Consider the following 72,089-nt stretch of genomic DNA (forward strand, 5'->3'; position numbering starts at 1 on the left):
CCAACTTAGTATCGTCTGCGAATTTCGTTATCTTAAAATCCAGCCCAATATCAATATCGTTAATGTATGTGAGAAAGAGAACCAGCCCTAAGACTGATCCTTGTGGCACACCACTTGTTACGTCTGACCACTTTTTATAATTTTGTTTACATCCAGCCAACCAGTATCCTAACCATAGAAGTTCAAACATTGACAACTTTTGTTAGTAACCTTTGATGTGTAACTTTATCAAATGCTCTTTGAAAATATAAATAGACGACATCAACAGCTTTTACTTTCATCATACATGTTCATTATATCATTAAAGAAATAGAACAGTTTTGTCAGACATGAAGAGTTTCGTCGAAAATCATGGTTGAGAATCGTTTATTAAGTTGTGGTCCTCTAAATGATTTACAATCTTATCCCGAATGATGGTTTCTATAAGTTTACCAACTACAGACGTTGAGCTAATGGGACGATAATTTCCGGGCAGTGATTTGCTACATTTTTGAAAATCGATGTTACATTAGCAAGCTTCCATTCTTCTGTAACTTTCCCTGTAACAAGACTTAATGAAACGAACAGTCCAGGGTTTATGTATCTCATTTTTTGTTTCTTTCATTGATCTCGGATAAAACATATCTGGGCCGTTTTACCTACTTTCATTCTATTTAGTATGATAGTATATCCTCAGCTCTTATGTCAAAACATCGCAAAACGTTACTTGCTCTTAGCAATGGAACCCGATTCGTAACATAAGTTGTGTCTTCATTGCAAATGCAGATGCAAAAAATAATTCAAAATCTTTGCCATGTCTTCATTATCTTGAACCAAATCACTATTATGAACGAAACAATCAATTTGACAGTAACCCTATTGCTCTTAGCACAAATACAAAATTACTTGTGTCTGATATTTTCAGCAACATGCGCTAAATTTATACGTACGTTTACTTGACATATGTTTTTGTTTCTTTTGTTTCTGTTCACAGATTTATAGAATTTGCTTTATTATGTTGGTTACCGGTTTTTTTTTGAGTATCTTAAGTGTTGCTTTCTTAGACAGCAGACACTCCATGTCATCGCGCCACCGTTTTCCCTTCGCTGTGGTAGAAATAACTGAAAAAGATGTTTTCTTTTATTTTTTTTGTGATGTGTCATCTGTCAGTCTCGTCTGATCTACGCTTACGTATCATAATATTAGGGCCATGATGTCCTGACGTCATTGTTGATTCTGAAGGTTCCTAAACCCCACTTCATGTATGCAGGCTGGAAACTTTGGTTGTAAATCTACCATCCGTCTGTAGCAATATTTCTGCTGATTGTGTACGTATTCCAACGAAATGGAGAAGGTACAGTTCGAAGGACAAAAAATTCATCTAGGTGGAACCACAAAAGTTGGTTGTTCAAGGCATCACTGAGTCCAGTGCTTCATTCTGGAGATCTCAAGTAGTAAATCAATGATAAAAGAGAAATGGATGGTCATTGATTCTCGCAGAGTATCAGTCGCTTCTCTCAAATGCATGCACATCTTGTTCACCGCGTGGACGAACTTGTTAATAAACTTGCACAGTGCATATACCTCAGTGCCTTCCACCAATCTAACCTTTTGGCGTAAACAATGATATAATGCATACTTCCAACGTGTAATGGAAACTTCAATAATAATAATATATTCAATGCTTTTCCATACTGATATGTATGGGAAGACTAAAGGGGAACATGACAGTAACAGAAATTTTGGGGATACCGAAAATATTTAATCTAACTATAAACTATGACAAATGTATATTTTCTGGAACATTCATCAATCTGCTTTGATACAGTGTCTTTCGCAGATGAAGCCTGATGCAGTCCGCATTCGGCCGCTGATGGACATCCCTGACAAAACGTTTTCTTGTCTATTGTTCATTTATCAGGTTATAATGAGACGCATATCAACATAACCCTGCCACCCAGGCGTCACCACGATTTGTTATTTGTTGATGATATGATATGATGAAAAGGATGATTTCCTCGTGTCCTAAGAATGTACGTAAACCCCTGTACTATCATGCTTCTTCATTCTACATGATTAGGGGCAACTCATCCATCAGAAAAATTCACCATAGGTTTTAAGGGATCCCCACTGTCATCTTTGTGGAAGAGGTACTTGTTTCCCATTTGCCTTCTTCTGTTCTGACGTGACACCTCGCACTACAATCAATTACTTACTCTAAATGGCTTCCGTCTTTGGGATTCCAACATTAGTTGACTCAAGCAAGGGAGCTTCATTAAAGTTGAGTTGATAAGGAGATCGGGTCTTTCTTCGTTTCGTGGTCCTCAATGAAGACCAGATGGCCTTTGCAGTTTTGTTAGAAAAAAGTAAGTACATGTGTAGTACTCTGGGTTAGGTTATGGTATTATGACACACTACGACACACACTAGTGAACGGTGTGACGAGGCTGGTTAGTGTGTCCCCTCAGGTCACACTGGCAGGGGTTATACTGGAGTCTGTCAACACCCGTTCAACAACGTGATCAAAAAACAGATCAGCTCTTACATGTTCAGACATCCTGATTAATAATGGCCCATGAGAACAGTGAGCCCGAGGGGATATTCTATGTGATGCAACTAAGTACATGTAACTCACAGTAAAATGATAATGACAACTAGCTTATGAAAAATTAATGGCATGTGTGCGTGAGTCTTGCATTTTGCTCGGCCACAACCTAGCTCAAGCTCCTGCAGACCATGATAATTTATGGTTATACATGAAGTAGTACTGAATATATGAGTGCAAAAATAAGCAAAAAATAGTCAGTTATCCAAAGTTATCCTTTATGCCATCTAAGTATGTTTAAGAGGGATAACGCAATGATTAAAGTACTCATGAATTCACACATGTAAGGATAGCAAAATAATATATATATATATATATATATATATATATATATATATATATATATATATATATATATATATATATATATATATATATATATATATATATATATCATCCCTGGGGATAGGGGAGAAAGAATACTTCCCACGTATTCCCTGCGTGTCGTAGAAGGCGACTAAAAGGGGAGGGAGCGGGGTGCTGGAAATCCTCCCCCTCTCATTTTTAATTTTCCAGAAGGAACAGAGAAGGGGGCCAAGTGAGGATTTCCTTTAAAGGCTCATTCCTCTGTTCTCAACGCTACCTCGCTAACGCGGGAAATGGCGAATAGTATAATAATATATTTTTTTTTTTTTTTTTGCTTTGTCGCTGTCTCCCGCGTTTGCGAGGTAGCGCAAGGAAACAGACGAAAGAAATGGCCCAACCCACCCCCATACACATGCATATACATACGTCCACACACGCAAATATACATACCTACACAGCTTTCCATGGTTTACCCCAGACGCTTCACATGCCTTGATTCAATCCACTGACAGCACGTCAACCCCGGTATACCACATCGCTCCAATTCACTCTATTCCTTGCCCTCCTTTCACCCTCCTGCATGTTCACGCCCCGATCACACAAAATCTTTTTCACTCCATCTTTCCACCTCCAATTTGGTCTCCCTCTTCTCCTCGTTCCCTCCACCTCCGACACATATATTCTCTTGGTCAATCTTTCCTCACTCATTCTCTCCATGTTCTCGAACCATTTCAAAACACCCTCTTCTGCTCTCTCAACCACGCTCTTTTTATTTCCACACATCTCTCTTACCCTTACGTTACTTACTCGATCAAACCACCTCACATCACACATTGTCCTCAAACATCTCATTTCCAGCACATCCATCCTCCTGCGCACAACTCTATCCATAGCCCACGCCTCGCAACCATACAACATTGCTGGAACCACTATTCCTTCAAACATACCCATTTTTGCTTTCCGAGATAATGTTCTCGACTTCCACACATTCTTCAAGGCTCCCAGAATTTTCGCCCCCTCCCCCACCCTATGATCCACTTCCGCTTCCATGGTTCCATCCGCTGCCAGATCCACTCCCAGATATCTAAAACACTTCACTTCCTCCAGTTTTTCTCCATTCAAACTCACCTCCCAATTGACTTGACCCTCAACCCTACTGTACCTAATAACCTTGCTCTTATTCACATTTTCTCTTAACTTTCTTCTTTCACACACTTTACCATATATATATATATATATATATATATATATATATATATATATATATATATATATATATATATATATATATATATATATATATATATATACATACATATATATCTATATCTATATCTATATCTATCTATCTATCTATCTATTGATCTATCTATCTATCTATCTATCTATCTATCTATCTATCTATCTATCTATCTATCTATCTATCTATATATATATATATATATATATATATATATATATATATATTTATTTATTTATTTATATTTATTTTGCTCTGTCGCTGTCTCCCGGGTTAGAGAGGTAGCGCAAGGAAACAGACGGAAGAATAGCCCAACCCACTCACATACACATGTATATACATACACGTCCACACACGCAAATATACATACCTATACATCTCGATGTACACATATATATACACACAGACATATACATATATACACATGTACATAATTCATACTGTCTGACTTTATTTATTCCCATCGCCACCTCGCCACACATGGAATAACAACCCCGTCCCTCCTCATGTGAGCGAGGTAGCGCTAGGAAAAGACAACAAAGGCCACATTCAGTCACTAGCTGTCATGTAATAATGCACCGAAACCACAGCTCCCTTTCCACATCCAGGCCCCACACAACTTTCCATGGTTTACCCCAGACGCTTCACATGCCCTGGTTCAATCCACTGACAGCACGTCGACCCCGGTATACCACATCGTTCCAATTCACTCTATTCCTTGCACGCCTTTCACCCTCCTGCATGTTCAGACCCCGATCACTCAAAATCTTTTTCACTCCATCTTTCCACCTCCAATTTGGTCTCCCACTTCTCCTCGTTCCCTCCACCTCCGACACATATATCCTCTTGGTCAATCTTTCCTCACTCATCCTCTCCATGTGACCAAACCATTTCAAAACACCCTCTTCTCTCTCAACCACACTCTTTTTATTTCCACACATCTCTCTTACCCTTACATTACTTACTCGATCAAACCACCTCACACCATATATTGTCCTCAAACATCTCATTTCCAGCATATCCACCCTCCTGCGCAAAACTCTGTCCATAGCCCACGCCTCGCAGCCATATAACATTGTTGGAACCACTATTCCTTCAAACATACCCATTTTTGCTTTCCGAGATAATGTTCTCGACTTCCACACATTCTTCAAGGCTCCCAGAATTTTCGCCCCCCTCCCCCACCCTATGATTCACTTCTGCTTCCATGGTTCCATCCGCTGCCAGATCCATTCCCAGATATCTAAAACACTTTACTTCCTCCAGTTTTTCTTCATTCAAACTTACCTCCCAATTGACTTGACCCTCAACCCTACTGTACCTAATAACCTTGCTCTTATTCACATTCACTCTTAGCTTTCTTCTTTCACACACTTTACCAAACTCAGTCACTAGCTTCTGCAGTTTCTCACATGAATCAGCCACCAGCGCTGTATCATCAGCGAACAACAACTGACTCACTTCCCAAAATCTCTCATCCACAACAGACTGCATACTTGCCCCTCTTTCCAACTCTTGCATTCACCTCCCTAACAATCCCATCCATAAACAAATAAAACAACGATGGAGCCATCACACACCCCTCCCGGAAGCCTACATTCACTGAGAGCCAATCACTTTCCTCTCTTCCTACACGTACACATGCCTTACATCCTCGATAAAAACTTTTCACTGCTTTTAACAACTTGCCTCCCACACCATATATTCTTAATACCTTCCACAGAGCATCTCTATCAACTCTATCATATGCCTTCTCCAGATCCATAAATGCTACATACAAATACATTTGCTTTTCTAAGTATTTTTCATATACATTCTTGAAAGCAAATACCTGATCCACACATCCTCTACCACTTCTGAAACCACACTGCTCTTCCCCACTCTGATGCTCTGTACATACCTTCACCCTCTCAATCAATACCCTCCCATATAATTTACCAGGAATACTCAAGAAACTTATACCTATGTATTTTGAGCACTCACTCTCATCCCCTTTGCTTTTGTACAATGGCACCATGCAAGCATTCCGCCAATCCTAAGGCACCTCACCATGAATCATACATATATTAAATAACCTTACCAACCAGTCAACAATACAGCCACCCCCTTTTTTAATAGATTCCACTGCTGCCTTGCCGGCTTTCATCTTCCGCAAAGCTTTTACTACCTCTTCTCTGTTTACCAAAGCATTTTCCCTAACCCTCTCACTTTGCACACCACCTCGACCAAGACACCCTATATCTGCCACTCTATCATCAAACACATTCAACAAACCTTCAAAATACTCATTCCATCTCCTTCTCACATCACCACTACTTGTTATCACCTCCGCATTCGCCCCCTTCACTGAAGTTCCCATTTGCTCCCTTGTCTCACGCATTTTATTTATTTACCTCCTTCCAGAACATCTTTTTATTCTCCCTAGAATCTAATGATACTCTCTCACCCCAACTCTCATTTGCCCTCTTTTTTACCTTTTGCTCCTTTCTCTTGACCTCCTGCCTCTTTCTTTTATACATCTCCCACTCATTTGTATTGTTTCCCTGCAAAAATCGTCCAAATGCCTCTCTCTTCTCTTTCACTAATAATCTTACTTCTTCATCCCACTACTCACTACCATTTCTAATCAACCCACCTCCCACGCTTCTCATGCCACAAGCATCTTTTGCGCATGCCATCACTGCTTCCCTAAATACATCCCATTCCTCCCTTACTCCCCTTACCTCCTTTGTTCTCACCTTTTTCCATTCTGTACTCAGTCTCTCCTGGTACTTCGTCACACAAATCTCCTTCCCAAGCTCACGTACTCTCACTACTCTCTTCACCCCAACATTCTCTCTTCTTTTCTGAAAACCACCACAAATCTTCACCTTCGCCTCCACAAGATAATGATCAGACATCCCTCCAGTTGCACCTCTCAGCACATTAACATCCAAAAGTCTCTCTTTCGCGCGCCTATCAATTAACACGAAATCCAATAACGCTCTCTGGCCATCTCTCCTACTTACATACGTATACTTTTGTATATCTCGCTTTTTAAACCAGGTATTCCCAATCACCAATCCTTTTTCAGCACATAAATCTACAAGCTCTTCACCATTTCCATTTACAACACTGAACACCACATGTATACCAATTATTCCCTCAACTGCCACATTACTCACCTTTGCATTCAAATCACCCATCACTATAACCCGGTCTTATGCATCAAAACCACTAACACACTCATTTAGCTGCTTCCAAAACACTTGCCTCTCATGATCTTTCTTCTCATGCCCAGGTGCATATGCACCAATAATCACCCATCTTTCTCCATCAACTTTCAGTTTTACCCATATCAATCTAGACTTTACTTTCTTACACTCTATCACATACTCCTACAATTCCTGTTTCAGGATTAGTGCAACTCCTTCCCTTGCTCTTGTCCTCTCACTAACCCCTGACTTTACTCTCAAGACAGTCCCAAGCCACTCTTCCCCTTTACCCTTGAGCTTCGTTTTACTCAGAGCCAAAACATCCAGGTTCCTTTCCTCAAACATGCTACCTATCTCTCCTTTTTTCTCATCTTGGTTACATCCACACACATTTAGACACCCCAATCTGAGCCTTCGAGGAGGATGAGCACTGCGCACGTGACTCCTTCTTCTGTTTCCCCTTTTAGAAAGTTAAAATACAAGGAGGGGAGGGTTTCTGGCCCCCGCTCCCGTCCCCTTTAGTCGCCTTCTACGACACGTGAGGAATGCGTGGGAAGTATTCTTTCTCCCCTATCCCCATATTTATAAATATATATATATATATATATATATATATATATATATATATATATATATATATATATATATATATATATATATATATATATACATATATATATATATATATATATATATATATATATATATATATATATATATATATATATATATATATATATATATATATATATATATATATATATATATATATATATATGTTTATGGATGGGGTTGTTAGGGAGGTGAATGCAAGAGTTTTGGAAAGAGGGGCAAGTATGAAGTCTGTTGGGGATGGGAGAGCTTGGGAAGTGAGTCAGTTGTTGTTCGCTGATGATACAGCGCTGGTGGCTGATTCATGTGAGAAACTGCAGAAGCTGGTGACTGAGTTTGGTAAAGTGTGTGAAAGAAGAAAGTTAAGAGTAAATGTGAATAAGAGCAAGGTTATTAGGTACAGTAGGGTTGAGGGTCAAGTCAATTGGGAGGTAAGTTTGAATGGAGAAAAACTGGAGGAAGTAAAGTGTTTTAGATATCTGGGAGTGGATCTGGCGGCGGATGGAACCATGGAAGCGGAAGTGGATCATAGGGTGGGGGAGGGGGCGAAAATTCTGGGAGCCTTGAAGAATGTGTGGAAGTCGAGAACATTATCTCGGAAAGCAAAAATGGGTATGCTTGAAGGAATAGTGGTTCCAACAATGTTGTATGGTTGCGAGGCGTGGGCCATGGATAGAGTTGTGCGCAGGAGGATGGATGTGCTGGAAATGAGATGTTTGAGGACAATGTGTGGTGTGAGGTGGTTTGATCGAGTAAGTAACGTAAGGGTAAGAGAGATGTGTGGAAATAAAAAGAGCGTGGTTGAGAGAGCAGAAGTGGGTGTTTTGAAATAGTTTGGGCACATGGAGAGAATGAGTGAGGAAAGATTGACCAAGAGGATATATGTGTCGGAGGTGGAGGGAACGAGGAGAAGTGGGAGACCAAATTGGAGGTGGAAAGATGGAGTGAAAAAGATTTTGTGTGATCGGGGCGTGAACATGCAGGAGGGTGAAAGGAGGGCAAGGAATAGAGTGAATTGGATCGATGTGGTATACCGGGGTTGACGTGCTGTCAGTGGATTGAATCAGTGCATGTGAAGCGTCTGGGGTAAACCATGGAAAGCTGTGTAGGTATGTATATTTGCGTGTGTGGACGTATGTATATACATGTGTATGGGGGTGGGTTGGGCCATTTCTTTCGTCTGTTTCCTTGCGCTACCTCGCAAATGCGGGAGACAGCGGCAAAAAAAAAAAAAAAAATAAAGATATATATATATATATATATATATATATATATATATATATATATATATATATTATGAATGGCACAAGATAAGATATCAGTGCACAAATAAAATGACAAAAATAAAAAATTCAAACAACGTATTGAATACATATTATTCTGAAGTCAAAGCTCTCTTTAAATAAGGAAATGCTGCTGTAACTACTTTCTGAATATCCAATGTTGGTGTAGGGGATTCTATATTGGACATTTTATGTCGTAGACGACAACATTAGATAAGTACTGTGAGTAACAATATGAGTGCAATAGACAATGAAACGATTGAAATTCTTGAACATGAGGGGTGTACTCAAAAGGAACAAAATGCAAAACATCTATTAGGAGAATTAAATCGTCCTCAACCTTAGATGGAAGATATTCAATCTTTACTTCATCGATGAGTGAGAAGTTAATGTTATGGGGGTTTCGTTCTATACTCGGGATGGTTCTATCAATCCGCCCCAAGTAATGATCATGACTGCCGAACAATCTGAAATTGGAACTGATAAGAGTACATTGTGTTCCTAACTGAATCTGTCCCATAAATGAAGAAGATTTGGGTTGGTTAGGTGGCCAATGAAAAAGAACATTTTCTGGTCCTGGGAAAAACAGTACATGATAATGGTCTATACTGTCAATCCAAGGTTCATTGACAACAATAGCCTTGAAAGAACAAGAATTAAAACGCTTTGTTGAGGTCCAAAAAGTAGGTGGTGCACACATTAATTTGTTTGTAAGGTATGAAAGACCAAAGTATTGGGAGGGCAAATCAAGTTTTCAAGCAATGGTTTATGGTACAACGCTAAATCATCCAAGGAGGGATATGCAATCAACGAAGATTTAACCTTATATAAGAGAAAGTTCATAAGTAAGAATGACATTTTTTTCGGAACTCTTTTGTATAATTAAAAGGGAATGGTATTATGTTTACAAGTCTGCAAGTATTGGAATGGTACATGTATAATGACCGCTTCGACCATCACATCAACCGTTAGTAAGGAGTGATAACTGGCCACCTGCTGTAAAGAGACAGCTGAGGTGCAACTGCATTGTGTCATCGCTTGGTGAATAATATGTGTGAGTTCCGGAAAGAGAAAAATGATGGTGTGACAAGTTGGTTTACCAGATTATTAACATCTTCCAATAAGCCAGTGAAATAATGTGCATAATAAGTAATTTGAGCATATTAACTATCAATAAATGCTGAAACAGTCACTATAACATATATGTATCAACAGATTTTGACTAGTTCTACCTCATGTGTTCAGTTATTAACTATTAACATGATGTTATTCAAATACTTGGAATGTTGCTTTAAGACCTTAGCCTCAGCCTTAATGTACCTGTTGTTAAGTTGTTGAAATTGTAAACATTGAACCTGATTCCAAACTAAATAAAATTCCTCCTGAGTAGCAGTACCGAACAAATATGATTGAAGGGACCCTACAAAATTAAGCAGACCTCTTTTACTTCTCTGTTTTTTCGTGTTTTTCCTGGCATTTATATTCACTGGAGATTCAATATCTTGCACTATGTCATACAAAATCATTGTCTTAACAAAGTTGGAGGAGGAGCAACACTAGAGTTTCTGACCGTTACACTGGTGTAGAACTTGAGTAGGCTAGACTGTAAGCGAAGCATGGCCTCCATTAGTTTCACTAAATTTCACTGCAGAAGCTGGTGACTGAGTTTGGTAAAGTGTGTGAAAGAAGAAAGCTGAGAGAAAATGTGAATAAGAGCAAGGTTATTAAGTACAGTAGGGTTCAGGGACAAGTCAATTGGGAGGTAAGTTTGAATGGAGAAAAACTGGAGGAAGTGAAGTGTTTTTAGACATATGGGAGTGGATTTGGCAGCGGATGAAATCATCGAAGCGGAAATGAGTCACAGGGCGGGGGACGGGGCGAAAGTTCTGGGAGCGTTTAAGAATGTGTGGAAGGCGAGAACGTTATCTCGGAAAGCAAAAATGGGTATTTTTGAAGGAATAGTGGTTCCAACAATATTATATGGTTGGGAGGCTTGGGCTATAGATAGCATTGTGCGGAGGAGGGTGGCTGTGCTAGAAATGAGATGTTTGAGGACAATATGTGGTGTGAGGTGGTTTGATTAAGTAATGAAAGTGTAAGAGAGATGTGTGGTAATAAAATGAGTGTGGTTGAGAGAGCAGAAGAGCATGTATTGAAACGGTTTGGTCACATGGAGAGAATGCGCGAGGAGAGATTGACAAAGAGGATATATGTGTCAGAGGTGGAGGGAACGAGGAGAAGTGGGAGACCAAATCGGAGGTTGAAGGATGGGGTGAAAAAGATTTTGAGCGATCGGGGCCTGAACATACAGAAGGGTGAAAGGCGTGTAAGGAATAGAGTGAATTGGAACGATGCGGTATACCGGGGTCGATGTGCTGCCAGTGGATTGAACCAGTGTATGTGAAGCGTCTGGGGTAAAACCATGGAAAGTTTTGTGGGGCTGGATGTGGAAAGGGAGTTGTGGTTTCGTTGCATTACACATATCAGCTAGAGACTGAGTGTGAACGAATGTGGCGTTTGTTGTCTTTTCCTAGCGCTACCTCGCGCGCACGCGGGGGTCAGGGGGGGGGGGGGGGGGGGGGGGGCATTTCATGTGTGGTGGGGTGGCGACGAGATGGATGAAGGCAGCAAGTATGAATATGTTCATGTGTATATATGTATATGTGTGTGCATATATCTGTATGTATGCGTTGAAATGAATAGGTATGTATATGTGCGTGTGTGGCTGTGTATGTATATACATGTGTATGTGGGTGGGTTAGGCCATACTTTCATCTGTTTCTTTGCACTACCTCGCTGACGCGGGAGACAGCGACAAAGTATAATGATAATAAGAAAAATAATATATATATATATATATATATATATATATATATATATATATATATATATATATATATATATATATATATATATATATTATCCCTGGGGATAGGGGAGCAAGAATACTTCCCACGTATTCCCTGCGTGTCGTAGAAGGCGACTAAAAGGGGAGGGAGCGGGGGGCTGGAAATCCTCCCCTCTCATTTTTTTTTTAATTTTCCAAAAGAAGGAACAGAGAATTGGGCCAGGTGAGGGTAGTCCCTCAAAGGCCCAGTCATCTGTTCTTAACGCTACCTCGCTAATGCGGGAAATGGCGAATAGTTTGAAAGAAAGAAAAGATATATATATATATATATATATATATATATATATATATATATATATATATATATATATATATATATATATATATATATACATATATATATATATATATATATATATATATATATATATATATATATATATATATATATATATATATATATATATATATATATATATATGAGTGTGTTAGGGGTTTTGATGCACGAGACCGGGTTATAGTGATGGGTGATTTGAATGCAAAGGTGAGTAATGTGGCAGTTGAGGGAATAATTGTTATACATGGGGTGTTCAGTGTTGTAAATGGAAATGGTGAAGAGCTTGTAGATTTATGTGCTGAAAAAGGACTGGTGATTGGGAATACCTGGTTTAAAAAGCGAGATGCACATAAGTATACGTATGTAAGTAGGAGAGATGGCCAGAGAGCGTTATTGGATTACATGTTAATTGACAGGCGCGCGAAAGAGAGACTTTTGGATGTTAATGTGCTGAGAGGTGCAACTGGAGGGATGTCTGATCATTACCTTGTGGAGGCTAAGGTGAAGATTTGTATGGGTTTTCAGAAAAGAAGAGTGAATGTTGGGGTGAAGAAGGTGGTGAGAGTAAGTGAGCTTGGGAAGGAGACTTGTGTGAGGAAGTACCAGGAGAGACTGAGTACAGAATGGAAAAAGGTGAGAACAATGGAAGTAAGGGGAGTGGGGGAGGAATGGGATGTATTTAGGGAATCAGTGATGGATTGCGCAAAAGATGCTTGTGGCATGAGAAGAGTGGGAGGTGGGTTGATTAGAAAGGGTAGTGAGTGGTGGGATGAAGAAGTAAGATTATTAGTGAAAGAGAAGAGAGAGGCATTTGGACGATTTTTGCAGGGAAAAAATGCAATTGAGTGGGAGATGTATAAAAGAAAGAGGCAGGAGGTCAAGAGAAAGGTGCAAGAGGTGAAAAAGAGGGCAAATGAGAGTTGGGGTGAGAGAGTATCATTAAATTTTAGGGAGAATAAAAAGATGCTCTGGAAGGAGGTAAATAAAGTGCGTAAGACAAGGGAGCAAATGGGAACTTCAGTGAATGGGGCGAATGGGGAGGTGATAACAAGTAGTGAGGATGTGAGAAGGAGATGGAGTGAGTATTTTCAAGGTTTGTTGAATGTGTTTGATGATAGAGTGGCAGATATAGGGTGTTTTGGTCGAGGTGGGGTGCAAAGTGAGAGGGTTAGGGAAAATGCTTTGGTAAACAGAGAAGAGGTAGTAAAAGCTTTGCGGAAGATGAAAGCCGGCAAGGCAGCAGGTTTGGATGGTATTGCAGTGGAATTTATTAAAAAAGGGAGTGACTGTATTATTGACTGGTTGGTAAGGTTATTTAATGTATGTATGATTCATGGTGAGGTGCCTGAGGATTGGCGGAATGCATGCATAGTGCCATTGTACAAAGGCAAAGGGGATAAGAATGAGTGCTCAAATTACAGAGGTATAAGTTTGTTGAGTATTCCTGGTAAATTATATGGGAGGGTATTGATTGAGAGGGTGAAGGCATGTACAGAGCATCAGATTGGGGAAGAGCAGTGTGGTTTCAGAAGTGGTAGAGGATGTGTGGATCAGGTGTTTGCTTTGAAGAATGTATGTGAGAAATACTTAGAAAAGCAAATGGATTTGTATGTAGCATTTATGGATCTGGAGAAGGCGAATGATAGAGTTGATAGATGCTCTGTGGAAGGTATTAAGAATATATGGTGTGGGAGGCAAGTTGTTAGAAGCAGTGAAAAGTTTTTATCGAGGATGTAAGGCATGTGTACGTGTAGGAAGAGAGGAAAGTGATTGGTTCTCAGTGAATGTAGGTTTGCGGCAGGGGTGTGTGATGTCTCCATGGTTGTTTAATTTGTTAATGGATGGGGTTGTTAGGGAGGTGAATGCAAGAGTTTTTGAAAGAGGGGCAAGTATGAAGTCTGTTGTGGATGAGAGAGCTTGGGAAGTGAGTCAGTTGTTGTTCGCTGATGATACAGCGCTGGTGGCTGATTCATGTGAGAAACTGCAGAAGCTGGTGACTGAGTTTGGTAAAGTGTGTGAAAGAAGAAAGCTAAGAGCAAATGTGAATAAGAGCAAGGTTATTAGGTACAGTAGGGTTGAGGGTCAAGTCAATTGGGAGGTAAGTTTGAATGGAGAAAAACTGGAGGAAGTAAAGTGTTTTAGATATCTGGGAGTGGATCTGGCAGCGGATGGAACCATGGAAGCGGAAGTGAATCATAGAGTGGGGGAGGGGGCGAAAATCCTGGGAGCCTTGAAGAATGTGTGGAAGTCGAGAACATTATCTCGGAAAGCAAAAATGGGTATGTTTGAAGGAATAGTGGTTCCAACAATGTTGTATGGTTGCGAGGCGTGGGCTATGGATAGAGTTGTGCGCAGGAGGATGGATGTGCTGGAAATGAGATGTTTGAGGACAATGTGTGGTGTGAGGTGGTTTGATCGAGTAAGTAATGTGAGGGTAAGAGAGATGTGTGGAAATAAAAAGAGCGTGGTTGAGAGAGCAGAAGAGGGTGTTTTGAAATGGTTTGGGCACATGGAGAGAATGAGTGAGGAAAGATTGACCAAGAGGTTATATGTGTCGGAGGTGGAGGGAACGAGAAGTGGGAGACCAAATTGGAGGTGGAAAGATGGAGTGAAAAAGATTTTGAGTGATCGGGGCATGAACATGCAGGAAGGTGAAAGGCGGGCAAGGAATAGAGTGAATTGGATCGATGTGGTATACTGGGGTTGACGTGCTGTCAGTGGATTGAATCAGTGCATGTGAAGCATCTGGGGTAAACCAATGAAAGTTGTGTGGGGCCTGGATGTGGAAAGGGAGCTGTGGTTTCGGGCATTATTGCGTGACAGCTGGAGACTGAGAGTGAACGAATGGGGCCTTTGTTGTCTTTTCCTAGTGCTACCTCGCACACATGAGGGGGGGGGGGGATGGTATTCCATGTGTGGCGAGGTGGCGATGGGAACGAATAGGGGCAGGCAGTGTAAATTGTGTGCATTGGTATATATGTATGTCTGTGTGTGTATATATATGTGTACATTGAGATGTATAGGTATGTATATTTGCGTGTGTGTGCGTGTGTGTGTGTGTACATTGTGTATGGGGGTGGTTGTGCCATTTCTTTCGTCTGTTTCCTTGCGCTACCTCGCAAACGCGGGAGACAGCGACAAAGCAAAATAAATAAATGAATAAATAAATATAATATATATATATATGTATATATATATATATATATATATATATATATATATATTTATATATATATATATATATATATATATATATATATATATATATATATATATATATATATATATATATATATATATATATATATAAATTACAGAGGTATAAGTTTGTTGAGTATTCCTGGTAAATTATGGTAAATTATATGGGAGGGTATTGATTGAGAGGGTGAAGGCATGTACAGAGCATCAGATTGGGGAAGAGCAGTGCGGTTTCAGAAGTGGTAGAGGATGTGTGGATCAGGTGTTTGCTTTGAAGAATGTATGTGAGAAATACTTAGAAAAGCAAATGGATTTGTATGTAGCATTTATGGATCTGGAGAAGGCATATGATAGAGTTGATAGAGATGCTCTGTGGAAGGTATTAAGAATATATGGTGTGGGAGGCAAGTTGTTAGAAGCAGTGAAAAGTTTTTATCGAGGATGTAAGGCATGTGTACGTGTAGGAAGAGAGGAAAGTGATTGGTTCTCAGTGAATGTAGGTTTGCGGCAGGGGTGTGTGATGTCTCCATGGTTGTTTAATTTGTTTATGGATGGGGTTGTTAGGGAGGTAAATGCAAGAGTCCTGGAAAGAGGGGCAAGTATGAAGTCTGTTGGGGATGAGAGAGCTTGGGAAGTGAGTCAGTCGTTGTTCGCTGATGATACAGCACTGGTGGCTGATTCATGTGAGAAACTGCAGAAGCTGGTGACTGAGTTTGGTAAAGTGTGTGGAAGAAGAAAGTTAAGAGTAAATGTGAATAAGAGCAAGGTTATTAGGTACAGTAGGGTTGAGGGTCAAGTCAATTGGGAGGTGAGTTTGAATGGAGAAAAACTGGAGGAAGTGAAGTGTTTTAGATATCTGGGAGTGGATCTGTCAGCGGATGGAACCATGGAAGCGGAAGTGGATCATAGGGTGGGGGAGGGGGCGAAAATTTTGGGAGCCTTGAAAAATGTGTGGAAGTGGAGAACATTATCTCGGAAAGCAAAAATGGGTATGTTTGAAGGAATAGTGGTTCCAACAATGTTGTATGGTTGCGAGGCGTGGGCTATGGATAGAGTTGTGCGCAGGAGGATGGATGTGCTGGAAATGAGATGTTTGAGGACAATGTGTGGTGTGAGGTGGTTTGATCGAGTAAGTAACGTAAGGGTAAGAGAGATGTGTGGAAATAAAAAGAGCGTGGTTGAGAGAGCAGAAGAGGGTGTTTTGAAATGGTTTGGGCACATGGAGAGAATGTGTGAGGAAAGATTGACCAAGAGGATATATGTGTCGGAGGTGGAGGGAACGAGGAGAAGAGGGAGACCAAATTGGAGGTGGAAAGATGGAGTGAAAAAGATTTTGTGTGATCGGGGCCTGAACATGCAGGAGGGTGTAAGGAGGGCAAGGAATAGAGTGAATTGGAGCGATGTGGTATACAGGGGTTGACGTGCTGTCAGTGGAGTGAATCAAGGCATGTGAAGCGTCTGGGGTAAACCATGGAAAGCTGTGTAGGTATGTATATTTGCGTGTGTGGACGTGTGTATGTACATGTGTATGGGGGGGGGGGGGGTTGGGCCATTTCTTTCGTCTGTTTCCTTGCGCTACCTCGCAAACGCGGGAGACAGCGACAAAGTATAAAAAAAAAAAAAAAAAAAAAAAAAATATATATATATATATATATATATATATATATATATATATATATATATATATATATATATATATATATATATATATATATATATATATATATATATATATATATATATATTCTTCAAAATGTTTGAGTGCCCAAATTAACGTAAGTCCTTTCTAAGTTTTATTGAGTATTTCGATTCTGTCTTTGAATGTGAACGACTCGCATGAAATGGGAAAAAGTCTACCCTTTTTTTGACTCCTGCACAAGTACAGCTTCAAGATCCTGTTTACAAGCATCTGTGTAGAAAATGAAGGGTTTCTCAAAGTTGGGGAAGCGAAGGATAGGCGCCTCGATCAAGTGTTACTTGAGAAAGTTAAACGCATTGTTTTGTGCTGTAGTCTACAGGAATGTAACTCCCTGTTTCAAAAGTGAAGTGGATGGGTTTGCAACCTTCGCGAAATTAGCGATAAATCTTTGATAATATCCTGCAAAACCAAAGACGGATTTGACTTTGTCTATTGTGGAAGGGACTGGCCAGTCTACAATTGTTTTTTCTTTATATGCTGTTACGAATCCTCCTACTGGGAAGGATCGTCAACCACACACACGGATAACACTATCTTAAAGTTATGGGATTAAATCAAACATCAGCATTAAAACTGCTTGTAATCCAAGAACTAAAGAGTACAATATAACAGAAACACATTAATCAGGCACAAATCATTTACGTTAACACTGAACATGAGTTCAATATTCCAGGTAAGATTTCAAACCAGGAGATCTCTTTCCTTTATAACAATTTGACTCTAGCAACATGATTCAAGAAACACTTATTCGGTGGACACTTCTATGATAAGTTACAATATTCTATGACGCTCGAAAGTAAATGACAGAGAGAGTTCAACACCGTAGAGTTTCGTTTAACGCCACTTTACACTGATCGCAGGCTACGGGCTTGAGACAGAGGAGAAAACCACTTACCTGCTGGGCAACGGGGTAGAGAGGAAATCGTGGCCCAGCTGGTGTCAGAGGTTTTCATTGCAGGGAGGAGCGAGCAAGGAGCGGCCTGCCTCGCCCTGCTGCCCTAGTCTCAGGTGTGATTGGTGCAGGGCGACCCATAGTGCCACTTTTGATTGGCAAGAGGCCTAAGGTCCAGTTGTGATTGGAGGAGGGTGACTCATAGTGCCACTGCTGGTTGGCTGGAGGGTTTTAGGTCCGGCCAACATCTTGCCTAAGGCCCAACCTCCTCTTGTCCTGATGGTAACGACGATATACAGGAAGCCATATCTCCTAGCTGACCTATCTTGACCCTAGTCGTCTGGTGCCTCGGACGGGGGAGAAATGAAAGGTCCAAGTGTTGTGGTTAACTGGATTGATGGCCCGGCGTGACCCCTATTCTTGACCTCAGCCATCTGGTTCCTCGGGTATGGGAAAGACGGCAGGCCCAAGGGTTGAGGGTGCCTGAATTGATGACCCGGCCAGGGAAGTGAAACCCAAGCCGAGATAACGGAGGCCCTGGCCCTCTTCTGTCTTCCTACAACGTAAAATATCACTTACACCATAAACACACAAAGGGACACACATACGATCATGGGGGAAACACACATGTTCGTAACAATGTATTACGTTGAATACCGTTTTCATCAACGGTGTGTACTAAGTAATTAATTCTTGTTTGTAGAAAGGAACATTTGGATAACTTGACTTTTAGGTTTGCATCCTTAAGTCGTAGGAATACTCTCTCAAGACTTTTGAATGAGAAGCAATATCTGGAGACATGACAATTATATTATCAAGATAAACCAATACTTCTTTACCCAACATGTGACGACAAATGTTAGTCATTATCCTTGAGAAGGTGATCAGTGAAGAATAAAGGCCGAAGGGCATGATGTATATGAATTGTCAATGACCATCTGGCGTACTGAACGCAGTCAGGGAGAGGCTTTCCTCTGACTACGGAATCTGCCAAAATCCGCTCAATAAAACCCAAGTTGAAAATACCTTATTGTTACCGAGGCTATGAAGAAGCTCTGATACCACTGGTAATAAGACACGATCTTTCAACGTGACCTTGATGAATTTTCTAGAATCTATGACTTGTCTGAAAGTTCCGTCCTTTATTCGGAACGATCAGAAGTGGTGAATTCCGTGGTGATCGTAATTCCTCTTTCACATTATCTTTCAACATTTCCTGAACGTTTGTTTGCTATGTCTCTGTGCGAAGTGTGGCAATCGATAGGCTGGGACGTGAATGGGATGTGTGCCTTTCTCAAAGTTAATAGTGTGGGCATCCAAATGAGTTCTACCAAGTGGTTCTTCTGATAAGGCAAAAGTAGACCTATACTGGTTAAGTAAGTCTGTTAACTGGTCAGCATGCTTGCTTGATCCTACCTTAGAAATTATGTCAGGGGTAATGGTGGGGAACTGAGGTAGGAGGAGTAGGTGGTGGTGGGTTAGTGGAATCTGAGACTAGACGGATGTTAAACTAATGAAACTCCTCGTTTTGGATTCCGGACTTCAAAATGGAGAATTCCACAAGGTTAGTCCCTCTACGGAGACAGACGGGAGGGGATCGCGTATTGGCAATGTACAGTGTATGGCGACCTCTCCATCTGCGGTCTCATGCATAGAGCGTCCATCGATAGTCCTCTGACAGACAGCAAGTGAGGAGGGTTCAGCAACTACTCTAAGTGCGAAATTACCGTGACTGTGTCTGAGTCCATGGTCATGCATCCATGTTCGAGAAAGTGAGAGTGGAACCTTCGTTAACGTGTCACCGTGCAGTCATGTTTGTTTTTAGTTTACCGCGGCAATGAGTGGAAAAGTAGAAAGGATGCGAACTGTCAACCGTGAAGCAGGGCATGGGAGCAGATGTATTGATAACTCTGACTGAGTGAGAACTCTTCTCCGACAATGGCAGGAACGTATTATCAATATAAACAACATTTTCTTGATGAATAGGACAGATCATATGTCGTGCCATAGAGTGGCGTCCTAGTAACAAGTTAGTAGGAAAAGTTACACTTCGAACAATGTAAGGGGTTATGGTATGACCGAGTTGCTTGTGCGAATGTTCATTTCAATAGTGCCTCTTACGTCGAGACTTTCAGTGGAGAGGAGATACTTGTATGGGATGGGTAGAAGTCCGAGCATTGAACAAGTTGAGTGCGCATTAGTGGTTGTATAGAATCATAATGAATGTTATGTGCTTCAGCGCCGCTGTCTAGAAAGATTGTGATAGGCTTATCCTGAAGAGAACCCACTAAGTCGAAACTTGTAATGTGAGAAAATGGCAAAGAACGAAAATGTCTTAAGAGTTCCTTATAAGATGGAGTCCTGTCATGAGAGGGAGAATGTCATTGTTGATAATAAGACGTTGAACCTGTGTTAGATGACGTCTGTCCAGCTAATGCTCGGCATTCCGCCTGTGTGTCTAGCGTTGCTATGATATGAACACCTGCTTGGTGGTGTAGGGCGCGAGCGGGTGAAGGTCAGGTTCTTGTCTGACTGGAGGAAATTATGACTCGGTCGGCAGAATTGTGACGCCCGAGGCTGTGATGACAGTGGGTCGTTGACTGCGTTTGTTTAGGTCAAGGCTGAGAATGAGTCCCATGTGTAAGGACACACATTCTCCTTATGTCCAGGTCGGCGACACCGGAAACACGTAACTTTATGTGAGTGTTTGTCATCACTGAATCGCTTTCTTTCACCTCGAGAAGAATTAGTGTGTTGACCACTAGAATATTTCGTCACGCTTTGGGAAGCCGACACCCTCCCCAGTGTCTTGGTGTTGGAATAACCACATTTCTTTTGAGTGTAATTCAACACTTTTGTCACTGACCCTCAGTGATGGGTGGATTTTCTCATTAAGTAGCCGCCGTCTTACGTCTGCTGGCGTCAGGTCTTTTAGCATGAAGGTGATGTGTACTCGCATGAGTGTTTGCCCATGTGTGTCAGGGTTCATCATGGCTGGTATCCAGGGTGAGGATTCATAAGCCTACATAACTAATTTCATTCTTCTATGTAGGGTACTGCAGTGATCAGGGACTGACGTATCATCCGGGTATGTTGTGTTAAGACCTTGCACGTAAAAGGACGTGTAGTAAACTATCTGAAATAATTCCTCACAACCTAATCTAAGCAATGTTTTGAATTCTTCCCAAGATGTATAATTTTGAATGTCATCTGAGTCATAAACAACCCTAGCATAATTGTTTGGCTTGTTGAAATCAATGAGGTTTTTAGCAGCCGATATAAGCGCTCTGTCTCCTGATTTACTATTAGGTTCAATAATGTCCTCCGCATTTCTAATCCACCGATCGAAGTTTGACAGTTTACCATCACGTAACTCGTGCGGTTCCCTAGCTTGTTTTAGTGTAAAAACTTTTTTCCTTCTTTTTTTTTTTTTGTGAAGGAATCGTTTGTCCCGAGTTCCCGTGATGTGGAGTGGAGGTGGGTGTGGGTGAGGCAACGTGTGAGGAGGTTTCTGTAGGTCATCTGTGTCATCACCAGACTGTCTAAACAACTTTGAGTGACGTCGCCATTTTAGAAAGCTGGTCCTATTTATGATAAGAGATTTCAGGTAAATTTCTAAGTACATATGAACCTTTACATGTAATAAAATCAGACTTAAAGGAGGCACATGATATCCAAAAAACTTAGAATATAACTAACACTATTTATCTAATCCAAAATACATATCATGAATCTTATTTGAAAATATTGTAGCAAACTGAAATGATTTTACGAAAGGTGTACTTAACACTATAACATATCAGCATAAGACTCTATATATGAAAGAAGTCATCACTAAAGATATATCAAAATTGTATGAAAACACAAGAAAGAATATATGGAATAATAAGTGAAAACTTAGATTACTTGGGTGAATTACAAAAGTGAATATTCATGTCAAGAAGCACAGAAAAGTATATACGTCTATATGTATAGACTAAGAAGTAGTACCACCGAAAGAGCATATCTCACAGAGTGAACTATTTTGACACAGTTCTTATCTGAAGGCGACTTGGATGTAGCGAGGTGAAGATGTGTGCAGAGTAGCGGCTCGCTGGGTGTAGCGAGGTGAAGATGTGTTTAGAGTAGCGGCTCGCTGGGTGTAGCGAGGTGAAGACGTGTGCAGAGTAGCGGCTCGCTGGGTGTAGCGAGGTGAAGACGTGTGCAGAGTAGCTGCTCGCTGGGTGTAGCGAGGTGAAGACGTGTGCAGAGTAGCGGCTCGCTAGCAGGAAAGTTGAGTGAGCCACTTGGGCTGGACCACGCGATGATGACGTCTGGGATATCGCCACGGCTGATGATGACTCGTCTGGAGCAGTCGTCAAGATGACCTCTAAGTTGGTGGGGGCAGGATGGCTGACGTTGCTTGAGGCGTCTCGATGTGATGACAACACTGTGTAGCGCTGCATTGATTTCCCTTGCAAGTGGTAGAGTGTCACCAGTGCAATAAAGGCGTATATATGGATCACGTAGCCAGCCGTGGGTTCCGCCCTTAACGTCCACAGGAGCGAGGGCCAGGACTGTGTCAGGTGGGCTTGTATGTATGACTGCTGGCAACACCAGGCGTAGAAATATGTGGTAGGTGTGACGGTCGTCCGTGGTCACGTAGGTTCTTACGTCGCTGCCACCATTTGTAAGGTTGAGTTGATAAGGAGATCGGGGTCTTTCTTCGTTTCGGGGTACTCTATGAAGATCAGATGACCTTCGCAGTTTTGATAGAAAAAGTAAGTACGTACATCTATAGTGCTCTGGGTTATGGTCTTATGACACACTACGACACACACTAGTGGACGGTGTGACGAGGCTGGTTAGTGTCACACTGGCAGGGATTATATTGGAGTCTGTCAACATCCGTTCAACAACGTGTTGAAACAACAGATCAGCTCTTACGTGTTCAAACATCCTGATTAAAAATGGCCCATGAGAACAGTAAGCCCTGTGGGGATATTTTATGTGATGCAACTATGTATATGTAACTCACAGTAAAATGATGATAACAATTGGATCATGAAAAATTAATGGCATGTGTACGTGAGTCTTGCTCTTTTTCTACGTCAAGGGAATTAAAACATTTCTTAACTCGCCGTGGAATATCTACTTGCAGAAAGACGTCTCAAATCCCACGAGGTAAGAGGCAACATGAGAGATGTGATGGTTTTCTATGGAAAGCCATCACCTTAGCACTGAATCTGTAAAATCTGTCAACAGCTCAAGGGAAAAATTGTACTTCCAGACTCTCTTCACTCTATAAGGCCACTACTGTGCTCTGCAACCAACAATAACCCCCTGGAGCGAATGCTTCAATCTCATGGTCATTCAACCAGTGGTGTCCCTGATCCAACTTAACCAATGTCCAGGGAAGGCTCTGTTGCAGCGATATTTGCGAAAGACTAAATACAAGCTTTGGTAGAGGAAGTAGAGTTACTGGAATCGTATGCACAGTCTGACCACATTCGTCGACCAGGTGGAAGGAAAAATGTTTGATCTAAGTGTGATTTAGCCTCTCTTGTAGAGGCTACACCATTTGATGTTGGGAAGTACACTGCCTCCGATGATGCATCTCTACTACTTGAGGAACCCCTCATATGATGCCCCATCACCAGGAGACGGAGATTCCTGAGATGTTGCCTATATCACTAAGGTCACAGCATAAGAGGCACCCTCCAGGACGAATGAATCTGTAAATTAGTGTAAAATGTAATTTCATGGAGTTAAAACTGTATGTGGTGTACTGTATGTTTTTTATTACTTCTTGTCTTATAATGTTGTTTCTGTAAACATTTTGTTGGTTAATCTCCTTCCCAAAACTGTCTGATTTTATTCTTATTCTGAATATTCTTAGTTTTTTCATATTTCATTAGTTTTCTTTTTAGTGGAGGAGAACGTAATATTGTTTACTATTTCGCTCATGGAACAACAGAACTGAGCATTTCTTTAAGTATCTTATTTTTCTGTATCTCAGATGTGTGGAATTCTTTGTTGAATAAAGCCTTAACAATGGGGAGATTTCACTATAGTAGTTTTGCCTCGTGGAATGGAAGGTTGCTGGTCTGGGGACAACAAGATATCATAAAGACACAATATTCTCCCGACCATCTGGCAGGTTGACGTGTGCATATCTAGGCTTTACATCGATGAGTTCAGTTTCCGCTCTGAGTGGGTCATACTTACCTGCTTCTTAAAGAACGCAGTCCCTGGAGCTGTCCACCAGGTGAGTATTGCTTGACAACTGCCTGATTTTCACTGGTAAGTAAAGAGACGTTTATGAATACTGTACTGTTAGTGGCAATGGATAATAACAATCAAACTGAATGGACAGCATCAGCGATGACCACTTCCCACTGTGATGATGCCAGGTTTCTTGACTTCCGTGCTAATGATACAATCTTCCAAATGATTCCATTGTATCGATTTTATGGCCGTTGTCTTGGGTACTGTAGACATGTAGTTCGATTGGCAGCTCTGCCTCGCTTGTGTAAAAAGATCATGAATTCTGCTAACACGAATGATGATCCTTGATCCGAAAGTACAGACGATGGCATACCAACCAGACAACAGCGGACATAAACATTTAACAACAGTAATTGCTGTGGATCAAAGTGTGGAAAGCAGAAGAGAATCAAGAATACTCATTCACAATAATCAACAGGTAACGATTGTTTGTTTGTAGATGGCAGACGACCTCTGAAACCAATGTCCAACCTCTCTAAGGTTTGAGTAACTTCATAAGGTCACCAAGGCTAGGTCTGATGAACCGATAACACTGCTCAGATCATGTAGGGCAGGACGTAATAATTTTCTTGGTTTCGTTCATAGTGTATGGCAGATCATTACAACGTATAAAGCGAGCCATTCAAGTGGGCCCTTGGGTTTCACAGATCATTTTTTTGAGCTACGTATCCGTGAATAGGTGTTTATGATGGATAAACTTATTCATAGTCATAGCATGAAGGTTCTGTGCGCCAACTCGCAATCTTCTTATTGTTAATCTTGCTTGCCATTTAAGTTTTGAATATGAAGACAACAGATTTCTGGTCTGTCACCAGCCTAAAATGGTGGCCTATTATAAAGCACATCCGGTTCCTTAGTCCTTCCACTACCGCATAAGCCTCCCTCTCGAGAAAAGCATGTCTCTGCTCACACAGATCGAGTCAATGAGGCAGCAATGGCGTTACTGTTAAATGCGTCGGTTACTATTACAAATGGGACAGACAAGCCTATTGCTTTAATAACAAAATTTACAATATCCCGTTTCATGCCCTTGGAAACTTTCCTTGCCATTGGGAACAATGGAGAGCTCTTTCACCATGACAGTGAATTCCCGAATCTTTTCAGAGAATCTGTAGATCCACAGGAAATGATGGACAAATATTCTCACTGCACGCCGCAGGAATGGCAATTCTCTGGGTAAAGAAGCTTCAACAGAGAAAGTAAGTGTTGAGGGTCTGCTTCATCATCCGTTCCTTGACAATATAACTCAAGAAGTTGATTGATTTGAGGTGAGAAGTTACTTATCTCCCTATCAAACGTGACATTATACTTGTTGGCAAAATCCATCAATCTCTTTAAGTCTGCATCATTGTCTCTTTTCACAAGGCCTCACACTGACACATTGTCCACGTCAGGAGTGTGCCACTGAACATCTCCGCTGACAGCTTGTAGCACCATTGGTGGCACCAAACGGGATCTGACGGAACTGATAAAGACCCTGAACAGCTTCCGGGTCCGTGTTCGGTCCTTTTTCTTCTTTCATGGCAACTTGATGATAGACATTACCAAGGTCCAGTGTACTAAATACCTATCACTGAGCTACCTGGCCTATCATATCGCCGGGTGGCAGCGACCGATGGGTACCAACAAAGTAAATTGGTTTTAGTTTGCGAAAAGACGATTACCGTTTGTCTATTGTGGCTTTCACTGTATTTAGGGAAGCAGTGATTGCTTGGGCAAAAGATGCTTGTGGCATGAGAAAGGTGGGAGGTGGGCAGATAAGAGAGGGTAGTGAGTGGTAGGATGAAAAGTAAGATTCTTCTTGAAGGAGAAGAGAGAGGCGTTTGGACGATTTTTGCAGGGAAGTAGTGCAAATAACTGGGAGATGTATAAAAGAAAGAGGCAGGAGGTCAAGAGAAAGGTGCAAGAGGTGAAAAAGAGGGCAAATGAGAGTTGGATTCAGAGAGTATCATTGAATCTTAAGGAGAATAAAAAGATGTTTTGGAAGGAGGTAAATAAAGTGCGTAAGACAAGAGAACAAATGGGAACATCGGTGAATGGGGAAAATGGGGAGGTAATAACAAGTAGTGGTGATGTGAGAAGGAGATGGAGTGAGTATTTTGAAGATTTGTTCAATGTGTTTGATGATAGAGTGGCAGATATAGGGTGTTTTGGTCGAGTTGGTGTGCGAAGTGAAAGGGTCAGGGAGAATGGTTTGGTATACAGAGAAGAGGTAGTGAAAGCTTTGCCGATGAAAGCCGGCAAGGCGGTGGGTTTGGATGGTGTTGCAGTGGAATTTATCAAAAAAGTGGGTGACTGTGTTGTTGACAGGTTGATAAGGATATTCAATGTATGTATGGTTCATGGTGAAGTGCCTGAGGATTGGCGGAATGCATGCATAGTGCCATTGCACAAAGGCAAAGGGGATAAAGGTGAGTGCTCAAACTACAGAGGTATAAGCTTGTTAAACATTCCTGGGAAATCATATGGGAGGCTATTGACTGAGAGGGTAACGGCAATAAGGAGCATCAGATTGGTGAAGAGCAGTGTGGTTTCAGAAGTGGTAGAGGATGTGTGGATCAGGTGTTTGCTTTGAAGAATGTATGTGAGAAATACTTAGAAAAACGAATGGATTTCTATGTAGCATCTATGGATCTGGAGAAGGCATATGATAGAGCTGACAGAAATGCTTTGTGGAAGGTATTAAGAGTATATGGTGTGGGAGGTAAGCTGCTAGAAGCAGTGAAAAGTTTTATCAAGGATGTAAGGCATGTGTACGAGTGGGAAGAAAGGAAAGTGATTGGTTCTCAGTGAATATCGGTTTGCGGCAGGGATGCGTGATGTCTCTATGGTTGTTTAATCTGTTTATGGATGGGGTTGTTAGGGAGGTGAATGCAAGAGTTTTGAAGAGAGGGGCAAGTATGCAGCCTGTTGTGGATGAGAGAGCATGGGAAGTGAGTCAGTTGTTGTTCGCTGATGATACAGCGCTGGTGGCTGATTCGTGTGAAAAACTACAGAAGTTGGTGACTGAGTTTGGTAAAGTGTGTGAGAGAAGAAAGCTGAGAGTAAATGTGAATAAGAGCAAGTTAGTTTGGTTCAGTGGGGTTAAGGGACAAGTCAATTAGGAGGTAAGCTTGAATGGAGAAAAACTGGAGGAGAAGTGTTTTAGATATCTGGGAGTGGATTTAGCAGCGGATGGAACCATGGAAGCGGAAGTGAGTCACAGGGTTGGGGAGGGGGCGAAAGTTCTGGGAGCGTTGAATAATGTGTGGAAGGCGGAAACATTACCTCGGAAAGCAAAAATGGGTATGTTTGGAGGAGTAGTGGTTCCAACAATGTTATATGGTTGTGAGGCGTGGGCTATAGATAGGGTTGTGCAGAGGAGGGTGGATGTGTTGGAAATGAGATGTTTGAGGACAATATTGGTGTGAGGTGGTTTGATCGAGTAAGTAATGGAAAGGTGAGAGAGATGTGTGGTAATAAAAAGAGTGTGGTTGGGAGAGCTTCCATGGTTCCATCCGCTGCCAAATCAACTCCCAGATATCTAAAACACTTCACTTCCTCCAGTTTTTCTCCATTCAAACTTACCTCCCGACTGACTTGTTCCTCAACCCTACTGTACCTAATAACCTTGCTTTTATTGACATTTACTCTCAGCTTTCTTCTTTCACACACTTTACCAAACTCAGTCACCAGCCTCTGCTGTTTCTTACACGAATCAACTACCAGCGCTGTATCATCAGCGAACAACAACTGACTCACTTTCCAAGCTCTCTCATCCCCAACAGACATCATACTTGACCCTCTTTCCAAAACTCTTGCATTCACCTCCCTAACAACCCCATCCATAAACAAATTAAACAACCGTGGAGACATCATGCATCCCTGCCGCAAACCAACATTCAATGAGAACCAATCATTTTCCTCTCTTCTTACACGTACACATGCCTTACATCCTCGATATACTTTTCATTGCTTCTGACAACTTGCCTCCGACACCATATATTCTTTATACCTTCCACAGAGCATCTCTATCAATTCTGTCATGTGCCTTCTCCAGATCCATAAATGCTACATGCAAATCCATTTGCTTTTCTAAGTATTTCTTACATACATTCTTCAAAGCAAACACCCGATCCACACATCCTCTACCACTTCTGAAACCACACTGCTCTTCCCCAGTCTGATGCTCTGTACATGCCTTCACCCTCTCAATCAATACCCTCCCATATAATTTCCCAGGAATATTCAACAAACTTATACCTCTGTAATTTGAGCACACACTTTTATCCCCTTTGCCTTTGTACAATGGCACTATGCAAGCATTCCGCCAATCCTCAGGCACCTCACCATGAGTCATACATACGTTAGATATCCTTACCAACCAGTCATGAATACAGTCACCCCCTCTTTTGATAAATTCCACTGCAATACCATCCAAACCCACTGCCTTGCCGGCTTTCATCTTCCACAAATCTTTTACTACCTCTTCTCTGTTTACCAAATCATTCTCCTTAACCCTCTCACTTTACAGACCACCTCGACCAAAACACTATATCTGCCGCTCTATCAACAAACACATTCAACAAACCTTCAAAATACTCACTCCATCTCCTCACATCACCATTACTTGTTATCACCTCCCCATTAGACCCCTTCACTGATGTTCCCATTTGTTCCCTTGTCTTACCCACTTTATTTACCTCCTTCTAAAACATCTCTTTTCTCTTCCTGAAATCAAATGATACTCTCTCACCCCAACTCTCATTTGCCCTCTTTTTCACCTCTTGCACCTTTCTCTTGACTTCCTGCCTCTTTCTTTTATACATCTCTCAGTCATTTGCATTATTTCCCTGCAAAAATCGTCGAAATGCCTCTCTCTTCTCTTTTACTAATAATCTTACTTCATCCAACCACTCACTACCCTTTCTAATCTGCCCACCTCCCACGCTTCTCATGCCACAAGCATCTTTTGCGCAATCCATCACTGCTTCCCTAAATACATCCCATTCCTCCCTCATTCCCCTTACGTCCTTTGTTCTTTATCATGCTTATTCGATGTCTCCCTCGTTAGCGAGGTAGTGCAAGGAAACAGACGAAAGAATGGCCCAACTCACCCAAATACACATGTATATACATAAACGCCCTCACACGCACATGTACATACCTATACATTTCAACGTATACATACATATACATACACAGACACATACATATATACAATTATACATATGCATACTTGCTGCCTTCATTCATTCTCATCGCCACCCTGCCACATGAAAAACAGCACCCCATCCTCCCTCCACGCGCTCGAGGTAGCGCTAGGAAAAGACAACAAAGGCCACATTCATTCACACTCAGTCTCTAGCTGTCATGTGTAACGCACCGAAACCACAGATCCCTTTCCACATTCAGGTCCCACAAGACTTTCCATGGTTTATCCCAGACGCTTCACATGCCCTGGTTCAATTCACTGACAGCACGTCGACCCCGGTATACCACATCGTTCCAATTCACTTTCTTCCTTGCACGCCTTTCACCCTCCTGTATGTTCAGGCCCCGATCGCTCAAAATCTTTTTCACTCCATCCTTCAACCTCCAATTTGGTCTCCCACTTCTCCTCGTTCCCTTCACCTCTGACACATATATTCTCTTTGTCAATGTTTCCTTACTCATTCTCTCCATGTGACCAAACCATTTCAATACACTCCCTTCTGCTCTCTCAGTCACACTCCCAAGACGAATACCTGTGACACATCAGTCGCACGTTTAACCTATTTAAGGCTTCACCATCACTCACAACCCTTTGAGTACAACTGATCAGGCAATTTGCAAATTACGAAAATACAAACACATCAATACCATGTGGCTTAACCTTTGGAAATAACCTTTGATGCGGATTTTATCGAATGATTTTTCAAAGTTTAGACAGACGACATCAATTGGTTTGCTTTTATCATTTACGTTGATTATATCACTAAATACATCCAGCAGATGTATGTCAGATATTAACGAAGTCATCAAAAATCATGCTAAGAATCTTTTACTAAGTGACGTTCTTCTAAATGGTTTACATTTCTGTTATGTATGATGGTTTCCATAGGTTTTCTAAATACAAACGTTAAGCTGGTTGGGCGAAAATTTCCCGGCAGTGGTTTAATTTTTTTTTTCTTTTTTGAGTATCTGTGTTACACTGGCAAACTTCCATCCCTCCATAATTTTCCCATTTGCAAGTGATTTCCTAAACAAAGCAGTCAAGGGCTTAACTATTATATTTTTCGTCTCTCGTTGTCTTCCAATAAAGCTCATCAGTGCCTGCCGTTTTGTTTACACTTTCCATTTATTGCTGATAGTGTGCCATCAACTTTACTATCAATACATTGCATAACATTCTCCTTTCCTATCAGTGAAACTAGATTCGGAATATTTGTTGTGTCTTGATCATTGGTGTAGAAAAATTATTTAAGATTTTTGCCATGGTTTCGTAATTAATGGACCAGTTCACTAAGTGATGACTATCTTGCCTCTGACATAACTCGAAAATTCCTTGGGGTTCTATTTTCGGAAGTATGCGCTTCGTACTGAAGTTAAATCTGTAGTATAAGTCTCTTAGCTCCTCGACGCAAATTTATATAATCTGCTCTATCATGTTAATATTGGTCTCTGACTCTTATAAGCTAATTTCTTAGACAACAGCCACTTCTATATTTCATCGTTCCACTGCCTTGACTGTATCTTATTTCTTTTTTTTTTTTTTGAAAAAAACTCTACTTTCTATTGGAACATATATTCCGGAACTTTTTCTAACATACGTTCATGTACTTTCCATTGACCATATCACCCCAGATTTCTCTCTCAAGAAGAATGCGAAAATTCCTGAAATCTGCAATTCCAAATTCGTGTTTCTTCACGGCTTTCATGTTGACCAGCATTACATGTCGCGTTGAAAGTCACCTCAAACCTTAAAAGTAATTTGTCGGTGATCACATGTACCAAACTTCTCTCCAGCTTCCTTTTTGTTAACCTAATGTTTGTAGTTAAAACAAGATCTGATATATTTTCACCGCGAGTACGTTTCTCAACTATTTGAGTGAGGGAACTATCGACCAACAAGGAAAGGTTAGGTAAAGTTTTAATAATTTTTGTTGATTCCTAGACATGTTTCGCCTACTTTTACTCTATGTAACTCGACTTTTTCTGATCTTCATAATCATTTCCACAATCAATGGAACAGTTATTGAAGGATAAAAAAGATAAGAAATATCATTTATATAATTATTTTATATTGGCCATACAATATACTACCAATGCAAAAGAAAATTCTTTTTCTTCCACAGTAACGTTTATGATGGCCATAATTACGAATTCTCCGCCCAGATTGCTTTAGAACGAAGGAACAGTGTGATTCGAGTCAATAACATAGATAAACAGCAGCCATAGATCCAATCCTAGTTGGACCAAATAGGTTACTGCTACGCAGTTTGAGAGAACATATCTGATGATGTATCTGTTCACACTCAGAAACTACTTGCATCAAGGGAGCTTACTTTTGAAACCTGCCAGGGTTACTGTCAACGCTTCCAGTGTGTGCTTGTGAAAAAATGTGTTTAAGAAATGAGTGCTGATTTTAGTTTCTCACAAGAAAACGCAAGAATTCTTCGAATAACGAAAGCTCTTCGCTAACTTATAATTCATTATATCATAACTGATGCAGATTTTTTGTTCGCAGGAAAATGTGGTCGCATAAAGTTAGATTTTGATTTGAACCTGATTTCTTCATTTGTACATTTCATTGTCTGCATTTATGTTTAAAGTACTGAAAATGTTTTGTGACCACATGTAGTCAAGGAACAGAAGTACTGGTAGCAGAGGTCAAAAACAAGCTGATATGTGTTAGGCGGCATCTCGATCAACTTGTGTTACAAGACTAGATGTAACACATATAATTCAACACCCAAGAGTCCATAAGAATTAAACTCCATAATTTGATTACCATGTAAAGGTTTGTGATCAACACCAACTGACTTCAACGTAGCCCGGGTCTCTGCTCATCTCTGAGCAGCTTTTAAGGAATTTTTCACAATTCGGGCAATTTTCAGAAGGTTCCATTATTGTGCCTTAAAGGGCCTAGTTTCTTAGGACAAAAATGGCTTTTTGCTCTCTGAATGTTGAGGGAGAAAGTAGGGCCTATTGATGGCATTGCCCAACTACTTACATGAGTTTACATAAGAAAGATAGACAACAGGAGGCATGATTAGCCCACGACGGGGTTGTTTTGGGGGAAAAAAGGAGTTTAGCTTGACAAGAAAATGTAATCCCTCTCAGCAGTTTTTTATATATCACCGACTCACGCTGCTGCACATTAGCCTTTCAGTGTCACCGTTACCGCTGTTGTTTATACAGTTTATTTCTGGGGGTTTTCGCAAGGTATACCTGAATTTATAATATATTTGTCAGAACCACCTTTGAAGGTATTTATAGTCTTAGCATTCACTACGTCTGACGGTAACTTATTCCAATGCTCAACACACTTATAAGAAAAGTTTTTTTTTTCCCACGTCCGTACTACATCTTTTAGCTTTGAGTTATATTCCATTTGTCCTGGTATCCGTATTTTCTTGTATTTCGAAAAGATGTTCGTGATTAACTTTATCGAACTTGTTCAGAGTTTTGAATACTTGGATTAATCCACCGCGAAGTATACGTTTTTAAGGAAGAAGGGATCCAGTCGTTTTAGCCTCTTCGTATGCCGGATTTCTATGGAATGGGATCAATTTTGTCCCGCGTCTTTGTCCTTGCTCTAATTTTTCCTCGTCTTTTTCCATAGTTTGTTTTCTATAGTTTGGTGACCAAAACTGAACTGCATATTCAAGGTGTGGTCTTGCTAGAGAATTACGAAGTGTGAGAATTGTTTCTGGTGTCTTGTAATCTATGTTCCTGGCTATGAAACCTAACATCCGGTTGCCTTTTATACTTGCTGCTTGACACTGTTTAGTGTATTTCAGATTGTTGCTAGTGACAACTCCAGGGTCCTTTTCTTCATTTACTTTAGTTAGAGAGTTTCCAAATAGTCTGTAATCGTAATTCTTTTCTCCAAAGAGCATAACTTTACACTTGTCTTCATTAAACTTCATTTGCAATCTGTCTAACCACTCCACTAGTAAGTTAAGATACCTTTGCATCATTTCGCAGTCCCGCTTGTTTACAGCTCTACCTCCTAGTTTAGTATCGTTAGCAAATTTGGTGATCTGAGATATGTGACCGAGTTCTAGGTCATTAAAGTGTAACATGAAAAGAATTGAGCCTAGGACAGACCCCTGTGGCACACCATTCGTTACGTCTAGCCAATCTGAGGCTTCGCTGTTTAATACTACACGCTGCTTTCTTCCGGTAAGCCAGTCTCTGATCCATGTACAGTTCTTCACCGATTCTCTGTGCTTTGAGTTTATGTAAAAGTCTCTTGTGAGGTACTTTATCGAAAGCCGTTTGGAAATCTGAATTTACTGCATCAAACGGTAATACTTCCCAATTCAGATAAATAGAATTAGAAAATTCCAGCAAATTCGTCAGGCAGGATCTCCTATAGCGGAAACCGTGTTGGTTGTCTGATACAATTTTGTGTATTAGAAACGTGACAATTTCATCTCGTATTATTTTTCCATCGTTTTACCTAACACTGACGTAAGGCTAATTAGGCGGTAGTTCAAAGCACACATTTTCTCACCTTTTTTCATATATAGGAGTAACATTTGCAACTATGTTTCTCAAGAGCCTGGCTGTCTGCCATCATCTTACCCATGAAAGTGATGACCTGCCACCATCTCTCTCATGATCTGCTGGCACTGTGTCATCATCATTATCATTACCCTCAGCGCACGCCACCTTCTCTCTTACGACTTTCTTGCCTGCCACCATATTTTTCAAGACCCTCAGTTAGGGAAGGTAAGGAGGCCAAGGAAAGAGTTAGGGAGGAGAGAGACCACATGAAGAGGCCGGAGGGATGGAGGAGTAAATGAGAGAACAGTTAGAGAGGGGAGAGAGACCAAGGGATCAGTTAGTGGGGGGGGGGGGGGGGAGATCTAGGAAGGGAAAGGAAAGAGACCAAGGAAACGATTAGTGAGAGGACAGAAACTCAGGGAACAGTTAGGTAGTGGAGAGAGACCGAGGGAACAGTTAAGGAGGAGACATAGACCGTTAGGTAGGAGAGAAAGACCGAGGGAGCAGAAGAGAAGAGAAACCATAATGAGCGAAAAGGGTAGGCGCGGAGAAAGACCAACGGAACAGTTAGGAGAGGGACAGAGACCGGGGGAACAGTTGGGGAGGGATGAGAGACCGGGGGAACAGTTGGGGAGGAGTGAGAGACCGGAGGAACAGTTGGGGAGGGGTGAGAGACCGGGGGAACAGTTGGGGGAGGGGTGAGAGACCGGAGGAACAGTTGGGGAGGGGTGAGAGACCGGGGGAAGAGTTGGGGTAGGGATGATAGACCGAGGGAACAGTTGGGGAGGGATGAGAGACCGGGGGAGCAGTAAGGGAGGGGTGAGAGACCGGGGGAACCGTTGGGGAGGGATGATAGACCGGGGAAACAGTTGGGGAGGGATGATAGACCGGGAGAACAGTTGGGGAGGGATATAAGACCGGGGGAACAACTGGGGAGGGGTGAGAGACCGGGGGAACAGTTGGGGAGGGATTAGAGACCGGGGGAACAGTTGGGGAGGGATGAGAGACCGGGGGACCAGTTGGGGAGGGATGAGAGACCGGGGGAACAGTTGGGGAGGGCTGAGAGACCGGGGGAAAAGGTGGGGAGGGATAAGAGACCTGGGGAAGTTGGGGAGGGGTGAGAGACCTGGGGAACAGTTGGGCAGGGATGATAGACCGGGGGAACAGTTGGGGAGGGATGAGAGACCTGGGAAACAGTTGGGGAGGGGTGAAAGACAGGGGGAAGAGTTGGGACGGAATGATAGACCGGGAGAACAGATGGGGCGGGATGATGAGTCCGGGGGAACAGTTGGGGGTCTCTGAGAGACCGGGGGAACAGTTGGGCAGGGATGATAGACTGGGTGAACAAGTTGGGGAGGGATTAGAGACGGGGAACAGTTGGGAGGGATGAGAGACCGGGGAAACAGTTTCGGAGGGATGAAGACCGGGGAACAGTTGGGAGGGTGAGAGACCGGGGAACAGTTGGGAGGGATGAGAGACCGGGGAACAGTTGGGGAGGGTGAAAGACCGGGGAACAGTTGGGACGGGATGATGAACCGGGGAACATTTGGGGAGGGATGATAGACGGGGGAAAGTTGGGAGGGTGATAGACCGGGGAACCGTTGGGGAGGGATGAGAGACTGGGGAATCATTGGGAGGTTGAGAGACCGGGGAAACAGTTAGGGAGGGATGAGAGACCGGTGGAATAGTTGGGGAGGGGTGAGAGACCTGGGGAGCAGTTGGGGGGAGATGATAGACCGGGGGAACAGTTGGGGAGGGATGAGAGACCTGGGGAACAGTTGGGGAGGATGATAGACAGGGGAAACAGTTGGGTCGGGACGATAGACCAGGGGAACAGTTGGGGAGGGATGAGAGACCGGGGGAACAGTTAGGGAGGGGTGAGAGACCTGGGGAACAGTTGGGGAGGGGTAAGAGACCGGGGGAAAAGTTGAGGAGGGATTAGAAACCGGGGGAACAGTTGAGGAGGGATGAGAGACCGGGGGAACAGTTGGGGAGGGATGAGGTACCGGGGGAACAGTTGGGGAGGGGTTAGAGACCGGGGGAACAGTTGGGGAGAGATGATAGACCGGGGGAACAGTTGGTGAGGGATGAGAGACCGGGGAACAGTTTTGGAGGGGTGGCAAACCGGGGGAACAGTTGGGGAGGGGTGAGAGACTGGGGAACAGCTGGAAAGGGATGATAGACCGGGGGAACAGTTGGGTAGGGGTGAGAGATCGGGCGAACAGTTGGGGAGAGATGATAGACCGGGGGAACAGTTGGGAGGGATGAGAGACCGGGGAACAGTTGGGGAGGGGTGACAAACCGGGGGAACAGTTGGGGAGGGGTGAGAGACCGGGGGAATAGTTGGGAAGGGATTAGTGACGGGGGAACAGTTGGGGGGATAAGAGACCGGGAACAGTTGGGGAGGGATGAGGTACCGGGGGAACAGTTGGGGAGGGGTGAGAGACCGGTGGAACGGTTGGGGAGAGATGATAGACCGGGGGAACAGTTGGTGAGGGATGAGGGACCGGGGAACAGTTTTGGTGGGGTGACAAACCGGGGGAACAGTTGGGGTGGGTTGAGAGACTGGGGAACAGTTGGGGAGGGATGAGAGACCGGGGGAACAGTTGGGTAGGGGTGAGAGATCGGTCGAACAGTTGGGGAGAGATGATGGACCGGGGGAACAGTTGGGGAGGGGTGAGAGACCGGGGGAACAGTTGGGAAGGGATTAGCGACCGTGGGAACAGTTGGGGAGGGATAAGAGCCCGGGAACAGTTGGGGAGGGATGAGAGACATGGGGAACAGTTGGGAGGGGTGATAGACTGGGGGAACAGTTGGGGAGGGGTGAAAGACCGGGGGAAAAGTTGGGGATAGATGAGAGACCGGGGGAACAGTTAGGGAGGGGTGAGAGACCGGGGGAACATTTGGGGAGGGAGGAGAGACCTGGCGAACAGGTGGAGATGGATAAGAGACCAGGGGAACAGTTGGGGAGGGGTGAAAGACCGGTGGAACAGTTGGGGAGGGAAGAGAGACCGGGGTAACAGTTGGGGAGGGATGAGAGACCCGGAAAACAGTTTTGGAGTGATGATAGACCGGGGGAACTGTTGGGGAGGGATGAGAGACTGGGGGAAGAGTTGGGGAGGGATGAGAGACCGGGGAAACAGTTGGAGAGGGATTAGAGACGGGGGAACAGTTGGGGAGGGATGAGAGACCGGGGGAACAGTTTCGGAGGGATGATAGACCGGGGAAACAGTTGGGGAGGGATGAGAGACCGGGGGAACAGTTGGGGAGGGGTGAGAGACCAGGGGAACCGTTGGGGAGGGATGAGAGACCGGGGAACAGTTGTGGAGGGGTGAGAGCCTGGGGAACAATTGGGGAGGGATGATAGACCGGGGGGAACAGTTGGGGAGGGTTGAGAGACCGAGGGAACAGTTAGGGAGGGGTGAGTGACCGGGGGAACAGTTGGGGAGGGATGAGAGACCGGGGGAACTGTTAGGGAGAGGTGAGAGATGGGGGAACAGTTGGGGAGGGATGAGAGACCAAGGGAACAGTTTGGGAGGGATTAGAAACCGGGGGAACAGTTGGGAGGGGTGAGAGACCATGGGAACAGTTGGGGAGGGATTAGAGACTAGGGGAACATTTGGGGAGGGATGAGAGACCGAGGGAACAGATGGGGAGGGATGCGAGACTGGGCGAACAGTTGTGGAGGGGTGAGAGATCGGGAGAACAGTTGGGGAGGGATGATAGACCGTGGTAACAGTTGGGGAGGGCTGAGAGACTAATGAAAAAGTTGGGGAGGGGTGAGAGACCGGGGAAACATCTGGGACGGGATGATAGACCGAAGGGAACAGTTGGGGAGGGATGAGAGAACGGGGGAACAGTTAGGGAGGGATGATAGACCGGGGTAATAGTTGGGGAGGGGTGAGAGACCGCGGGAACAGTTGGAGAGGGATGAGAGACCTGGGGAACAGTTGGGGAGGGATGAGAGACCTGGGGAACAGTTGGGCAGGGATGGTAGACTGGGGGAACAGTTGAGAAGGGATGAGAGACTTATGAAAAAGTTGGGGAGGGGTGAGAGACCGGGGGAACATCTGGGACGGGATGATAGACCGGGGGAACAGTTGAGGAGGGATGAGAGGCCGGGGGAACTGTTAGGGAGGGGTGTGATACCGGGGGAACAGTTGGGGACTGGTGAAAGACCGGGGGAAGAGTTGGGGAGAGATGATAAACCGGGGGAACTGTTGGGGATGGATGAGTGACCGTGGGAACAGTTGGGGAGGGGTGAGAGACCGGGGGAAGAGTTGGGGAGGGATGAGAGAACGTGGGAACAGTTGCGTAGGGGTGAGAGACCGGGGGAACGGTTGGGGAGGGATGAGAGACCGAGGGAACATTTGGGGAGGGATAAGAGACCGGATAAAAATTGGGGAGGTTTGAAAGACCGGGGGAACAGTTGGGGAGGGCTGAGAGACTGGGGGAAAAGTTGGGGAGGGATTAGAGACCCGGGGAATATTTGGGGAGAGATGAGAGACCGCGGTAAAAGATGGGGAGGGTTGAGAGACCGACGGAAAATTTGGTGGGGGGAGAGACCGAGGGAACAGTTGGGGAGGGATGATAGACCGGGGGAACATTTGGGGAGGGATGAGAGACCGGGAGAACAGTTGGGGAGGGGTGAGAGACCGGGGGAACAGTTGGGCAGGGATTATAGACCTGGGGAACAGTTGGAGAGGAATGAGAGACCGGGAGAACAGTTGCGGAGCTGTGAGAGACCGGAGGAACAGTTGGGGAGGGATGAGAGACCGGGGGAACAGTTGGGGAGGGATTAGTGACCGAGAGAACAGTTGGGTAGGGATAAGAGACCGGGGGAACAGTTGGGAAGGGATGAGAGACCGGGGGAACAGTTAGGTAGGGGTGAGACACCGGGAGAACAGTTGGAGAGGGATGACAGACCGTTGGAACAGTTGGGGAGGGATGAGAGACCGGTGGAACAGTTGGGAGGGGTGATAGACCGGGTGAACAGTTGGGGAGGGATGATAGACCGGGAGAACAGTTGGGGAGGGATGAGAGACCGGGGAAACAGTTTCGGTGGGATGACAGATCGGGGGAACAGTTGGAGAGGGGTGAGAGACCGGGGGAACACTTGGGGAGGGATGAGAGACTGGTGGAATAGTTGGGGAGGGGTGAAAGACCGGGGGAACAGTTGGGACGGGATGATAGACCGGGGGAACAGTTGGGGAGGGATGATAGACCGGGGGAAGAATTAGGGAGGGGTGAGAGACCGGGGGAACGGTTGGGGAGGGGTGAGAGACCGGGTTAACAGTTGCGGAGGGATTAGAGACCGGGGAACCGTTGGGGAGGGATGAGAGACCGGTGGAACAGTTAGGGAGGGATGAGAGACCGGGGAACAGTTTTGGTGGGGTGACAAACCGGGGGAACAGTTGGGGAGAGGTGAGAGACTGACGGGGAACAGTTGGGAAGGGATGAGAGGCCGGGGGAACAGTTGGATAGGGGTGAGAGATCGGGCGAACAGTTGGGGAGAGATGATAGACCGGGGGAACAGTTGGTGAGGGATGAGAGACCGGGGAATAGTTTTGGAGGGGTGACAAACCGGGGGAACAGTTGGGGAGGGATGAGAGACCGGGGGAACAGTTGGGATGGGATTAGCGACCGGGGGAACAGTTAGGGGGATAAGAGACCGGGGAACAGTTGGGGAGTAATGAGAGACATGGGGAACAGTTGGGAGGAGTGATAGACCGGGGGAACAGTTGGGGAGGGGTGAGAGACCGGGGAAACAGTTGGGGATAGATGAGAGACCGGGGGAACAGTTGGGAGGGGTGAGAGACCGGGGGAACATTTGGGGAGGGAGGAGAGACCTGGGGAACAGTTGGAGATGGATAAGAGACCAGGGGAACAGTTGGGAGGGGTGAGAGACCGGTGGAACAATTGGGGAGGGAAAAGAGACCGGGGTAACTGTTGGGGAGGGATGAGAGACCCGGAAAACAGTTTTGGAGTGATGATAGACCGGGGGAACTGTTGGGGAGGGATGAGAGACTGGGGGAAGAGTTGGGGAGGGATGAGAGACCGGGGAAACAGTTGGAGAGGGATTAGAGACCGGGGGAATAGTTAGGAGGGATGAGAGACCAGAGGAACAGTTTCGGAGGGATGATAAACTGGGGGAACAGTTGGGGAGGGATGAGAGACCGGGGGAACAGTTGGGGAGGGGTGAGAGACCAGGGGAACAGTTGGGGAGGGATGAGAGACCGGGGAACAGTTGTGGAGGGGTGAGAGCCTGGGGAACAGTTGGGGAGGGATGATAGACCGGGGGAACAGTTGGGGAGGGATGAGAGACCGGGGAACAGTTGTGGAGGGGTGAGAGCCTGGGGAACAGTTGGGGAGGGATGATAGACCGGGGGAACAGTTGGGGAGAGGTGAGAGACCGGGGGAACAGTTGGGAGGGATGAGAGACCGGGGGAACAGTTGGGGAGGGATGATAGACCGGGGGAACAGTTGGGGAGGGATGAGAGACCGGGGGAACAGTTAGGGAGGGGTGAGTGACCGGGGGAGCAGTTGGGGAGGGATGAGAGAACGGGGGAACTGTTAGGGAGAGGTGAGAGATCGTGGGAACAGTTGGGGAGGGATGAGAGACCAAGAGAACAGTTTGGGAGGGATTAGAAACCGGGGGAACAGTTGGGGAGGGATGAGATACCGGGGAACAGTTGGGGAGGGATGATAGACCAGGGGGAACAGTTGGGAGGGGTGAGGGAATTATGAAAAAGTTGGGGAGGGGTGAGAGACCGGGGGAACATCTGGGACGGGATGATAGACTGCGGGAACAGTTGGGGAGGGATGAGAGGCCGGGGGAACTGTTAGGGAGGGGTGTGATACCGGGGGAACAGTTGGGGAGTGGTGAAAAACCGGGGGAAGAGTTGGGGAGGGATGATAAACCGGGGGAAGAGTTGGGGAGGGATGAGAGACCGTGGGAACAGTTGGGGAGGGGTGAGAGACGGGGGAACAGTTTGGGAGGGGTGAGAGACGGGGGAACAGTTGGGGAGGGATGAGAGAACGTGGGAACAGTTGCGTAGGGGTGAGAGACCGGGGGAACGGTTGGGGAGGGATGATAGACCGAGGGAACATTTGGGGAGGGACAAGAGACCGGGTAACAATTGGGGAGGTTTGAAAGACCGGGGGAACAGTTGGGGAGGGCTGAGAGACTTGGGGAAAAGTTGGAGAGGGATTAGAGACCCGGAGAATATTTGGGGAGAGATGAGAGACCGCGGTAAAAGATGGGGAGGGATGAGAGACCGACGGAAAATTGGGGGGGGGGAGAGACCGACGGAACAGTTGGGGAGGGATGATAGACCGGGGGAATATTTGGGGAGGGTTGAGAGACCGGAAGAACAGTTGGGGAGGGGTGAGAGACCGGGGGAACAGTTGGGCAGGGATTATAGACCTGGGGAACAGTTGGAGAGGGATGAGAGACCGGGAGAACAGTTACGGAGCTGTGAGAGACCGGAGGAACAGTTGGGGAGGGATGAGAGACCGGGGGAACAGTTGGGGAGGGATTAGTGACCGAGAGAACAGTTGGGTAGGGATAAGAGACCGGGGGAACAGTTGGGAAGGGATGAGAGACCGGGGGAACAGTTAGGTAGGGGTGAGAGACCGGGGGAACAGTTGGAGAGGGATGACAGACAGGTGGAACAGTTGGGGAGGGATGAGAGACCGGTGGAACAGTTGGGGAGGGGTGATAGACCGGGTGAACAGTTGGGGAGGGATGATAGACCGGGGGAACAGTTGTAGAGGGATGAGAGACCGGGGAAACAGTTTCGGTGGGATGATAGATCGGGGGAACAGTGGGAGAGGGGTGAGAGACCGTCGGAACAGTTTCCACGGGATGATAGACCGAAGTGAACAGTTGGGGAGGGATGAGAGACCGGGGAACAGTTAGGGAGGGGTGAGAGACCGGAGGAACAGTTGGGGAGGGGTGAGAGACCTGGGAACAGTTGGAGGGGATGATAGACCGGGGGAATAGTTGGGAAGGGATGAGAGAATGAGGGAACAGGTGGGGAGGGGTGAGAGACCGGGGGAACTGTTGGGGAGGGATGATAGACCGAGGAACAGTTGGGGAGGGATGAGAGATCGGAGGAACAGTTGGGAGGGTTGAGAGACCGGGGGAATAGTTGGGGAGGGGTGAGAGACCGGGGGAACAGTTGGGGACGGATTAGAGACGGGGGAACAGTTGGGGAGGGGTGAGAGACCGGGGGAATAGTTGGGGAGGGATGATAGACCGGGGGAACAGTTGGGGAGGGATGAGAGACCGGGGGAACAGTAGGGGAGGGGTGAGAGACCGGGGGAATAGTTGGGGAGGGATGAGATACCGGAGGAACAGTTGGGGAGGGGTGAGAGACCGGGGGAACAGTTGGGGAGTGATGGGAGACCGGGGGAACAGTTGGGGAGGGGTGAGAGACCGGGGGAACAGTTGGGGAGGGATGAGAGACCTTGGGAACAGTTGGGAGGGATAAGAGACCGGGGGAGCAGTTGGGGAGGGGTGAAAGACCGGGGGAACAGTTGGGGAGGGATTAGAGACAGGAGGAGCAGTTGGGGAGGGATGAGAGACCGAGAGACAGTTTTGGAGGAATGATAGACCGGAGAAAATGTTAGGGAGGGATGAGAGACCTGGGGAACAGTTGGGGAGGGGAGGGAGACCGGGGGAACTGTTGGGGAGGGATGAGAGACCGGGGGAACAGTTGGGGAGGTGAGGGAGACCGGGGGAACAGTTGAGGAGGGGTGAGAGACCGGGCGAACAGTTGGGGAGGGATGAGAGACCTGGGGAACAGTTGGGGAAGGGTGAGAGACCGGGAGAACAGTTGGGGAGGGATGAGAGACCGGGGGAACAGTTGAGGAGGGTTGATAGACCGGGGGAACTGTTGGGGAGGGATTAGAGACCGGGGGAACAGCTAAGGAGGTATGAGACCGGGGGAAGAGTTGGGAAGGGGTGAGATACCGGGGGAACAGTTGGGGAGGGATGAGAGACCGGGGAAACAGTTGGGGAGGGATGAGCGACCGGGGAAACAGTTGGGGAGGGATGATAGACCGGGGCAGTTGGGGAGGGGTTAGAGACCGGGGGAAAAGTTGAGGATGGATGAGATATCGGAGAAACAGTTTCGGTGGGATGATAGATCGGGGGAATAGTTGGGGAGGGGTGAAAAACCGGGGGAAGAGTTGGGACGGGATGATAGACCGGGGGAACCGTTGGTGGGGGGGGGGAGAAGAGAGACCGGAGGAACAATTAGGGAGGGGGTGAGAGACCGGGGGAACAGTTTGGGAGGGGTGAGAGACCGGCGGAACAGTTTGCGAGGGATTAGAGAGTGGGAAACAGTTGGGGAGGGATGAGAGACCGGGGGAACAGTTAGGGAGGGATGAGAGACCGGGGGAACACGTGGGGAGGGGTGAGAGACCGGGGGAACAGTTGGGGGGAGATGATAGACCGGGGGAACAGTTGGGGAGGGATGAGAGACCTGGGGAAAAGTTGGGGAGGGATGATAGACCGGGGGAACAGTTGGGGAAAGATTAGAGACGGGGGAACAGTTGGGAGGGACGATAGACCGGGGGAACAGTTAGGGAGGGGTGAGAGACCAGGGGAACAGTTGGGGAGGGGTGAGAGACCGGGGGAACAGTTGGGGAGGGATGAGAGACCGGGGGAATAGTTGGGGAGGGATGAGGTACCGGGGAACAGTTGCGGAGGGGTGAGAGACCGGGGGAATTGTTGGGTAGAGATGATAGACCGGGGGAACAGTTGGGGAGGGATGAGAGACCGGGGGAACAGTTGGGGAGGGGTGACAAACCGGGGGAACAGTTGTGGAGGGGTGAGAGACCGGGGGAATAGTTGGGAAGGGATTAGTGACGGGGGAACAGTTGGGGGGATGAGAGACCGGGGAACAGGTGGGGAGGGATGAGAGACCGGGGGAACAGTTGGGAGGGATGATAGACCGGAGGCACAGCTGGGGAGGGATGAGAGACGAGGGAAACAGTTGGGGAGGGATGAGAGACCGGGGGAACACTTGGAGAATGGTGAAAGACGTGGGGAACAGTTGGGAGTGATGAGAGACCTGGGGAACAGTTAGGGAGGGATAAGAGACCACGGGAATAGTTTGGGAGGAGTGAGAGACCTCGGGAACAATTGGAGAGGGATTAGAGACGGAGTAACAGTTGGGGAGGGATGAGAGACTGGGGGAAACAGTTCGGGAGGGATTAGAGACCGGGGGAACAGTTGGGGAGGGGTGAGAGACAGGTGGAAGAGTTGGGGAGGGGTGAACGACCGGGGAAACAGTTCGGGAGGGATTAGAGACGGGGGAACAGTTGTGGAGGGATGATAGACCGGGGAACAGTTGGGGAGGGATGACAGACCGGGGGAACAGTTAGGGAGAGGTGAGAGACCGTGGGAACAGTTGGGGAGGGATGATAGACCGGGGAACATTTGGGGAGGGATGAGAGACCGGGGGAACAGTTGGGGACGGATGAGAGACCGGGGAAAGAGTTGGGGAGGGGTGATAGACCGGAGGAACAGTTGGGGAGGGGTGAGAGACCGGGGGAACAGTTGCGACGGGATGATAGACCGAAGGGAACATTTGGGGAGGGATGAGAGAACGCGGGAACAGTTGGGGAGGGGTGAGAGACAGTGGGAACATCTGGGAAGGGATTAGTGACCGTGGGAACATTTGGGGAGGGATGAAAGACAGGGGGAACAGTTGGGAAGGGATGAGATGTCGGGAGAACAGTTGGTGATGGGTGAGAGACCGGGGGAACAGTTGGGAAGAGATGATCCACGGGGGGAACAGTTAGGGAGGGGTGAGAGACCGAGGGAACAGTTGGGGAGGGGTGACCTTCCGGGGGAACAGTTGGGGAGTGGTGAGAGACCGAGGAAACAGTTGGGGAAGGGTGAGAGACCGGGGGAACAGTTGGGAAGGGATGAGTGACCGGGGGAACAGTTGGGTATGGGTTAGACACCGGGCGAACAGTTGGGGAGGGATGAGAGACCTAGGGAACTGTTGGGGAGGGATAAGAGACCGGAGGAACAGTTGGGGAGGGGTGATAGACCGGGTGAAGAGTTGGGGAGGGATTAGAGACCAGGGGAGCAGTTGGGGAGGGATGATAGATCGGGGGAACAGTTCCGGAGGGGTGAAAAACCGCGTGAACAGTTGGGGAGGGATTAGAGACCGGAGAACAATTGGGGAGGGATGAGCGACCAGGGGAACATTTAGGGAGGGATGAGAGACCGGGGGAACAGTTGGGGAGGGGTGAGAGACCGGGGGAACAGTTGGGGAGGGGTGAGAGACCGGGGGAACAGTTGGGGGAGATGATAGACCGGGGAAACAGTTGGGGAGGGATGAGAGACTTGGGGAACAGTTTGTGAGGGATGATAGACCGGGGAAGAATTGGGAGGGGATGATAGACCAGGGGAACATTTGGGGTGGGAAGAGAGACCGGGGGAACAGTTAGGGAGGGGTGAGAGACCGGGGAACAGTTGGGGAGGGGTGAGAGACCGGGGGAACAGTTGGGGAGGGATTAGAGACCGGGGAACAGATGGGGAGGGATGAAAGACCGGGGGAACAGTTGGGGAGGGATGAGAGACCGGGGGTTTAGGTGGGGAGGGATGATAGACTGGGGGAACAGTTGGGGAGAGATGAGAGGCGGGGAAACAGATGGGGAGGGATGAGAGACCGGGGAACAGTTGGGAGGGATGATAGACCGGGGGAACTGTTGGGGAGGGATGAGAGACCTGGGGAAGTTGGGGAGGGGTGAGAGACCGGGTGAAGTTGGGGAGGGATGATAGACCGGGGGAACAGTTGGGGTAGGGATGAGAGACCAGGGAACAGTGAGGGAGGGGTGAGAGACCGGGGGAGCAGTTGGAGAGGGCTGAGAGACCGGGGGAACAGTTGGGGAAAGATTAGAGACCGGGGGAACGGTTGGGGAGGGATGAGAGACCGGGGAACAGTTGGGGAGGGATTAGAGACCGGGGGAACCGTTGGGGAGGGGTGAGAGACCAGGGGAATAGTTGGGGAGAGATGATAGACCGGGGAAACAGTTGGGTAGGGATGAGAGACCGGGAGAACAGTTGGGGAGGGGTGACAAACCGGGGGAAGAGTTGAGGAGGGGTGAGAGACCAGGGGAACAGTTGGGGAGGGATTAGAGGATGGGGGAACAGTTGGGGGGATGAGAGACCGGGTACAGTTGGGGAGGGATGATGGATCTCGGGAACAGTTGGGTAGACATGATATAACGGGAGAACAGTTGGGGAGGGGTGAGAGACCCGGGGAACAGTTGGAGAGGGATGATAGACCGGAGGAACAGTTGGGGAGGGTTGAGAGGCCGGGGGAACAGTTGGGGAGGGGTGAGAGACCGGGGGAACAGTTGGGGAGGGATGAGAGATCGGGGGAAAAGTTGGGGAGGGATTAGAGACCTGGGGAACAGTTGGGGAGGTATGAGAGACCGGGGAAGCAGTTGGGGAGGGATGAGTAACCGGGGAAACAGTTGGGGAGGGATGAAAGACTGGGGAAATATTTGGGGAGGGATGAGAGACAGGGTGAACAGTTGGGAGGGATGATAGATCGTTGGAACAGTTTGGGAGGGGTGAGTTACCAGGGAACAGTTGGGGAGGGATGATAGACCGGAGGGACAGTTGGGAGGGATTAGAGACCGGGGGAACGGTTAGGGACGGGTGAAAGACCGGGGGAACAGTTGGGGAGGGGTGAGAGGCCGGAGGAACAGTTGGGGATGGGTGAGAGACTGGGGGAACAGTTGGGTGGGGGGGATGATAGGCCGGGGAACAGTTGGAGAGGGATAAGAGACCGGGTGAACAGGTGGGGAGGGGTGAGAGACTGGCGGAACAGTTGAGGAGGGATGAGAGACCGGGGGAAGAGTTGGGAAGGGATGATAGACTGAGGAACAGTTGGGGAGGAATGAGAGATCGGGGGAACATTTGGGAGGGTTGAGAGACCGGGGAAACAGTTGGGGAGGGATGAGAGACCGGGGGAACAGTTGGGGAGAGATTAGAGACGGGGGAACAGTTGGGGAGGGGTGAGAGATCGGTGGAAAAGTTGGGGAGGGATGATAGACCGGGGGAACAGTTGAGGAGGGATGAAGGACCGGGGGATCAGTTGGGGAGGGGTGAGAGACCGGGGCAACTTTTGGGGAGGGATGAGATACTGGAGGAACAGTTGGGGAGGGGTGAGAGACCGGGCGATCAGTTGTGGAGGGATGAGAGACTGGGGGAACAGTTGGGGAGTGGTGAGAGACTGGGGGAACAGTTGGAGAGGGATGAGAGAACTGGGGAGCATTTGGGGAGGGGTTAGAGACCGGGGGAACAGTTGGGGAAGGGTGAGAGACCGGGGGGAACAGTTGGAGAGGGATTCGAGACCAGGGGAACAGTTGGGGAGGGATGAGAGACCGGGGAAACAATTAGTAAGGGATGATAGACCAGGGGAAACTGTTGGGGAAGGATGAGAGACCGGGGGAACAGTTGGGAGGGGAGGGAGACCGGGGGAACAGTTGAGGAGGGATGAGAGACCGGGGGAATAGTTGGGGAGCAATGAAAGACCTGGGGAACAGTTGGGGAGAGGTGAGAGACCGGGGGAACAGTTGGGGAGGGATGATAGACCGAGGAACAGTTGGAGAGGGATAAGAGACCGGGGGAACAGTTGGGGAGGGATGAGAGACCGGGGGAACAGTTGGGGACGGATTAGAGATTGGGTGAACAGTTGGGGATGGATAACAGACCGGGGAAACAGTTTTGGAGGGATGATAGACCGGGGAAACTGTTGGGGAGGGATGAGTGACCGGGGTAACAGTTAGGGAGGGGAGGGAGACCGGCGGAACAGTTGGGGAGGGATGAGAGACTGGGGGAACAGTTGGGAAGGGATGAAAAACCTTGGGGAACAGTTGGGGAGGGGTGAGAGACCAGGTGAATTGTTGTGGAGGGATGATAGACCGGGGGAGCAGTTAGGGAGGGATGAGAGACCGGGGGAACAGTTAGGGAGGGATGAGATACCGGAGGAACAGTTGGGGAGGGGTGAGAGATCGGGGGAACAGTTGTGGAGGGATGAGAGACCCGGGGAACAGTTGGGGAGAGGTGAGAGACTGGGGGAACAGTTGGGGAGGGATGAGAGGCCTTGGGAGCAGTTGGGGAGGGATAAGAGACCAGGGGAACAGTTGGGGAGGGGTGAGAGACCGGGTGGAACAGTTGGAGAGGGATTAGAGACCAGGGGAACAGTTGGGGAGGGATGAGAGACCGGGGAAACAGTTAGTAAGGGATGATAGACCGGGGAAACTGTTGGGGAAGGATGAGAGACCGGGGGAACAGTTGGGGAGGGGAGGGAGACCGGGGGAACAGTTGGGGAGGGATGAGAGACCGGGGGAACAGTTGGGGAGGGATGAAAGACCGGGGGAACAGTTGGGGAGGGGTGAGAGGCCGGGGGAACAGTTGGGGAGAGATGATAGACCGAGGAAGAGTTGGAGAAGGATAAGAGACCGGGGGAACAGTTGGGAGGGGTGAGAGACCGGGGGAACAGTTGGGGAGGGATTAGAGACGGGGGAACAGTTGGAGAGGGATGACAGACCGGGGAAACAGTTTTGGAGGGATGATAGACCGGGGAAACTGTTGGGGAGGGATGAGAGACCTTGGGAACTGTTGGGGAGGGGAGGGAGAGCGGGGGAACAGTTAGGGAGGAATGAGAGACCGGGGAATAGTTGGGGAGGGATGAAAGAACTGGGGATCAGTTGGGGAGGGGTGAGAGACCAAGTGAATTGTTGGGGAGGGATGATAAACCGGGGGAGCAGTTAGGGAGGGATGAGTGACCGGGGGAACAGTTGGGGAGGGGTGAGAGACGGGGGAACAGTTGGGGAGGGGTGAGATACCGGGGGAACGGTTGAGGAGGGATGATAGACCGGGACAACAGTTGGGGAGGGGTGAGAGACCCGGGGAACAGTTGAGGAAGGATGATAGACCGGGGTAAGTGTTTGGGAGGGATGATATACCGGGGGAACAGTTGGGGAGGGGTGAGAGACCGTGGGCAGTTGGGGAGGGATCAGAGATCGGGGGAACAGTTGGGGAGGGATCAGAGACCGGGGTAACAGTTGGGGAGGGATGAGAGACCGGGGAACAGTTGGGGAGAGGTGAGAGACCGGGGAAACAGTTGGGGAGGGATGAAAGATTGGGGGAACCGTTGGGGAGGTATGAGAGACCGTTGGAACAGTTCGGGAGGGATGATAGACCGTGGGAACAGTTGGGGAGGGGTGAGTTACCAGGGAACAGTTGGGGAGCGATGATAGACGGGGGAACAGTTGGGGAGGGATTAGAGACCGGTGGAACAGTTGGGGAGGGGTGAGAGACTGGGGGAACAGTTGCGGATGGGTGAGAGACCTGAGGAATAGTTGGGGAGGGATGAGAGACCGGGGGAACAGCTGGGGAGGGATGAGAGAATGGGGGAACAGGTGGGGAGGGGTGAGAGACCGTGGGAACAGATGGGGAGGGACGATATACCGGGGGAACAGTTGGGGAAGGATGAGAGACCGGGGGAACAGTTGTGAGGGTGAGAGACCGGGGGAACAGTTGGGGAGGGATGAGATACCGGGGGAACAGTTGGGGAGGGATTAGAGACGGGGGAACAGTTGGGGAAGGGTGAGAGACCGGGAATAGTTGGGGAGGGATGATAGACCGGGGGAACAGTTGGGGAGGGATGAGAGCCCGGGGGAACAGTTGGGGAGGGGTGAGAGACCGGGGGAGCTGTTGGGGAGGGTTGAGATACTGGCGGGGCAGTTGGGGAGGGATTAGAGACCGGGTGAACAGCTGGGGAGGGGTGAGAGACCGGAATTGGGGAGGGATGATAGACCGGGGGAATAGTTGGGAAGGGATTAGAGACCGGGGGAACAGTTGGGGAGGGATGAGACACCAGGGAAACAGTTGGGGAGGGAAGAGAAACCGGGGGAACAGTTGGAGAGAAGTGAAAGACCGGGGGAGCAGTTGGAGAGGGATGATAGACCGGGGAACAGTTGGGGAGGGATGAAAGACCGGAGTAACAGTTGGGGAAGGATGAGAGACTGGGGGAACAGTTGGGGAGGGTTGAGAGATAGGGGGAACAGTTTGGCAGGGATGATTGATAAGGGGAACAGTTTGGCAGGGATGAGACCGGGGGAACAGTTGGGGAGGATTGAGAGACCTGGGGAACAGTTTGGGAGGGGTGAACGACCGGGGAATAGTTGGTCAGGGATTAGAGTCCTGGGGACAGTTGGGGAGGGATGAGACACCAGGGAAACAGTTAGGGAGGGAAGAGAAACCGGGGAACAGTAGGGGAGAAGTGAAAGACTGGGGGAGCAGTTGGGGAGGGATGATAGACCGGGGAACAGTTGGGGAGGGATGAAAGACCGGAGTAACAGTTGGGGAAGGATGAGAGACCGGGTGAACAGTTGGGGAGGGTTGAAAGATAGGGGGAACAGTTGGGGAGAGATGATGGACCAGGGGAACAGTTTGGCAGGGATGAGAGACCGGGGGAACAGTTGGGGAGGGTTGAGAGACCGGGAGAACAGTTGGGGAGTGGTGAGAGACCGGGGGAACAGTTGGAAAGGGGTGAGAGACCGTGGGAACAGTTGGGGAGGGATTAGAGACCGGGGGAACAGTTTGGGAGGGATGAGAGACCGGGGGAAAAAAGTTGGGGAGGATTGAGAGACCGCACGAAGAGTTGGGGAGGGATGAGAAGACAGGGGAACAGTTAGGGAGGGATGAGAGACCGGTGGAACAGTTGGGGAGGGATGAGAGACCGGGGGAACAGTTGCGGATGGGTGAGAGACCGGGGGAATAGTTGGGGAGGGATGATAGACCGGGGGAACAGTTGGGGAGGGATGAGAGAACGGTGGAAAGTTGGGGAGGGATGAGAGACCGGGGGAACAGTTGGGGAGGGGTGAGAGACCGGGGGAACAGTTGTGGAGGGATGATGGACCAGGGGAACAGTTGGTGAGGGATTAGAGACCTGGGGAACAGTTGGGAGGGATGAAACACTAGGGAAACAGTTGGGGAGGGATGAGAAACCGGGGGAACAGCTGGGGAGAGGTGAGAGACCGGGGGAGTAGTTGGGGAGGGATGATAGACCGGGAACAGTTGGGGAGGGATGAAAGACCGGAGGAACAGTTGGGGAGGGATGAGAGACCGGGGGAACAGTTGCGGAGGCTTGAGAGACCGGGGGAACAGTTGGGGAGGGATGATGGACCAGGGGAACAGTTTGGCAGGGATGAGAGACCGGGGGAACAGTTGGGGAGGGATGAGAGACTGAGGGAACAGTTGGGGAGTGGTGAGAGACCGGGAGAACAGTTGGAAAGGGGTGAGAGACCGTGGGAACAGTTGGGGAGGGATTAGAGACCGGGGGAACAGTTTGGGAGGGATGAGAGACCGGGGGAAACGTTGTGGAGGGATTAAGAGACCCGGGGAACAGTTGGGGAGGGGAGGGAGACCGGGGGAACAGTTGGGGAGGTGTAAGAGACTGGGCTAACAGTTGGGGAGGGATGAGAGACCGGTGCAACAGTTGCGGAGTGGTGAGAGACCTGAGGAACAGTTGGGGAGGGGTGAGAGACCGGAGGTACAGTTGGGACGGGATGATAGACCGGTGGAACAGTTGGGGAGGGATGAGAGACCGGGGGAACAGTTAGGGAGGGGTGAGGGACCGGGGGAACAGTTGGGGATGGATGATAGACCGGGGGAACAGTTGGGGAAGGATGATGAAACGGGGGAACAGTTGGGGAGGGATGAGAGACCGGAGGAACAGTTGGGGAGGGAGGAGAGAACGGGGGAACAGTAGGGGAGGGGTGAGAGACCGGAGGAACAGTTGGGACGGGATGATAGACCGGTGGAACAGTTGGGGAGGGATGAGAGACCGGGGGAACAGTTAGGGACGGGGTGAGAGGCCGGGGAACGTTGGGGAGGGTTGAGAGGCCGTGGAACAGTTGGGGAGGGATGAGAGACCGGGGGAACAGTTGGGGAGGGATGAGAGACCGGGGGAACAGTTGGGAAGAGATGATTGACCGGGGAACAGTTGGGGTGGGGTGAGAGACCGGGGGAACAGTTGGGGAGGGGTGACCAACCGAGCGACCAGTTTGGGAGGGGTGAGAGACCGCGGGAACAGTTGCGGAGGGATTAGAGACCGGGGGAGCAGTTGGGGAGGGATGAGAGACCGGGGGAACAGTTTCGGAGGGATGATAGACCGGGGCAACATTTGGGAGGGATGAGAGAACGGGAGAACAGTTAGGAGGGGTCAAAGACCGTTGGAACAGTTGGGGAGGGTTGAGAGACCGGTGGAACAGTTGGGGAGGGATGAGAGACATGGACAACAGTTGGGGAGGGGTGAGAGACCGGGGTAACAGTTGGGGAGGGATGATAGACCGGTGGAACAGTTGGGGAGGGATGACAGACCGAGGGAACAATTAGGGTGGGTTGAGAGACCGTGGGAACAGTTGGGGGAGGGGTGAGAGACCGGGGAACAGTTGGGGAGGGATTAGAGACCGGGGGAATTGTTGGGCAGGGATGAGAGACCGCGGGAACAGTTGGGGAGGGATGAGAGACCGGGGGAACAGTTGGGGAGGGATGAGAGACCGGGGGAACAGTTGGGGAGAGATGATAGACCGGGGGAACATTGGGGAGGGGTGAGAGACGGGGGAACAGTTGGGGAGGAATGACAAACCGGGGGAACAGTTGGGGAGGGGTGAGATACCGGGGGAACAGTTGGGGAGGGATTAGTGACCGAGAGAACAGTTGGGGGATGAGAGACCGGGGGAACAGTTGGGAGGGATGAGATGACGGAGGATCAGTTGGGGAGGGGTGAGAGACCGAGGGAACTGTTGGGGAGGGATGAGAGACCGGGGGAACAGTTGGGGAGGTGAGGGAGACCGGGGGAACAGTTGAGGAGGGATGAGAGACCGGGGGAACAGTTGGGGAGGGGTGAGAGACTGGGGGAACAGTTGGGGTGGGATGAAGGACCGGTGGAACATTTCCGGAGGGATGAGTGACCGGGGGAACAGTTGGGGAGGGGTGAGAGACCGGGGGAACAGTTGGGGTGGGATGATAGACTGGGGGAAGAGTTGGGGAGGGGTGAGAGACCGGGGAAACAGTTGGGGAGGGATGAGAGACCGGGAGAACAGTTGGGGAGGGATGAGAGACCGGGGGAACAGTTGAGGAGGGATGAGACCGGGGGAACAGTTGGGGAGGGGAGGGAGACCGGGGGAACAGTTGGGGAGATGTGAGAGACCGGGGTAACAGTTGGGGAGGGATGAAAGACCGGGGGAACAGTTGGGGAGGGATTACAGACCTGGGGAACAGTTGGCGACGGATGAGAGGCCGCGGGAACCGTTGGGGAGGGATGAGAGACCGGGGGAACAGTTGGGGAGGTGAGGGAGACCGGGGGAACAGTTGAGGAGGGGTAAGAGACCGGGGAACAGTTGGGGTGGGATGAGAGACTGGGAAACAGTTGGGGAGGGGTGAGGGACCGGGGGAACAGTTGGGGAGGGGTGAGAGACCTGGGGAACAGTTGGGGAGGAGTGAGAGACCGGAGAAACTGTTGGGGAGGGGTGAGGGACCGGTGGAGTAGTTGGGTAGGGGTGAGGGACAGGGGGAACAGTTGGGGAGGGGTGAGATACCGGAGACACAGTTGAGGAGAGGTGAGGGACCGGAGGAACAGTTAGGGAGGGGTGAAGCCCCGGGGAACAGTTGGGGAGGGGAGGGAGACGAAGAGAAGAAGAGGACAATTAACAAGCAGAGAGAGAGATCGATGGAACAGGATAGGCGGGGAGAGTGACCGGGATAAAATCTATGGAGAGGAGAGAGACAGAAGGAACAGTTAGAGACGGGAGAGAGACTGAAAGAATGATTATGGAGGAGAGAGAGAGAGAGAGAGAGAGAGAGAGAGAGAGAGAGAGAGAGAGAGAGAGAGAGAGAGAGAGAGAGAGAGAGAGAGAGAGAGAGAGAGAGAGAGAGAGAGAGAGAGAGAGAGAGAGAGATAACAAAGGAACAGCTAACGAGGTCAAAAGACGCCGAGAAAACAGGATAGGTTGGGAGAGTTTGTGGAAACCGTTATGGAGGGGAGAAAGAATGTTAAATGGGAGAGAGACCGAGGGAACAGTTAGGGAGGGGAGAGACCTTGGGAACAATTAAAGAGGAGAGAGAGAGACTTATGGAGCAGTTAGGGAGGGGATAGAGACCGTGGGAGCAGGATAGGCGATCACAGAGATGAAAGGAACACTTAGGGAGGGAAAATTGCCTTAGGGAACAGGATAGTCGATGAGAGAGAGCAAGAGAAATGTTAGGAGGAAAGACTAACGGAACAGAATATTTAGGGAGAAAGAAAGAAGAAACAATTGACCAGACACCGAACGAACAGGGAAAGGTGGGAGAGAGATCGAGGAAAAGCTTAGATGGATAGAGAGACCAATGGAATGGTTAAGTAAGGAAGAGAGACTGTAGGAACAGTTATGTAGCGGGAGAGACTGTGGGAAGGGTCAAGTAGTGGAGAGAGAGATTGTGGGAACAGTTATGTAGCGGGGAGAGACTGTGGGAAGGGTTAAGTAGTGATGAGAGAGACTGTGGGAAGGGTTAAGTAGTGATGAGAGAGACTGTGGGAAGGGTTAAGTAGTGATGAGAGAGACTGTGGGAAGGGTTAAGTAGTGATGAGAGAGACTGTGGGAAGGGTTTAGTAGTGATGAGAGAGACTGTGGGAAGGGTTAAGTAGTGATGAGAGAGACTGTGGGAAGGGTTAAGTAGTGATGAGAGAGACTGTGGGAAGGGTTTAGTAGTGATGAGAGAGACTGTGGGAAGGGTTTAGTACTGGAGAGTGACTGTGGGAAGGGTTAGGTAGTGGAGAGAGACTGTGGGAGCAGTTATGTGGCGGAGAGAGACTGTGGGAACAGTTTAGTAGCGGAGTAAGACTGTAGGAATAGTTAAGTAGTGGAAAGAGACTGTGGGAAGAGTTAAGTAGTGGAGAGAGACTGTGGGAAGGGTTAAGTAATTGAGAGAGGCTGTGGGAACAGTCATGTAGCGGAGAGCGACTGTGGGAACAGTTAACTAGTGGAGAGAGACTGTGGGAACAGTTATGTTGTGGAGAGAGTCTATGGGAACGGTTAGGTGGTGGAGAGAGACTGTGGGAACAGTTAAGTAGTGGAGAGAGACTTTGGGGCAGCCAAGTAGTGGAGAGAGACTGTGGGAACAGATATGTTGTGGAGAGACTGTGGGAACAGTTATGTAGTGGAGAGAGACTGTGGAAACAGTTATGATGTGGAGAGACTGTGGGAACAGTTAAGTAGCGGAGAGAGACTGTGGGAACAGTTAAGTAGTGGAGAGAGTCTATGGGAACGGTTAGGTGGTGGAGAGAGACTGTGGGAACAGTTATATTGTGGAGAGACTGTGGAAACAGTTAAGTAGTCGAGAGAGACTGTGGGAACAGTTAAGTAGTGGAGAGAGACTTTGGGAACAGTTATGTTGTGGAGAGACTGTGGGAACAGTTAATTAGCGGAGAGAGACTGTGGGAACAGTTATGATTTGGAGAGACTGTGGGAACAGTTAAGTAGTGGAGAGAGACTGTGGGAACAGTTATGTTGTTGTGAGAGACTGTGGGAACAGTTATGTTGTTGTGAGAGACTGTGGGAACAGTAGGGGAGCGGAGAAAGACCGAAGGAGCACTTAGGGAAGGTAGAGAGACCGAAGGAACACTTAGGGAAGGGAGAGAGACCGAAGGAACACTTAGGGAAGGTAGAGAGACCGAAGGAACACTTAGGGAAGGTAGAGAGACCGAAGGAACACTTAGGGAAGGTAGAGAGACCGAAGGAACACTTAGGGAAGGTAGAGAGACCGAAGGAACACTTAGGGAAGGTAGAGAGACCGAAGGAACACTTAGGGACGGGAGAGAGACCGAAGGAACACTTAGGGACGGGAGAGAGACCAAGGGAACAGTTAGGATGGGGAGGGGCGAAGGGACAGCAAGATTGGAGAGAGACCGAGGAAAGAGTTAGGGAGGGAGAGAGTTTGAGGAGACAGTTAGGGAGGGAGGAGAAACCAAGAGAACATTAAGGAAGGAGAAAGAGATCAAAGGTATACTTAAGGTGGAAATTGAGATTCGAGGGGAGAGTTAGGGAGGTGGGAGAGGCCGGGGGGAGAGTTAAGGAGGGGAGAGAGACCGAGGGGACAGGGAGAAAGGAACGAGAGACTGGGGAAACAGGCGGGGAGGCGATAGAGACCAAGGGGACAGTTTGGGAAGGGAAGAGAGACAGAGGGGACAGTTTGGAAGGGGAGAGAGACTGAGGGAACAGTTTGGGCTGGGCGATAGGAAACGGGGACAGTTATGGAGTTATGGAGGGGAGAGAGGCCAAGGGAACAGTTAGGGAGAGATAAGGGACAAGGGGGAGTTAAGAAGAGGAAAGAATCCGAGCTGATGGGTAGGGTGGGGAATTAATTCGATGGGCCAGTTGGGGACGGTAGAGAGACCAAGGGTACAGTTAGGGGGGTGAGAGAGACAGAGAGCAAAGTTAGGGAGGGGAGAGAAACAGAAGGAACATTTAGAATGGGGACAGGGTCTGAGCTGAATTCCCCAAGGGACAGTGTTTACATCCTTCCTTTTCCTTTTTCTTATATCTGACAATGACACAGATGATACATGAATCAGTAGGACAATCACATCTGCAGAGGATGCTGGAAGGCTAAAATGAGACATAAACGAAGTCTTTAACTGGGCCACCGAGGGCAACATGCTTTGAAATGGAGATAAGTTTCAACTCCTCTGGTATGGCGAAAAATGAAGATATGAAAAACACAACAGAGTACCGGACAGACGCAGAGGTGATCATAAACCAGTTGAACAGAGTGAAAGACCTTGCAGTAATAATGTCTAACGACCTAACCTCCAGCGACCACAACAAAACAACAGTCGCTTCCTGCAGAAGGATCATGGCTGGATCGTGCGAACCTTCAAGCAAGAGAAGAAGACTCATTGATGATATCATTCAAGATGCTGTATCTTTCACGAATAGAATATTGCTGTGTTCTAACATCACCCTAGAAGGCAGGCGAAATTGCAAAATTAGAATGTGTTCATAAATCTTTCAAAGCTCATATTAATGTGGTAAAGGAATAAAATATACTGAGAACGGCTGCAATCTCCCAGGCTATACTCCCTGGAGGGCAGACGGGAGAGGTATATCATCATATAACCTGGGAAATCCTAGAAGTTATGGTTCCTACCTTACATTTGGAAATAACATCCTACTGGCACGACAGACATGGAAGACTTTGTTATATATTACTTCTAAATACAAACGTTACATGTGCATAAAAAGTGAGAACGCCTTAAACATCCAGGGCCCAAGACACTTCAACACCTTGCCTGCTATCATGAGAAACAGCTTGAGATGCATAGTAGAGAAGTTTGAAAGATGATTTAGGTGGAGAGAGAGACACAGAGAACAGCTAGGGTGGAGACAGAGACTTAGAGAACAGTTAGGATGGAGACAGAGACCTATAGAACAGTTAGGATGGAGACAGAGGCCTAGAGAACAGTCAGGGTGGAGATAGATACCTAGAGAACGGCTACAGTGAGGACAGAGTCCGAGAAAGCAGTTAGGGTGAGGACAGAGACCCAGAGAATAGTTAGGGTGGAGACAGATACCTAGAGAACAGTTAGAATGGAAACAGAGACACAAAGAACACTTAGGATGGAGACAGAGACCTAGAGAACGGTCTGGGTGGATACAGATACCTAGAGAACACCTAGGGTGGGAATAGAGACCCAGAGAACAGTTAGGGTGGGGACAGACCCCCAGCGAACAGTTACAGTGGAGACAGGTACCTAGAGAACAGTTAGGGTGGACACAGAGACCCATAGAAAAGTTAGGGTGGAGACAGAAACCCTGAAAACAATTAAGGTGGGGAGACAGACCCAGTGAACTGTTAGGGTGAGGACAGACACCGAGAGAACAGTTAGGGTGTAGACAGATACCTAGAAAACAGTTAGGGTGGGGACAGAGACTTAGAGAACAGTTAGGGTGGAGACAGAGACCTATAGAACAGTTAAGATGGAGACACAGACCTAGAGAACAGTCAGGGTGGAGACAGATACCTAGAGAACAGTAAGGGTGGGGAGAGAGAGAGAAGAATGTATTTAGAGAACGGCTACAGTGAGGACAGAGACCGAGAGAACAGTTAGGGTGAGGACAGAGACCCTAGAGAATAGTTAGGGTGGAGACAGATACCTAGAGAACAGTTAGGGTGGAGACGGAGACCCATAGAACATTAGAGGGGAGACAGATACCTAAAGAACCGTTAGGGTGGGGACAGAGACCTAGAGAACCGTTAGGGTGGGGACAGAGACCTAGAAAACAGCGATCGTGAGGAGAGAAGCTCAGAGAGCATTTAGGGTGGGGACAGAGACCCAGAGAACAGTTAGTGTGGAGACAGAGACCTAGAGAACAGTTAGGATGGAGACAGAGAGCTAGAGAACAGTTAGAGTGGGGGAGAGACCTAGAGAAGAGTTAGGGTGGAGACAGATACCTAGAGAACAGTTAGGGTAGAGACAGAGACCTAGATAACAGTTAGGGTGGAGACAAATACCTACTCTAGAGAACAGTTAGGGTGGAGACAAATACCTAGAGAACAGTTAGGGTGAAGACAGATACCTAGAGAACAGTAAGGGTGGGGAGAGAGACCTGAATAACGGTAAGGGTGGGAACAGAGACCTACAGAACAGTTAGGGTGGCGACGGAGACCCAGAGAGCAGTTAGGTGGAGACATATATAGAGAACAGTTAGGGTGGGGACAGAGACCCACAGAACAGTTAGGGTGGAGACAGAGACCCAGAAAATAGTTAAGGTAGGGACAGAGATCCATAGGACATTTAGGGTAGGGACAGAAACCCTAAAAGTACTTAGGGTAGTGATAGAGACCCAGAGAACAGTTAGGGTAGAGACAGACACCTACAGAACAGTTAGGGTGGAAACAGAGACCCAGAGAACATTTAGGGTAGGGACAGAGACCCTGAAAGCAGTTAGGGTAGGGATAGAGAGCCAGAGAACACTTATGGTGGGAACAGAGACCCAGAGAACAGCATGGGTGGATACAGAGACCCAGAAAACAGCTAGGGTGGGGACAGAGACCCAGAGACCAGTTAAGTTGGGAACAGAGACCCAAAGAACAATTAGAGTGGAAAGAGAGACCGAGAGAACGATTTGAGAGGGGACAGACCTAGAGAACAGCAAGGATGAGGACCAAGGCCCAGAGAAAAGTCAGGATGGGAACAGACACACAGAGAACAGTTAGGGTGGGAACAGAAACCTAGGGAACAGTTAGGGTGGGTACAGAGACCTATAGAAGAGTTAGGGTGGAGACATAGACCCAGAGTATAATTAGGGTGGGGACAGATAACCAGAGATAAGTTAGGGTGGAGACAGAGACCCTGAGAACAGTTTCGTTGGGGACAGAGACCTAGAGAACCGTTTGAGTGGGTACAGACACCCAGAGAACAGATAGCGTGAAGAAAGAGACCCAGAGATTAGTTTGGGTGAGAACAGAGGCTAAGAAAATAATTAGGTTGAAAACAGAACTCCAGAGACAGTAGAGTGCAGACATAGACCCAGAAAAAAGTTAAGGCAAGACAGAGACATAGGGAACAGTTAGGGTGGCACAGAGACCAAGAACAGTAAGGGTGGGCGAAAAGACACAGAGAACAGCTAAGGTGGAGACAGAGACCTAAAACAGTTAGGGTAGGGACAGAGACCAGGAGAACAAACTGGAAGGGAAAAAGGCTTAGAGAAGAGCAAGGGGTGGTTACAACGACCAGAGAACAGTAAAGGTGGGGAGACACCCAGAGAACAGGTAGGGTGGGGACAGGGACCAAGAGAACAAACATGGTGTGGACAGAGACCCAGAAATCAGTTAGGTTGGAGATAGAGACTAAGAGAAGAAATTGGGTGGGTACAGAGACTTAGAGAGAAGCTAGGGTGGTTACAGACACCCAGAGAATAGTTAGGGTAGAGACAGAAATCCAGAGAATATATAGGGTGGAGACAGAGACCCATAAAATAGTTGTAGTGGGGACAGAGACCCAGAGGACAGTTAGGTTGGGGACAGAGACCCAGAAAATAGTTAAGGTGGAAACAGAGACCTGAAGCAGTTAGGATAGGGACAGAGACCAAGAGAACAAACTGGAAGGGACAAAGGCTTAGAGAAGAGCAAGGGGTGGTTATAAAGACCCAGAGAACATTCAGGTTGGAGACAGTGACCAAGAAAACAATTGGGTTGGGACAGAGACCTAGAGAACAGTTAGGGAAAGGGACAGAGACCCAGAGAACAATTAGGGTGAAAAGAAGGACACAGGGAACAATTAGGGTGAGGATAGAGACCAATAGAGCAATTTGGGAGGGACAGAGACCTAAAGAACAGCAAAGGTGGGGATATAGACAGAGAGAGCAATCAGGGTGGGAAGAGACACCCAGAGAACAATTAGTGTTAGACAGACACCCAGAGACCTGTTAGGGTAGGGACAGAGACCCAGAGAACGGTAAGGTTGGAGACAGAGACCTAGAGGACAAATTGGCTGGAGACAGAGACCTAGAGAACAGTTAGGGTGGGGACAGGATGGCGGGAAAATAGAGGGTGGATTCTGGGAGATCGGGGACAGGGGATGGGGACAGGGAGGGCGGGGACAGGGAGGACGGAGAGGGAGGTTGGGATGGAGAAGGGCGGGGACAGGAGGGAGAACGGGGACAGAGGAGGACGGGAGGGGGGGGGGGGGACGGAGAGGGAGGGTGTGGAAAGGGAAGACGGGGAAGGAAGTCTGTTACAGGGAGGGGGAGGGAAGGAGGTGACAGGAAGGGCAGAGACAGGAGACAGGAGCAGTAGGTATGCAAGACATACTTGGTGACGAGAGAAAACACTCATATGGCAGAGTGGGGATCAGCGAGTGGGGGTGAGCGAGTAGGGGTCAGCGAGTAGGGGTCGGCGAATGGGGTCGGCGAGTGGGGGTTGGCGAATTGGGGTCGGCGGGTAGGGGTCGGCGAGTGGGGTCGGCGAGTGGGGGTTGGCGAATTGGGGTCGGCGAGTAGGGGTCGGCGAGTGGGGTCGGCGTGTGAGGGTTGGCGAATTGGGGTCGGCGAGTAGGAGTCGGCGAGTGGTGGTCGGCGGGGCCACTGGAGAGGAAGGAAGTAACTGGTAATGCAGGAGGACGAGAACAGACGGCAGGGAAACGGAAAGTGAAGGAAAAGATAGTGAGGAGGAGACTACAGGAGGAGACTACAGGAGGAGACTGTAGGAGGAGACTACAGAAGGACACTACAGGAGGAGACTGAAGGAGGAGACTGCAGGAGGAGACTGCAGGAGGAGACTGCACGAGGAGACTGCAGAATATAAGTTCGCGGAAATCCCAGTGCAGAGACAGGGGGCGCGTCAAGTAAATATGGTGGGCGTGTCAAGTAGATATAGTGGGCGTGTCAAGCAGATACAGGGGGCGTGTCAAAAAACAGCGTAGGTTAGGTTAGGTGAAATAACAGAGAGCTTGAGAGCAGGGTTGGGTGTAGGAGGGCGGTAGTGTGAGGTGTGAGCGTGACGCCAGGTTGGTGGGAAGCCCTCCGGGAACCTGGACACAGTAAAGACATTACACCAGGGACAAGCCAGTTACGGCGACCTTGTGTAGCTTCAGTAATGTGGGTTACCGTCCGCCTACCGTGCACAGCCACGACCAAAGCCTGACTTAACGTTACCAGTCAATAATAACGCCCTGAACCACACTGAGACATCACCATCATACATGATCTCTCACACAATAACATACACATGATCCCCTACGAAAATACATTTATGCTGCTGGTAGTGCTGTTGTTATTATGACGTGCACTCACTGTATTTACGATGGTTTAGGACCTGCATAATGACTGAACAGTCACACTCCAAACGAAACAGTTTTCTATCCTTTTGGCCTTAAATTTGTTGAAGACTCAAAGATTAGTATTCTGATTGTGAGCGATTATCTTTATTGACTAACTGCGCCAAACTCCCATCACTATGACTGCAGTATGCTTGTATCTAAAGCACGATATAAGTATAATCAAGTTTCTCATGCTGGACTAAGAGTCCACATTCTTTAGGTTCCAACACATACTGGGCTCAAAATGTATGATATGGATGTATAATTGATGGGGTGTGGCATCGGGGTCACATCCCTAAGCTTCTCTCTTTTGACTTCCCTCCCTCACTTTGCTCCCTCATATGTAGTTTTCTCTCTGTGCGATCTATCCCCGTACTTTTTGATGGTTTAGGCACTATCCCTTTCTTCATTAACAGCTGTGTTCCTCAAGGTTCTATCGTATCTCTCACATTTTTTCTCCTGCCCATCAACGAGATCCTCTCTTCTACAAATAACCAAATGCTTTCATATGCTGACGACGCAACACTGCTTTACTTTGTTGTCCATATCCTTCAGTTCTGTTCCATTCTTCTCTCACTCGTTCTACATCTCGCGTCAACATAACTTAATAAACTCAGACTTGGACAGGATTTCTCAGTGGGGGTTGATGGAATCTAGTGAAGTTTATGTCTCTAATGTCTCTAAAACCCAGTTTCTGCCCATCTCTAACGAAAATTCTTCGCAACTTTTCTCTCGCCGTCGGTTCTGTGAATCCACTTTTTGACTCAATGAACCAACTTAGTATTACTGCAGCATCAATACTTCCTGGGAAACCTCACATTACGGAAGTCGCTTAGTCTGCTTTTAAGAATCAGGGAGTCGTCTTTAGATGTCGAGATTCCTTTTCTTTCGAACAGTTGCTCGATTAAACAAAGGATTTATCCGTCCTTGTGTGGAGTACTGCACTCACATTAGGGTGGTTCCAGCTCTGCATTCCTACTTGACAGAAATGTCCTAACCCTCCCTGTCCCCATCCTTTATGTCCCCAACCTACCAGTTCCCGCCCAATATATTCCCACCACCCTGTCTCCCCCCTAATTGGTCTCTGGTTGTCTGTACCACTCTAACTGTTCTCTAGGTCTCTGTCTCTACCCTACTTGTTCTCTGTGTCCTTGTTTCCACTCTAATTGTTCTGTGTGTCTAGCCCCTCCCTAGCTGTTCTCTAGGTCTCTGTCCCAACCCAAGTTGTTTTTTTTGGTCACTGTCTCCAATCTAATTGTTCTTTGGGTCTCTGTCCCTTTCCCTAATTGTTCTCTAGGTCTCTGTCCCAACCCAATTGTTTTCTTGGTCACTGTCTCCAACCTGAATGTTCTCTGGGTCTTTATAACCACCCCTTGCTCTTCTCTAAGCCTTTGTCCCTTCCAGTTTGTTCTCTTGGTCTCTGTCCCTATCCTAACTGCTTCAGGTCTCTGTTTCCACCTTAACTATTTTCTGTGCCTCTGTCCCCAACCTAACTGTCCTCTGGGTCTCTGTCCCCACTACAACTGTTTTCTGGGTCTCTGTCTCCACCCTATATATTCTCTGGATTTCTGTCCCCACCCTAACTATTCTCTGGGTGTCTGTAACCACCCTAGCTTCTCTCTAAGTCTCTGTACCCACCCAATTTCTTCTCTTAGTCTCTATCTCCAACCTAACTGATTTCTGGGTCTCTGTCCACACCATGTTTGTTCTCTTGGTCACTGTCCCCACCCTACCTGTTCTCTGGGTGTCTCCCCACCTTTACTGTTCTCTGGTCGTTGTAACCACCCCTTGCTCTTCTCTAAGCCTTTTTCCCTTCCAGTTTGTTCTCTTGGTCTCTGTCCCTACCCTAACTGTTTTAGGTCTCTGTCTCCACCTTAGCTGTTCTCTGTGTCTTTTCGCCCACCCTTACTGTTCTTGGTCTCTGTGCCACCCTAACTGTTCCCTATGTCTCTGTCTTGCCTTAACTTTTTTCTGGGTCTATGTCTGCACTCTACTGTCTCTGGAGTTCTGTTTTCAACCTAATTATTTTCTTAGCCTCTGTTCCCACCCAAACTAATCTCTGGGTCTCTTTCTTCACGCTATCTGTTCTCTGGGTGTCTGTACCCACTCAAACGGTTCTCTAGGTCTCTGTCCCCAACGAAACTGTTCTCAGGGTCTCTGTCTCCACCCTAACTTATCTCTGGTTATCTGTCCCCACCCTAATCATACTCTGGGTCTATGTCTCCACCCTAACTCCTCTATAGGTCTCTGTACCCACCCTAACTGTTCCCTAGGTTTCTGTTCCCACCCTAACTGTTCTTTGTGTGTCTGTTCCCATCCTGACTTTTCTCTGGGCCTTGGTCCTCACCCTTGCTGTTCTCTAGGTCTGTCCCCTCTCAAATCGTTCTCTTGGTCTCTCTTTCCACTCTAATTGTTCTCTGGGTCTCTGTTCCCAACTTAACTGGTCTCTTGGTCTCTGTCCCCACCCTAGCTGTTTTTTGGGTCTCTGTATCCACCCATGCTGTTCTCTGGGTCTCTGTTCCCACCATAAGTGTTCTCTGGCTCTCTATCCCTACCCTAACTGCTTTCAGGGTCTCTGTCCCTACCCTAAATGTTCTCTGGGTCTCTGTTTCCACCCTAACTGTTCTGTAGGTGTCTGTCTCTACCCTAACTGTTCTCTGGGTCTCTATCACTACCCTAAGTACTTTTAGGGTTTCTGTCCCTACCCTAAATGTCCTATGGATCTCTGTCCCTACCTTAACTATTTTCTGGGTCTCTGTCTCCACCCTAACTCTTCTCTAGGTCTCTCCCCCCACTCTAACTGTTCTCTAGGTTTCTGTCTCCACCCTAACTGTTCTGTGGGTCTCTGTCCCCACCCTAACTGTTCTCTATATATGTCTCCACCTAACTGCTCTCTGGGTCTCCGTCGCCACCCTAACTGTTCTGTAGGTCTCTGTTCCCACCCTTACCGTTATTCAGGTCTCTCTCCCCACCCTTACTGTTCTCTAGGTATCTGTCGCCACCCTAACTGTTCTCTAGGTATCTGTCTCCACTCTAACTGTTATCTAGGTCTCTGTCTCTACCCTAACTGTTCTCTAGGTATCCGTCTCCACCCTAACTCTTCTCTAGGTCTCTCCCCCCACTCTAACTGTTCTCTAGGTCTCTGTCTCCATCCTAACTGTTCTCTAGGTCTCTGTCTACACTCTAACTGTTCTCTGGGTCTCTGTCCCCACCCTAAATGTTCTCTGAGCTTCTCTCCTCACGTTAGCTGTTTTCTAGGTCTCTGTCCCCACCCTAACGGTTCTTTAGGTATCTGTCTCCACCCTAATGTTCTATGGGTCTCCGTCTCCACCCTAACTGTTCTCTAGGTATCTGTCTCCACCCTAACTATTCTCTGGGGTCTCTGTCCTCACCCTAACTGTTCTCTCGGTCTCTGTCCTCACTGTAGCCGTTCTCTAAATACATTCTTCTCTCTCTCTCCCCACCCTTACTGTTCTCTAGGTATCTGTCTCCACCCTGACTGTTCTCTAGGTCTGTGTCTCCATCTTAACTGTTCTATAGGTCTCTGTCTCCACCCTAACTGTTCTCTAAGTCTCTGTCCCCACCCTAACTGTTTTCTAGGTATCTGTCTACACCCTAACTGTTCTCTCGGTGTCTGTCCTCACCCTAACAGTTCACTGGGTCTGTCTCCCCACCTTAATTGTTTTCAGGGTTTCTGTCTTCACCCTAACTTTTCTATGGGTCTCTGTGTACACCCTAACTGTTCTCTAGGTACCTGTCTCCACTGTAACTGTTCGCTGGGGGTCTGTCCCCACCCTAACTGTTCTCTGGGTCTCTATTCCCACCCTAGGTGTTCTCTAGGTATCTGTATCCACCCAGACCGTTCTCTAGGTCTCTGTCTCCATCCTAAGTGTTCTTTGTGTCTCTGTTTCCATTCTAACTGTTCTCTAGGTATCTGTCTCCACCCTAACTATTCTCTGGGTCTCTGTCCTCACCCTAACTGTTCTCTCGGTCTCTGTTCTCACTGTAGCCGTTCTCTAGGTATCTATCTCCATCCTGACTGTTCTCTAGGCCTCTGTCTCCATCCTAACTGTTCTATAGGTCTCTGTCTCCATCCTAACTGTTCTCTAAGTCTCTGTCTCCACCCTAGCTGTTCTCTGTGTCTCTCTCTCCACCTAAATCATCTTTCAAACTTCTCTACTATGCATCTCAAGCTGTTTCTCATGATAGCAGGCAAGGTGTTGAAGTGTCTTGGGCCCTGGATGTTTAAGGCGTTCTCACTTTTTGTGCACATGTAACGTTTGTATTTAGAAGTAATAATAAACAAAGTCTTCCATGTCTGTCGTGCCAGTAGGATGTCATTTCCAAATGTAAGGTAGGAACCATAACTTCTAGGATTTCCCAGGTTATATGATGATATACCTCTCCCGTCTGCCCTCCAGGGAGTATAGCCTGGGAGATTGCAGCCGTTCTCAGTATATTTTATTCCTTTACCACATTAATATGAGCTTTGAAAGATTTATGAACACATTTTAATTTTGCAATTTCGCCTGCCTTCTAGGGTGATGTTAGAACACAGCAATATTCTATTCGTGAAAGATACAGCAGCTTGAATGATATCATCAATGAGTCTTCTTCTCTTGCTTGAAGGTTCGCACGATCCAGCCATGATCCTTCTGCAGGAAGCGACTGTTGTTTTGTTGTGGTCGCTGGAGGTTAGGTCGTTAGACATTATTACTCCAAGGTCGTTCACTCTGTTCAACTGGTTTATGATCGCCTCTGCGTCTGTCCGGTACTCTGTTGTGTTTTTCATATCTTCATTTTTCGCCATACCAGAGGAGTTGAAACTTATCTCCATTCCAAAGCATGTTGCCCTCGGTGGCCCAGTTAAAGACTTCGTTTATGTCTCATTTTAGCCTTCCAGCATCCTCTGCTGATGTGATTGTCCTACTGATTCATGTATCATCTGTGTCATTGTCAGATATAAGAAAAAGGAAAAGGAAGGATGTAAACACTGTCCCTTGGGGAATTCAGCTCAGACCCTGTCCCCATTCTAACTGTTCCTTCTGTTTCTCTCCCCTCCCTAACTTTGCTCTCTGTCTCTCTCACCCCCCTAACTGTACCCTTGGTCTCTCTACCGTCCCCAACTGGCCCATCGAATTAATTCCCCACCCTACCCATCAGCTCGGATTCTTTCCCCTTCTTAACTCCCCCTTGTCCCTTATCCCTCCCTAACTGTTCCCTTGGCCTCTCTCCACTCCATAACTCCATAACTGTCCCCGTTTCCTATCGCCCAGCCCAAACTGTTCCCTCAGTCTCTCTCCCCTTCCAAACTGTCCCCTCTGTCTCTCTCCCTTCCCAAACTGTCCCCTTGGTCTATCAGCTTTCTTCTTTCACACACTTTACCAAACTCAGTCACCAGCTTTTGCAGTTTCTCACCCGAATCAGCCACCAGCGCTATATCATCAGCGAACAACAACTGACTCACTTCCCAAGCTCTCTCATCCATAACAGACTGCATACTTGCCCCTCTTTCCAAAACTCTTGCATTCACCTCCCTAACAACCCCATCCATAAACTAATTAAACAACCATGGAGACATCACGCACCCCTGCCGCTAACCGATATTCACTGAGAACCAATCACTTTCCTCTCTTCCTAATCGTACACATGCCTTACATCCTTGATAAAAATTTTCACTGCTTCTAGCAACTTGCCTCCCACACCATATATTCTTGATACCTTCCACAGAGCATCTCTATCAACTCTATCATATACCTTCTCCAGATCCATAAATGCTACATACAAATCCATTTGCTTTTCTAAGTATCTCTTAAATACATTCTTCAAAGCAAACACCTGATCCACACATCCTCTGCCACTTCTGAAACCACACTGCTCTTTCCCAATCTGATGCTCTGTGCATGCTTTTACCCTCTCAATCAATACTCTCCCATATAATGTTCCAGGAATACTCAACAAACTTATACCTCTCTAATTTAAGCACTCACCTTTATCCCCTTTGCCTTTGTACAATGGCACTATGCATGTATTCCGCCAATCCTCAGGCACCTCACCATGAGTCATACAAACATTAAATATCCATACCAACCAGTCAACGACACAGTCACCCCCCTTTTTAATAAGTTCCACTGCAGTACCATCCCATCCCGCTGCCTTGCCAGCTTTCTTCCTCTGCAAAGCTTTTGCTACCTCTTTTCTCTTTGCCAAATCATTCTCCCTAATCCTTTCACTTCTCACACTACCTCGACCAAAACACCCTATATCTGCAACTCTATTATCTAACACATTCAACAAACCTTCAAAATACTCACTCCATCTTTTCACTCACCACTACTTGTTATCATCTCCCCATTAGCCCCCTTCACTAATGTTCCCATTTGTTCTCTTGTCTTACGCACTTCAAAATTCTCACTCCATCTCCTTCTCACATCACCACTACTTGTTATCACCTCCCCATTAACCCCCTTCACTGAAGTTTCCATTTGTTCCCTTGTCTTACGCACTTTATTTACCTCCTTCCGAAACATCTTTTTATCCTCCCTAAAATTTAATGATACTCTCTCACCCCAACTCTCATTTGCCCTCTTTTTCACCTCTTGCACCTTTCTCTTGACCTCATGCCTCCTTCATTTATACATATCCAATCATTTGCACTATATCCCTGCAAAAATCGACCAAATGCCTCTTTCACTAACAATATTACTTCATCCCATCACTCACTACCCTTTCTAATCTGCACACCTCCCACGCTTCTCATGCCACAAGCATCTTTTGTGCAAGCCACCACTGCTTCCCTAAATACATCCCATTCGTCTCCCACTCCCTTCATGCCCTTTACTCCCACCTTTTTCCATTCTGCACACAATCTCTCCTGGTACTTCTTCATACATGTCTCTTTCCCAAGCTCCCTTACTCTCACCACTCTCTTCACCCCAACATTCTCTCTTCTTCTCTGAAAACCTCTACAAATCTTCACCTTAGCCTCCACAAGATAATGATCAGACGTCCCTCCAGTTGCACCTCTCAGCACATTAACATCCAAAAGTCTCTCTTTTACGCGCCTATCAATTAACACGTAATCCAATAACGCTCTCTGGCCATCTCTCCTACTTACATACATATACTTATGTATATCTCTCATTTTAAACCAGGTATTCCCAATCACCAGTCCTTTCTCAGCACACAAATCTACAAGCGCTTCACCAATTCCATTTACAACTCTAAACACCTAATGTACATCAATTATTTCCTCAACTGCCACATTACTCACCTTTGCATTGAAATCACCAGTCACTATAACCCGGTCTCGTGTATCAAAACTACTAACACACTCTCTCAGCTGCTCCCAAAACATTTGCCTCTCATGATCTTTCTTCTCATGAGTGGGAGTTGTATAAAAGAAGAGGCAGGAGGTCAAGAGAAAGATGCAAGAGGTGATAATGAGGGCAAATGAGAGTTGCGGTTAGAGAGTATCATTAAATTTTAGGGAGAATAAAAAGATGTTTTGGAAGGAGGTACACAAAGTGCGTAAGACAAGGGAACAAATGGGAACTTCAGTGAAGGGGGCTAATGGGGAGGTGATAACAAGTAGTGGTGATGTGAGAAGGAGATGGAGTGAGAATTTTGAAGGTTTGTTGAATGTGTTTGATGATAGAGTGGCATGTATAAGGTGTTTAGGTCGAGGTGGGGTGGAAAGTGAGAGGGTTAAGGAGAATGATTTGGTAAACAGAGAAGAGGTAGTAAAAGCTTTGCGGAAGATGAAAGCCGGCAAGGCAGTGGGTTTGGATGGTATTGCAAGGGGGTGACTGTTTTGTTGACTGGTTGGTAAGGTTATTTAATGTATGTACGACTCAAGGTGAGGTGCCTGAGGATTGGAGGAGAGCTTGCATAGTGCCCTTGTACAAAGGCAAAGGGGATAAAAGTGAGTGTTCAAATTACAGAGGTATAAGTTTGTTGAGTATTCCTGGGACATTATATGAGAGGGTATTGATTGAGAGGGTGAAGGCATGTACAGAGCATCAGACTGGGGAATAGCAGTGTGGTTTCAGAAGTGGTAGAGGATGTGTGGATCAGGTGTTTGCTTTGAAGAATGTATGTGAGAAATACTTAGGAAAGCCAATGGATTTGTATGTAGGATTTATGGATCTGGAGAAGGCACATGATAGAGTTGATAGAGACGCTCTGTGGAAGGTATTAAGAATATATGGTGTGGGAGACAAGTTGTTAAAAGCAGTGAAAAGTTTTTATCGAGGATGTAAGGCATGTGTACGTGTAGGAAGAAAGTGATTGGTTCTCAGTGAATGTTGGTTTGCGGTAGTGGTGTGTGATGTCTCCATGGTTGTTTAATTTGTTAATAGATGGGGTTGTTAGAGAGGTGAATGCAAGAGTTTTGGAAAGAGGGGCAATTATGCAGTCTGTTGTGGATGAGAGAGTTTGAGAAGTGAATCAGTTGTTGTTCGCTGATGATACAGCGCTGGTGGCGGATTTGTTTGAGAAGCTGCAGAAGCTTGTGACTGAGTTTGGTAAAGTGTGTGAAAGAAGAAGGCTGAGAGTAAGTGTGAATAGGAGCAAGGTTATTAGGTACAGTAGGGTTGAGGGACAAGTCAAATGGGTGGTAAGTTTGAATGGAGAAAAACTGGAGGAAGTGAAGTGCTTTAGATATCTGGGAGTGGATTTGGCAGCGGATGGAACCATGGAAGCGGAAGTGAATCATAGGGTGGGGGAGGGGGCGAAAGTTCTGGGAGCGTTGAAGAATGTGTAGAAGTCGAGAACGTTTTCTTCGAAAGCAAAAATGGGTGTGTTTGAAAGAATAGTGGTTCCAACAATGTTATATGGTTGCGAGGCGTGGGCTATGAATAGGGTTGTGCGGAGGAGGATGGATGTGCTGGAAATGAGATGTTTGAGGACAATATGTAGTGAGAGGTTGTTTGATCGAATATGTAATAATAAGGTAAGAGAGATTCGTGGTAATAAAAAGAGAGTGGTTGAGAGAGCAGAAGAGGGTGTTTTGAAATGGTTTGGTCACATGGAGAGAATGAGTGAGGAAAGATTGACCACGAGGATATATGTGTCGGAGGTTGAGGGAACGAGGAGAAGTGGGAGACCAAATTGGAGGTGGAAAGATGGAGTGAAAAGGATTTTGAGTGATTGAGGCCTGAACATGTAGGAGGGTGAAAGGCGTGCAAGGAGTAGAGTGAATTGGAACGATGTGGTATACCGGGGTCGACGTGCTGTCAATGTATTGAACCAGGGCGTGTGAAGCGTCTGGGGTAAACCATGGAAAGTTCTGTGGGGCCTGGATGTGGAAAGGGAGTAGTGGTTTCAGTGCATTATACATGACAGCTAGAGACTGAGTGTGAACGAATGTGGCCTTTGTTGTCTTTTCCTAGCGCTACCTCGCGCACATGCGGGGGGAGGGGGTTGTTATTTCATGTGTGGCGGTTTGGCGATGGGAATGAATAAAGGCAGATAGTATGAATTATGTATATATATATATATATATATATATATATATATATATATATATATATATATATATATATATATATATATATATATATATATATATATATATATATATATATATATATATATATATATATATATATATATATATATATATATGTACACTTTCGTGTAATAATCACATCATCAGGGGAGACACAAGAGAGGAATATAACAGTCACTTGATATACATCGAAGAGACGAAGCTAGGACGCCATTTGGTAAACATGTGATTGTCCAAAACATACAACGAGCGTTCATAAACTTATCATTTTACAAATCTTATCAGCAATAAAGTTATCTAATTTGTACCGACCATCACTAATATTAAGATTATAATTCTTTGTGTATTTAATAATAAAAGATTCAATGATATTTCTCTTGGTAATAGAGTTGGAGTTAACAACTGAGATGGCGTTGCTCCAGTCAATACAATGATCATAGTTTTTAACATGATCAAACAAGGCATTTGATTCTTGTCCCGTTCTTATACTATATTTATGTTGCTTAAGTCTAAC

The sequence above is a fragment of the Panulirus ornatus genome, chromosome 6, assembly GCF_036320965.1.
Source record: "Panulirus ornatus isolate Po-2019 chromosome 6, ASM3632096v1, whole genome shotgun sequence".
Taxonomy (NCBI): domain Eukaryota; kingdom Metazoa; phylum Arthropoda; class Malacostraca; order Decapoda; family Palinuridae; genus Panulirus; species Panulirus ornatus.